Source organism: Dipteris shenzhenensis, chromosome 8 (genome assembly GCF_047967505.1).
Source record: "Dipteris shenzhenensis isolate YYH24624 ecotype China chromosome 8, Dip_SZ_1.0, whole genome shotgun sequence".
In the NCBI taxonomy this organism is placed as follows: domain Eukaryota; kingdom Viridiplantae; phylum Streptophyta; class Polypodiopsida; order Gleicheniales; family Dipteridaceae; genus Dipteris; species Dipteris shenzhenensis.
The window spans coordinates 30392530-30464618 of record NC_141603.1 but is presented as its reverse complement, the minus strand read 5'-3'; the positions used below and the strand labels follow the sequence as shown (position 1 = coordinate 30464618).

General features: G+C 43.0%; 1 protein-coding gene across 2 annotated transcripts; it reads right to left on the bottom strand.

The window, feature by feature from the left end:
- Positions 1–14986: 14986 nt before the first annotated feature.
- LOC147899367 (Mitochondrial import inner membrane translocase subunit Tim17/Tim22/Tim23 family protein) lies at positions 14987–38021 on the bottom strand. Of its 2 annotated transcripts, none has more exons than XM_087378552.1 (4): positions 37673–38021; positions 19927–20040; positions 15973–16011; positions 14987–15847 (listed from the first exon to the last, which is right to left on the bottom strand). In XM_087378552.1, the coding sequence occupies exons 1-4, from the start codon at positions 37821–37823 to the stop codon at positions 15549–15551; spliced, it is 603 nt and encodes a 200-aa protein (XP_087234678.1). In that variant the 5' UTR covers positions 37824–38021; the 3' UTR covers positions 14987–15548. The 2 variants fall into 2 exon arrangements, with proteins under 2 accessions (XP_087234678.1, XP_087234677.1); XM_087378551.1 differs by having other exon boundaries at positions 14991–15847; positions 15973–16077; positions 37673–38019.
- Between the last annotated feature and the right edge of the window lie 34068 nt (positions 38022–72089).

Sequence of the window (72089 nt, the reverse complement as noted above, 5' to 3'; positions counted from 1 at the left end):
AAAGGGAAAAATTTTTAAAGCTTTTGGCAGAAAATTGTCAGGCTCCTCGGAGAAGAGTACTAGCCACAATATATTTTGGACATAGTTGAGATTAATGACAACAAGGGTTGCATCCATTGCAGGTCCTAGAAGTTCATTAGTGGGCCCTATATGTGTGCAATGTGCATGTGAGGTGGATGTGAGTATAGTGGCCGAGGGAGAGGAAGTATTAAGTGGAAGGTTGGAGATGATGTGTCGAGAGTGGGTTGACTAGGGGTAAAAGTTTAAATACGTTTTGAGGGGAAGCTTTAGTGAAAAAGGAATTAGGGAAAGACCCAAAAGTTTGGGAGAGGGATGCTCGATGGATGTTAAAATAGCCAATATAGTGTTTGACTCCACCTTGCTTAAGTTAGTAGGGTACATCACATGCTTGTTTTCAAATTGGTTGAAACCTATTTAAAGCATTGTGCACATGGCCTCCAAGAATTTATTGTACAAGATTATTTTGCCAATGTGGTGGTAGTAGGACATGTTATTGTGGAGGAGGTAATTCCTCGTCCAGAAAAATTCTTGGCAACCATGTTCCTACATCCCCCCAAGTCCTTCAACCAAGGAATGTAGGCTATAGTCCTATGATTCCAAGTTTGTGGGTTTTGTGAGCTCCCAACATACCTTTTTCCCCAAGGAAGTAGACGACTCTTGGCCCAAAAATTAAGGAGAATTTAGTGGAGTGGGAGCAACTAGATGTCAAAGTCTTTTTCAAAGTAATGTCCCCCTTAAAAAATCCCATTGCAATAACTAGGTGGGCATAAGTAGAGTGATGGCAAAGAACGTGAGAGGTTTTAAAAAAGCCATGTCCCCCTAAAGAATCCCATGGCAATAACTAGGTTGGTGTAAGGAGGGGGATGGCAAAGAATGTTAAGGATGTAGTTGGGTGGAAAGGTGTTAGTGAGATTAAGGTTGTATTGCATAGAGGAAATTTTAAGAATGTTAATGTGGTCGTGTAGTGTTTGTTCTACTATGCATGGTTGTAGTGTGTGTGTAGATAAATCTAGTGACGCTTCCAAGACCCTATCGAACTCTTCCTCGTTGGTTTTCCATCACCAGTTCAGCTTGAGGCACAACATCTTGAAGCTATTGTTGGAAGTGAAGGGCACACACATGGCTTGCCAGCATTTGAGAATGCATGGCCTCTAGTTGCTTTTTTTAATTGAATTGGGCTTGGTCGGCAATGTTGCAATAAGTCTTGAAGTGCTCTTTAATGTCTATATTTATGGCATTCCAACACATCTGCACAAGCTTTCTTAGAGGCAAAGTTGGCCTCTACCTTGGCCAGCTACTCCCTAAGTTCGATAAAGGGTGGCTCAATTAGATTGGGCTCTCTGAATAAGTTCATCACCAATCGTGCAAAGAGAATTATTTTGGGCCCTTTCAACTTGCCGGTCCTCTATAAGTTGGCATTGTTGCATCTTAGTGAGGGTAACATCAATGAAGGTGCTTACCAGAGTCTTCTGGTGTCTATGAAAATATTCAAGTCAGTTTATGTATAGTCCACCAAGTACTCCATAAATTTTTCCTCCATGATTTCTATCTTTTGTGGGTACTTAGATCAGAGTTCTCAATACTCTTCTATGGAGAGGTAGCTCAAAGAAGAGGTATGACCCAAGGTTTTAGAGGTCTTAATCTAGTTGGCACTGGTTGGCATGCCCTAGTTGTCTTAGGGTGGGAAACAATGCAGCCATCTGTTGTGTAGTCGAGTATGGGGATTTTGTTTCTTGGGCCAGAGGTTCATGGAACTCGAACAAATCATCTTGGTTAGTTTGATCATTATTGTTGGGGCCCTTTGGATGTGGTTGGCTCTATATAGGAATATTGTAATCCACAATTGAGGTTGTTGGAGCTGGCTACCTATTGCTTCCCCTGAGATGCATCTCCCTTTGATGATAGTGGCTTCATTGACTTTAGTGTGCTAGATCATGGCCTTGGCCCATTGCACCACCCTATCTGTGTGTTCTCATGCCTAGATCGAGTCTCCCTAGCCTTCAGTTCTTGCTAGGGGAGGTTGGGGTCCTATGGAGGTTGAAGGAGTGGGAAGATTCTTGGTGTCTGTGCCACATGTCCAAACATCTTCCTCATTTTTGTTCCTAAGTTGTGGTATAACTTCTTTAAGCACTGGAAGGCCAAAGGCTTGTCATACCGCATCAATGTTACGATGGAAGTAGTGTGTTTTGCCCTCCTCATCATCAAGGAATGTAATATCTATGTTGTTGTTGTTGTTGTTGTAGTGGTCAATGAATTGGGCCACTAATTTTAGGTCCAGGTAGCAAGGAAGTCTATCAACCATCATCTAAAGTCCAAGGGCCTTGAGGTGAGGTATGACTTCTGGGTCTCAAAGAGCCTCATAGAATGAAGCACCGTGATAGAAGAGCTTGAATTCTTCTTTGGGTTTATATTGATACTAAGAATGTACCACAACACCACCCAAGGACTCTATCCACTATTGGCCCAAAGGGGAGATAATTGACAAATTGACTGCATGCTCAAAATAGAGCTAAGGAGCCACGGAAGATTCATTCATCTTCTCTTAGGAGGGTGGGTGGCTGGTTGTTGTATGGATTCCTAAGGATGTGGTTGTGGTTCAAAATTTTGTTGCTGTAGTTTGGGCTCTTCTGAAAGCTCTTGAGCATCCATTTGGGCAGGGAGAATGATGGACCAAGTGTAGGATGAGGAGGGAGTAGCAGATGTAGATGGAGCTATAGCAGTGGAGGGGGTTATGGATGTAGAGTTGAAGGTGGATAGTCCTGTGTAAAAGTTGAAAGAGGGATTGAGTTCCATAGAATTGTATACATCAAAGAGGCTAATGCGGAAATCCAAAGAGCTGGAAGATATATGGGTTGTTTCTAAGAAGATTTTGTATGTTGGAAAAGCTGGAAACTGAAGTAGGATGCTGGTAGGAATTCTTGGAAAATTTGGGCAAGGTTTTGTTTCTTTTGCTCATTCGGTGTTTTTGGACCTAAGGGCCTGCTTCTATAACTTTGGCAATTCAGTCCATTGAATTAGCCCCGGTAATTCAGTGCACTAAATTGCTAAGCTAATGCATCGAATAACATTTTTCTCCATGTGAACTGAAATATGAATAACCCTACGTGCACTGACTTCCTGACAACCCTACAGATGTTGAATTATTGATAGCCTTACTTGCGCTGAATTGCTTATAACCTTGCACATGTTGAATTGCTAATAACCCAGAGCCATGCTGAATTAGGGTTAATTCAATCCAGTGTTTTGATAGTTTAAGTCAATAATGTAAAGGTACCAAATTTGTTTGATGTGTGGCCGTGTTGAGTGAGGTGGAACATTTGAAGAGGAAGGAATTATAGAGTTTACTAGAATAGTAGGGGGCCAATGACAAGGGAATTGAAGCAACTAGCAAAGATGATCCCTTACTCTTATCCTTTTGCCAAAGAGATACCATGGAAGCATAGTCATCGCTTGTCAAGGTTACTGTTCTTTCTCACCAGTTGATTTGGTAGTTGACAACACAACACCATGCCTTGCCTAATATAACATGTCCCTCACTTGTGTTGGTAGGCATGATAAAGAATCTAGCATCAACCACATGGTTATTTACTGATATTTTTAGATTCACATATCCCATAACCTTCAGAGTTTGACTATTGATAGCTCCCATAGTTGCAAGATTAGGTGTAAGGGGTACCTAGTACAGAAGTTTTTCATCCTTCTTGTGCAAGGAAGTTGTGACTAGCCACACACATGAGTTGTGGTGATGGATGGACTAGAGCCCTGCATCTGTACAAGCAACTATGTTGGATCCATGGTTAGTTCATTAAAAGTGCTATAACTTTCGAGGGTGGCCTTATAGATTTTTCATCTAGTGAAGCTTGGAATTTCTAGGCTTGGCCTCGTCTTGTGCGTGTTTCTTTAAGAGCATAAGCTCCTTTTTTCATTCCTGGTCCTAATGGATAGCTTGGAGGGTCTGTTGGGTGAGGGGTCCGTAGTAGCATTTAAGCCTATTCCCATTAATATATTCATTAATTTCAACCCCATTTTATGTAACCTTGTGGAGTAATTTTCACAACCCAATAATGACCCAAATTGCAATATTTCAACTTGCATTTAGTATTCCATACACTATAACAATGCAATGTCTCCTTCATCAAGGTCCTCGTTCCTTAGATTGTGATCAAACCAATGCTTACGCTGTGACTTTTCAACCTTCATACCATATATTGCCCTTAGTCTAGTATCATCGATCTTTTCAAGCTCCATAAGCCTTTCTGGGCACCACAAATCCCATAGGCATTAGTGCTTCTAATTCAAAAGCAAGACTAAATGGAATGCAATTTTTTGCAACCTTATATGCCATGCGGTATGCCCATAATGCAACGATGAACTTATGTTCCCAATCCCTTTAGTTGGCCTCGACCTTGTGCATCATTGTGTTTCTCAAGGTTTTGTTCTAGCTCTCGGCTTGGCCATTTGCTCTAGGGTAGTAGACTCACTCATAAGGATTTTTATTGTCTCATTAATGAAGTGAGTCCCTCATCATTGACTATTTCCAAGGGAAAACCAAAGTGTGATATAACATCTTCATACAAAAATCTAGCTGTGGCCCTTGCATCACCTTTTTGAGTCACCTTAGCTTCCGCCCACTTAGTAAGGTAGTAAATCACAACAATGATAGCATTTAACAAATCTGCATTTGCAAAGAGGGTGGGCCACCATAAACCACCTTACAATATCTTGTGAGTAGTTATATCTTGCAATATCTTGTGACTAGTGATTTCTTCTCCAAAGTGACCTCTTGTTATTCTTGAGTGTGCTTCTTCTAGCACATCAATAACTTCTCGAACACAATGTTGCATGATACCATCCTTGCCCATTCAATATAATTGTCTAGCAATCAGTTGGTAGGGTGTTTCATCCTTAATCATTTTTTGGGCCCTCCCCTTTTTAAGGCATTAGGGGAATTTTGGACTCAAAAAGGGCCTCATAAGGAGTGGATTAGCAAAATGGATTAAGAACTAATAAGGCCTACAAAGGGTCCCATTAACCCATATGGGGACAAAAACGTACATCTCCCTAGGTCCTTGGTGGTCCCCAAAAGTGCACCTCCCTCTCCCAGGTGGAGGGTCCCCCCACTCCCAAAAAGTTAACTCTCTTAACAACCTTTAGGTGGTCCACATTCCCAAAAAGTATATCGCGGGTACACCCTAGCCCAAAATTTTGAAAATTTTCAAAAGTGCCCAAAATGACCCAAAACTCTTCAAAACTTTCCCCCAAACCACCCAAATCACTTTTCAACATCTAAATCCTACTCTTTCTCACCGTAATCATCTTCCAATCCCACATTCATACTCCTATCATAAGCACTTTTCAACACCCAAATCCAATTTCTTCTCATCATTTTGTCCCAAAATTGCTTCCATTGGTCCTATTATATCTTTCCATTGTCGCAAACTTGTTTCCATTGATGCTATTCTATTCTTTGAACTGATCCAAGGCCTTATTTTTAAATCCCTCTCATGGCTCCATTGGAAGATCAGACCAACAAGCCACGAAAAAGCACCTTGCACATCAAAGTTGCACCAGAGTATGCCACAACTCATCAATGTTATGGCCACAAGGTTGCCGGTAAAGATACACTAGATTAATTTGACAACAAGGAACAAAGCATGTCGACTTATGGAGTGTTGGTGGACTCTATCAAGTGATCCTTTGACAGGTGCTCCACCTTTGTTTTAAAATGTGATGAGTTTAATTCAATACATAGGTGATGGTCTTCAAGGCTTACTAGGATATTGTAAATGCATCGGCCATTCCAATGTTGAAGCACACTTTGTGAAGGTTCACTTGTTGAGAATGGAAGGAGAGACAAAACTACTTAGAGATACCATGCATAACCTCCAAGAACAACTAACCCAAGAATTAAAAAACTTGCTGACTCAGAAATTGCAAAAGAGAGGTCACAAGAGACAATCACAAGATTAATAGATGAGAAGAACAAACTGTTGAAAAAGGCTTGGTATATCCAACAAGATCTTGCTACATTGGCTAGGAGATTAGAAAGGACTGATTTAGAGAATCTTGTAGATCCATTGAAAGTTGTCCATGCATGTGATGCTACTGGCGTTAGTCAATGAGGGTACTTAATTGTGTATAATGTCTTTGTAAATGCACTTCAACGTCAAGGCATTAAGAACCCTCTATTACTGAGACCATTATACATTAGAAATGCAAGGAAAGAAACAAATTCTGCTGTTCAAGATTTGTTGGGTGGATTTATACACATCTCAAAAAGCATGACGTTGGAAGGCACAAACAAGACAAATGTCCAACACAGCAAAAAGAAAGGAGGACCAACTACCAAAGGGGCAAAGCAAGGACTAAGAACCTTTGAGTACACAGAGCATAACAATGTTTTTTTGGATGTACGTAGGGTCCAAGCTGCAATGGTGGAGTTTACAACATGAAAGCATGGGGTATGTTAAAATTATATTGTTTAGAGAGCTCAAATTTTTATTAAAATCTTTTCTAGTCATGTAAATCTTTTAATCTTTCATATTGTGAAGGAAAGTTAGTATTCATTATCAAATTGGATGAGTGTGAGGTTGTAAAAGGCCACAAGTTGGAGAGGGTTAGTATTACTTTGATGAATAAAGCCCTCGAACATGCCAAAGATAAGGAAATTAGGGAAGATTTTAGTGTGCAATTGGAAAAGCACATTTGGGGGCTTGCCATGTTTGAACTTCCTAAAGAGACACACTCATTCTTGAAATGGGTATTTGATAGATCTCCAATTCCAAGTGTCATAGATGCACAAACGAAAGGAGAGTTGCTTTAAGTTGAAGGGTTCGGATCATTTAAAGTTAAATGACCCATGGCATGAGATCATAAGACATTGAAGTGTATGTTTGGAATGAAATTGAGTGCAAATGCGACATATCCGTGTCCTTATTGTATGCACTCACACCAAACTCGAGGTAGTAACATAGGAATACATAGAGAAAAAGAGCAAGTAAAAAGAGGAAAAGACTTTGGGAATACTAAAGATGTAATGAATGACATCACAGATGATGAGGCTAACAAACGGATGTATTGGAGCAATGGAGTAATGAGCTGTAATCAGGATGTTGCACCCAACAGAGATCAGAACGATAAAAATTGGGATCCAATTTTAAACATTCCATTACAAAGAGTGCATTTCTGTGTGTTACATGCGGAGATGCGGCTCATTGATAAAGTGCTTTACTTGCACATTGTATATGCATGGAACATGAAACCGGAGGAGAGAGCGGCATCATGTATAGCAAGGGTCGAAACTTTACTCTCGAGCATGGGTCTACATGGGGGGAATGTAAAGCTAATCAAAGAGGCAAAATTGTTAGGAAAATTCATGAAATCTTCCAAATAAAGTGTCCATGGGAGGCTCTAAGGCATAAAGGTTTTTGTCCAATCATGGAAAACATCGATTAAATTTGCATTGGAATTATTGGAAAAAGTTATGTGATTGCATGACTAATTTGGAAGTTGATTCTCATGTCAGAACCTTGAGAATACATGTTTGGAAAGAATTGGATACTCTGGTAAAGATCTTGAGGAAGCCTTCCATAGATGATGATGATGTGCAACTATATAAAGTCATCGTGAAAGAGTTCATTGAAGCCATGGTAGATGGATGGAGTGAATCACACATTACTCACTACATGGTGTGTTCGGTCTTTGCTATTTTCAAAATTTTAAAATTGCAATCAATTTATTCTTGTTTAGCTCATATGTTTTTTCTATGTATGCAGCACATTCTTTATGCTCATGGTCCATGGTTTCTTTGCCAATATGGTTCCTTGAATGCTTGGAGTGCCCAAGGGATGGAAAAGTCTCATTATAGAGCTCGAGGTGCTTATTTCAAGAGTACCCAACATGGAAGGGGGATTAATGGAAGTAATGCTCTTCATGAGATGTTCGAGTGGTTCTATCGTGGAATAGTTGGGTCCTCCTATGCAAGGAATAAAGCTTTGCAAACGGAGTTAGCTCAAGTAGTTCGTCGAACTCAAACGAGTAAAAGAAGGCATTCATGGATATTTTCACAAGCTTCCAAAAACATAGAAGTTGGATAGCAACCAAAAGTCGTGTTAAATGGAAAAACCCAATTTTTTAATGAACTAAGTAAATTTTTTGATAAATATCACTTCTTTACAATGCACATGGTACACTAAAATTTTGAGAGGTTAACCCCCGAGGGGATGATGACAAATAAGGGGGGGGGGGGAGGGGTTGAGGGGGGGTTGAGGGGGAGGAGGGGGGGCTAACTAATAATGATGCACAAAATAAATATTACCCTATATATATATATGCAAATACCTTCATTTTCTTAGTACCACTAGTAGTCTCTCATACTAGTACATTCCTTCCTACCGTCACATTTCCCATAGACCCACCATCACTGACATGGCAAGAACAAAGCAGACTGGAAAACCGGTTGATTCCAGAACAAAGCTCCCAATCCCCCCCGATGTATACAATGCAACGATCGAAGAGAGAAGAAAGAGGAGGCAGGAGGAGGAGGAGGAGGAGGAGAGGACAGAAACCAATGGAGCAAACAGATGACGATGAAGAAGATCATGGGGAGCAATCCAATCCTCAAAGTTAGCCCGAGGCACCTTAAGAGCCAGAAAGCAGACCAGAAGAATAGGAGCACAAAAGACGTAGATTGGAAGAATGGGCCGGCGGACAAGAAGATGCCAAGAAATGCAAGTTCAATTGGCTCAACAACAAAGGGCAAAAATGGAGAGCCAACAACGACGACCGCATGGCACAATGCTACTTAGGACTTTCCACATTCTAGACAGAGTGGAAAATCTTTGCCATAATTGCATCACACAGCAAAAGGAAAAGGCAAAGCTCGCAGTAGGTGAGGTGGAGGTGGAGGAGGAGGTGGAGTCCCTAGAAGACACCACAGAAAGCCTGGAAGGAAGGCGCTTCAAGAGATAAGAAAGTATCAAAGTAGCATGAACCTTCTAATCCCAAGAGCTCCATTCACTCAATTGGTGAAAGAGATAATGCACTCCTACAAGGATGACTATCGATTCAATCAATCGCACTGGCCGCCATACAAGAAGTAGCAGAAGTGGCGATCGTAACTCTTCTTGAGGACGCAAACTTGTGTGCAATCCATGGCAAGAGGGTTACTAGCATGGCAAAAGACATGCAGCTGACAAGGCAGATCAGAGAAGACCCACAACTTAGGCCATAGATCAGATTTTTTGTTGTACACTATGGACACCAATTTTGGTTGTCAAAAGCAATTTTGTGCAAAGATGGTTGTAAATATTTTTTGTAATAGAATCCTTTGGAGACTATTTTTCTTGTAGATTTTCAACTTTGAGCTTTCATTTTCAAGTGGAATCTTGCAGTGTATTATTTACTTCCATATCTAATGTATGTACATAATGTTATTGATTGTCGATGGCAAACAATCATGGTAGAATGTAATTAGTCACTAGTATGTAATTAGTCTCAATAATCATGTTAGAATGTAATTAGTCTCAATAATCATGTTAGAATGTGATTAGACAATGTGATTAGACACTAGTATGTGATGGGGGATGCATCCCCCCAAAACATAGAAACAAAAAAAAGCCCCCGAGGGTGTGATGGGCGTATTTGTTTCTTGTGTGTGTGTAAGTGATGGGGGATGCATCCGCAAAAAAACAAAAACAAAAAAAAGCCCTTGAGAGGCCTTGGTGCATGCAAGTGTGAGCCGTCTGGCCCAAAGTCGCACCTGTGTGCACCAGGGCCTCTCGGGGGCTTTTTTTGTTTTTTTTTTTGTATTTCTTGGTATAGGCACTTTTTTTTTATTTTTTTAAATGTATTTCTTGTGTGTGTGATGGGTGTGTGTGTAAGTGATCGGGGATGCATCCCCCAATTAAAAAAAACAAAAAATAGCCCCTTAGAGGCCCAGGTGCGCGCAGGCACGACTTTGGGCCAGACGGGATCCCCGTCTGGCCCAAAGTTACGCCTGCGTGCACCTGGGCCTCTCAAGGGCTATTTTTTGTTTTTTTAAATGTATTTCTTGTGTGTGTGTAAGTGATGGGGGATGCATCCCTCAATTTAAAAAAAGCAAAAAATAGCCTCTGAGAGGCCTAGGTGCACGCAGGCGCAACTTTGGGCTAGATGGGGTCCCCATCTAGCCCAAAGTCGCGGCTGTGCACACCTAGGCCTCTCAGGGGCTATTTTTTATTTCTTTTAAATTGGGGGATGCATCCCCCATCACTTACACACACACACCCATCTCACACACAAGAAATACATTTTCAAAAACAAAAAAAAAAGTGCCTATACTAGGGCTCTCCTAAATGGGAAATGGTATAAGATTACCTCCATTTGGTGATGAACTCATTTGGATTACCACTACTACTACATTTTATTGTTCAATCTTGATAAGTGGGCCCCACACCTAGAAAGTTAGGGGCCCACTCCCTTATTTTTTCAGGTGTGCAGCCTAGGGCGGGTACACACACACACACACCCCTATTCCCTTCTCAAATTCTCTCACGATGTTGCTATGACTAATGTGATCTAGCTCGATAAGGCCATAAAATGCCCTTAAGATTGGAAATCTCCTAACCTTGGATTTTCGGTTATCATTTGGCAAGCCTTGTCCTTTGGCACCAATTTACCATATGTCCTTATGTTATATTTCCCTTACAGTAGGAGGAATTCTAATAACGGATGTTAGCACCCTCCCCTCGGTGTTGACTTCATTTGTTAAGGTGGTATTTAAGACGTCATTTTCATCCTTGGGGTCATTTTACCACTAGGTCCACTAAAGGGACTATGGTAAGATAATTGTTACTTCGAAATTAATATGTTTCATGCTTACAACCCTATGTTGAACAAAGGACCGCACATTTTTTTTGGATCACTCACTTAATTATACCCTTAAGAGTACATATCCTAGTTGTGGCACTCATGATGAAATCGAATGTAACAGAGCGACGCCTGGATTCCATTACCTGTCGCACAAGGACACTGGCCACCTTACATCTCTCACAAGCATGCAATGCCTATACCTCCTTGTCATGTGAGCTCAGATCTCTGGGGCTTCTCTCTATCTTCTCCTCCCCCACGTTTTTCCACTTTCCTCCACCTAGATCCTGTATTCTTTTCTTTCCTCTCCCCATTTAACTCTTGAGTCTCCACTATTCTTGGGTTCCTCTCATCTTGTGACTTAACTAAGGCTATGCTACCAACCACTCTTCTTCTCACAACCAACGGTGATGCTTCCATCTGACGCTAACCTAGCTTGCATTAGCATTCACGTGGCTCGTATGGTAGCCTTTTCCTTCTCGAACAATTGGGCAACGCTATTCATCAGGTTAAATCTTATGGCTTGCAAAATCCTTCCATCGCTTTGTGCCATCGATGGTCCTAACATTTTTTTCTTAAAAAAAAAGTGCCTATGTCATGGCCACCTTCTGATCAAAGATGCAAAATTTTTGCCCAAATCAATTTGCTTCTTCATGCTTGAAATGTGTCCCAATGTATAAACCCATATCTTGATCATTAGCATTCAAAGTTGGGACCCACTTTGAATAATGGTTTCATATGTCATGTTATTCACGTCATTTTAATCCATTGCAACCATTTTAATCCATTGTTACTCATAGCTATTAGTGCATTTGTCAACCTTACCATTTTGTATCAAACTTCATTGCATTCATCACCAATGCCTTTAGAATATCAAGGCACACTTCTAAAGCGATTTTGGCCATTCCTAGCATACTTTTCAACATTTTACACCATAAGGGCCTACATCTTTAATTGTGTGTAGCACCCCTTAGCCACAATTTCCATAAAAGTCAAAACCCAATCTCTTATGCTAGGATTGAGTCAGTCATATGCTTGTTCTCTATCCAAATTTGATAATACACAAACACCAACCAAGTATATGTGTGGATTATTGCCATCTCCATGTGGAACCATTGGCATAAGTGAGAGCTTGCCATCTCAATCATGGAGCATATATCCTCTTAATTTACATTAATCCTTCCAACTAACCATGCACATAACTAAATTAGCCACCATATTATTGTTCTATTTTCCTCCTAGTTTGGGATGCAAACGTTCCTAGTCCCAAGATGAATCTAAATATGGAAGGGTTTGAGATTGTGCATCCAATTTAACCTTTTGTTGCTATCTTGATTAGAGTTCATCGGCAATCTTGATCTTGTCTATTCATACACCTAGTAACTTGAATAATTCTTGAAAGCTTTGATAAGGGAATACTAACACCCATATATTTTGAACCAAAAGTAAACTTCATTGATGATTGAATATTTGATCTCATCTTCATTCTAAATGCATCTATAGAGAATGGATCAGGAAGAGGCCATTCTAGACTATCAAAGTTAGGGAGAGGAATAGGACGTAGGCTTCCATATGCACCTTCTCTTCGAGAAATTTGGTAACATGAATTATAGAAAAAAATACTAGACTTTGTCAAGGAGGCAGCACTTCGTCCTGAGAACATTAATTCCTCAATATTTGAATGGAAAGCTTGAAATATTCCCGTGAGACTATCCAGAGGCTGGGTTTCAGCTTTGGTAGAGGAAAAGATATCTACATAGAAAGCAAAGAAAGATGTTAATGAGCAAATCAATCTGTCTCTACTTTGAGTGATACACGCTTCATATCAAAATACTTCCATGTAAAATAGTTTTCATACTCTTGAAGGAGTGAGATTAATGCTTCTTCTTGCGCTAGTGTGAGGCCATCAACGAAGTAGACTGGTTTAGGTTCTTCACCCGCTTTTGACAGGTTAACCTCTTGCACTAGAGTTTTCCAGACAACTAGCAGATAGAGGTACCTCATATCCATGAATATACCTCCATAAAACTAGAGTGTATCAAGTCTTCCAAATTATAATTTTTTATAGAACAAGTGAAAGAACAAGGAAAGAAGGGAGTTTGTGAGCCACTAGTATGCATGTATATTGAAATGGTTTTCCAGTCAAGGTATTCAAATGGATTGACTCCTGCCTTTACAGCCACGGGTTAGCGTGACCTAGTATGCATGTATATCCAACTAGTTCGCCAATCAACATATGAAGCATGTATATCCAACTAGTTCGCCAATCAACATATTCATATGGTTTGATTCCCACCTTTACAGCACAATTTGGATGCCCCGTTTTCAGATGAGATCAACACTATCATATGGTTGGATCTTCTCTAGCTCTATACGTCACAGAGCTTGTTTTTCAAGGTCCAATTCTACCACGATCACCTCCTAAGAGTATCCGAGGATGGAGTGAATATTAGACCCCAGTACGTGGAGACAAACGAGTCTCACATGTAGTGAGGATTGCAAGTGGGCAGCTATGAGTTGAGAATCAAGACAAGGAGAACCACTGGCACACCTAGAGGGCAACGGGTGTGCAAGCTATGCACATTGGGCGAGGTCAAGATAGAGGAGCACTTCCTATGCACATGCCCATTCTACTATGAGATTTATGGACATATAACTACCTTTTCTAGGAGGGACACGGATTCGGACCACATTGTTGAATGATCCACTTTCATGATCACGTTTGCCTTGGTGTCTCCAGATGTGGCGACATAGAGAGACTTTGCTAAGCCAGAACAGACGGCAAGAGGTGACGGTGACATGAGAGACTCAACTAGACCAGACACAATGGCATGCTACACATTTCTACACATTTGTGTTGGCACCGGGACACAGTGGAGTGGAGGAGGAGCTAGTTGATATGAGGACGGAGTGGATTAGAGGGCAAAGGTGACAAGGAGCTAAGCCACCTACACACAAGGCAGAGATAGACCAAAGCATGCACGATGGAGGTCTAGCCTATCGCAGCTCTACACAGAGGGGACTCTTTACATAGCCCACCAGATACAAATATCACAAATATCCCATCGAGGGACAATGGAGGCACCACGATCCAAATTTTTGAATTTCGAGTTTTAAGTTCGAGCTAGTTCTTTTGAGTTTCTTAGTATAGCACTCAGCAAGGGCCCCAGCGAGCCCTGCATCAGCACATGGTGGCTTGTATGAGATACTATTTTGGCTGTACTTTGTCTCATAGGCCATGAGGCCTTCTCAAGCCGTTAATATATCTTTCTTTCTTGGTTGAACAATGTGTTGCCACAAACCATAAGGCAAAGACATCTGAGATTCTGACAAGGGGATTGTCTGAATTGCTCTTCACAAATGAGCCAAACACTTCTGTGCGACACACGACACTCTGAAATGAAGAGAGGGCGAGAGTCAAGGTTAGAAATGGAAGGGCTAAATGCACCTCTCTATGGTGCAGCAGGCTACTGACGTGTGCAAGGAATCATGGACTTATTCCACATTCGAGTGGGGATACATGGCAAGAAGGTGTATCATGCCTAGCGGGTTTATGGAGCTCCTCAACAGTTCCGGTAGCAGTACTTGGCTGCATAGCAACTAGGTGCGGAACCCAATCCACACTGGCCCACATTGCAAGGTGGATATGTGCTGGTCATGCAGGGGTAGGATTATTGGTTCTACTGTTCTTGCTTCCTCATCTGCGCTTAGGAGGTTCTACATTCTATAACTGAACAGGAAAGTGCTTCCTCAGTTGCACTTTTATGAGAGAGAACCATAAACAGGCCAGAACAAGAGAATCTTGTAACAATCTGGTCACCATGAAAGAACACTTACAGCTCATTACAAACTTTAAACATGACAAGACAAATACTTGAATCCAAAGCTTGGGTGTCTGCTCCATTCTAATGTCTTCATAAGTAAACAGCAGGCATTACAGTACAAGTTGAGAAACTCTGCAGAGATCCTAAATTCAGTTCGAAGTTACCTGGCTAGCTTTGATTGAATAACTTTTGAATTCATAAACAGCAGAAATTACAGTACAAGTTAGAGTAGAGATCCTTATATTTGAGTTCTAAAAAGTTGCCTGGCTAGCTTTGATGCAATGACATTTGAATTGATAAACAGCAGGCGTTACAGTACAAGTTGAGAAACTCTAAAGAGATCCTAAATTCAGTTTGGAGTTGCCTGGCTAACTTTGTTTCAATGCCATTTGAATTGATTAACACGTCAGACCATCAGGAAAAATATTTCCTAGCTCTTACCAAGTTGGTAAGAAACATTCATCTGCATACCATGCAGGGAACTATCATTTGAAACACAATGATCACTAATGTTAGTATAGAATATATACCTTCTGCCAATGCGGCAAGATTTGACGTTTACTGAAGCTGAGTGCAAATTTTGACTGCCAACCTAATCAATGATGGAACTATTTAAAGCACATCCGCACACTGCTAAGGACACGCACTTGAATGCATGCTTTTTAGTACCCTTCTGACTCTGAACAATCACTGACTTGCCCTTTTATCATTGCAGAATAGATGTAAGATGATTAGCACTGTACTCACTGCAGGATGATACAGAACCCTTCCCAAGGCATTCAACCTTCACAATAGGGCTTCCATGTAACATACTGTCAATGATTTTGCCTTGATAAACGTTACATGTGCAAGCTCTCAATGGTCTTTCAGTGTTGGATTTCTCTCTAAATTCTTCTTCTTTATAGCCTCTTCATCAAGCTTCCTGATTGGAAACCACTCAGGGAACTCCCAACTAGACCATCTCTTTGTCTTGGATTCAGTCTCCAGTAGCCTTGCTTCCACACTGGGTCTGATGTCATCAACACCTTCTTCACGTGCTGCAGAGGCAAGAAAATGCTGTAGTCTGTATTCCATTAGCTGAACTGCACCAATATGCAGCCCTGTACCCACCGATGCAAACAAAACTGCCCCAGGAAGAGCTCTGTTGGGCCCTCCTGTATGTGCATGTATATTTATTTTTTGTATGAGGAAACTGGAGAAAAAAGTTTAAGAAACTTAAGAACAAGCAACACCTGACCAAGTTAGCCAGTATAATAGAAATTGTGGATCAATAGCTTACCATGCAGTCTCCCAAGCAAAGCCCCACTTGCAAGTCCACCTAGAAAGCAATTCACCCAGTCATCAGGATCAGCAGCTCGCAGTTCACGTACCAACTCCTGGAAGCCTTGAACATTCACATGCAAGCATTAGGCAAGACTACTCGAAAGAGCTTTAGGTGCTTCATGTAAGGTAAACCATTGATCCCAGGCTTGGAACACAACGACAAATAATGCTCCAACACAAACCATACAAACAGCAGGTAGATACACTGGCCTAGGTACATGACATATGGGAAACAAAATCCATTGAGCTTTTATTAAGCATGATTAATTTTGTACATTGGACACAGATCACACCAGGACTGCACACAATGGTTTTTAAATGATGGGTTTGTTTCTCACTTTTGCTCCCCCATGAGCTCAGTACATATACAGTGTCTCAACACAAAGCAGTTTTACCCAAAAATGAACGGATTCTGATAATAAAGGATCAATACCAACTACAGGCTTTACTCTCAAAATCTTCATAGCCCCATTATTTGCACACTTAGCATCATCACAAAAAACCCTGCAATCTTGAATTCTCATGCATAACACAATATGTGCCATGGAAACCCCAACTATATCACCAAAGCTGAAACCCAGAGTAAGGTCATACACATATGCTTCCACTCATTTTTGCCGTTTTCAATACAAGAGAAAATGGTGAGCATCCAGCACATCTCCAGAGGCAAAGAGCAGACTCAGCCAAAACCAAAGCAGATAGCTTGAGAGCAAAGCTAATCAAATCAAATCTTTATATACTGGTCCATATGCAGCCATAGAAGACCACTTTCAACAACTTTAGAGACACAATCTCTACAAATAAAGCTCTTGTTGGGTGTATGTACCGCTAAGATTTGAAAATTTGCATAAGCTAGCAACCGAAACTTAAACAAAGATCTCAAGACAAGACTTTCTTGCCTTTCAATGATACCACAATCAATAATTATATTTCCAGCATCATTTATCTAGAGGCCATGCGCACACAGCGTGACAAAAGCTACTGAAGGTTAAGGCTAACTAGTTGCCATCTTGGCAAGAGAATTTTCCTCTTTAGCACCTTCACAAGCACAAAGTTCAACAACAGTATATAGGCAAGATTTCTACATAGCCTGCATTGGATATCCTACTATATGTTCGTACTTTAATACTCAGTATGTTTATGGCATACTAGTTGTGGTTCATTTTGAGAGCTCTTATTCAGAGAGAAAGAAATAAGGATTCTGCAGCATCTGGAGCCAGGATTAAATAGGCCATACCAATTGGCTTCCTTACAGCAACTGAGGAGGTCCAGGAAGTACAAGATTTGGGATTGGCCCTGGGCTTTAGATGGATATGGAGGGGGCAGACAATGAGATATCTCAGATGCCTAGTGGGCATAGACATTTCAGCAAAGCAACAGCTTGCCCCAATGCTAGAGAGAGTGCGACGCAAGCTTCTTAATTGGAGATCAACCAAACTCTGAATGGTAGGCAAGGCCCTCATGGCGAACCAGGTACTCCTTGCCACTGCTTGGTACATCGCCTCTTGCTTGTGCTTTCACAGGGGTGTGCTTGGTGCGCAACTTTCTTTGGGCAGGTTCTGATGGCACTCGAAACACTGAGCCAGGGTGGCATGGCAAACTGCGATTTTGCCACAAGCCCAGTGGGGCCTTGGCATGATTGATCAAGAGATGCAGAGCAAAGTCCTCTTGGGCAAGATGGTGGTATGGGGTCTCACTCCAAGCTCTAAGCCCTGGAAGCTCTTGACGTAGCACGGGCTTCTTAGGAAACACTCCCCGCACAAGTGGCTAGTGGCAGACGCAAATACAAAAAACACAAACCACGGCTCCATCAAATATTCCTTGCATCATTTGCTAGCACGCACACGAACTCGAGCTTAGAAACAAAAACAATGAAAAGAGCAAATATAATACGATTCAATAACACAAAACAAAAGATCCTGAAAACCATTACAGAGAGCTATGCTTGCTATACTTGCCCTTCCAAACATCGCTCGACCCTCGACTCCTCCACAAGGCATTGTTCAATGCATGGCTACGCCTGTACTCACACATGCACACTTCCGATGCAAATTTGCCCATAGCTTTATTTCTAGCATACACTAGAAAAGCAGCATACAACATCAAGGGGACAACGATTCACTCAGCTCTCCATTTGCCCCTCTTCAGCTCCAACTACACATGCCTTTCTACAGACAAACTCCAAACGCTTTCTGCGCAATATAAGCAGCTTGAGCTGATCGTGCTCAATGAGGTCTCCTTAATAAAATAAAACACATTTTTATTGCAGCAAACATGCGCATGTGCAAGATAATGCACAATCACTTAGAGCCATTCGAGGCATTGATGTTCTTCTATGCGGTGACCTCTATCAAGCAATCCCTACAAAGGACTCTTGGATTTTCCAAGAGCGCTCAACATCCGCCGCAATCTTGCCTTCTTTCTGGAGGTCCTCTACTACAAGCTAAAAAGAACAATGCACCAGAAAAACAAGCTCTTCATCGACCTTCTCAACAAAATTCGATTTGGTGAACATTTGCTCGCAGAGCTCCACAGAATCAATGACATGTATGTCCTTGAGCCGCCCCAAAAACACATGATACCGCCAAAGATAAACACAAATGCCACCAAAGATAAACACAATGATGATGTGTTCGATGCACTTGACAGCGCTCCACACGTGCTGGAAGCGAAAGACACTAGGCATAACACCTGCAGCAAAACGATATCCGTTCCAACCGACCGAAAAACATTGTGGTTTGCATGCAAAGCTACGGCTGAAACCTGAGATGACTGTAGAGATTTGTTCAGGCAATCTAGATATCAATGATGGGCTCGTCAATGGCTCAGACGCAATCTTCAAAGACTCACGATGGACACCAAACCAGCAGTTGTATGGGTTGCAATGACAAGAAGACAGATCAACACACCTTTACATGGACTCCCATCCTTTGCATCACTCGCAAATTCCAAACCGGCAAGAACCACCTTAACACTATGGCTCAACAATAATTTCCAATCCAGCCAGCAGCAGCCCAAACAATTCAGCTCGCCCAAGGCCTTTCCATGGATTCCTGGCATTCACTCCGTCAAACATCAGATCACATGGCTTGGTTTACACAGCACTATCACAGGTGCGTGATCCCTCCGCTCTTTAACTGAGTTCACGAGGATTGAACAGAGGCACATCAAGGTGGACTCCTCGGTCCTGCAAAAAATTACTCGACTTACAAAACCACCACACATGGTCACTCGACCAAGCCGACTTTGGAGACATCAATGACCAAAGGCCAACATTGCAATCACTAAACACAAGGTCATTCCACTCTCATGTACATGACTTCCTCTGCTGTGGCAGCATTCTCAACGCGACGACAGTCCTCTGCCTTCAAGAAATCCACATTAGGCTATCAGCAAAAGTGTCACTGCCTGGATTCTGCTGCATTGCAACAACGGCTTGGGATTGCAACTTTCTATAATGACAAACTCAACCTGTTGAACAAAATACATTTGTATAAACATTCAATCACTCCAATCACTAATCCTCAAAATCGAGGTATGCCTTACTTGGGATTTCAATATGGACTACAGCAAAACAACAACCAACATCACACTACTCAATCAATTCATGTCAAACCATAAAATGGAACAACTAATTACAATGCCTACAGCAATTCATGGATCAACGCTAGACCATACATGGACAAACATGCCAAGCACGAACCAAAAAAAGGGAACAAACTTCATATAGTGGTCTGACCACTCAATTTATACCACACTAGTACTACAGAACCTCACTAACAATCAATTCACTTTGGTTTTAAAAAAATCTCCTAGAACTACTACCTCCACCACTTCCTTTGGGCAGGCCTGTTGAATATAATTCATCTTGATTAAACTCAGATTTAAATCAGGATGAATGTTCATATACCGCAAAAACAGAATGTCGCCACAGCACAATTTGCTCCCACTGATGTGAACCATCGGAAGGGATTCTGCCTTTTTACAATTCCAATTCCCAATCCAGCAACTGCTCCAGCTGCAGCTGCGCATTGATACAACACAAAGAGTTACTTCCAAGACTGATGTGCAGATAGTCTGAAAAAGACAACATAACCACCCATGCTCCTCAGTTTTGCATAACTTCGCCAGTTTATTTGACAACCACAACAAAATTTGTCTTTCAATAAATAAAACAGAAAAGGAACTCTGCATTTCACAGAGTGACCCCAAAGTTACGCACAGAGCTAGGTTAATATAGCACGTTAAGATCTACAAAGTTATAACTAACAAATGTGCTAGCTTAAAAACTCCTGGTCCTCCCCAAATTGCTGCCTCGCCCTTGCTTTTCTGAGCCCATCTGGCCCAGCACTCTCAGCTTCACTCAGCCCCCTCCTGCTTGCTCCCATCCTCTCACAGCATTTCACAGCCCCTCTTCACTTCCTGCCTCTCCAGGCAGCAAGTACCCCCCCTTCCACTTTGTTATGCTTGCAGGGGCCCCCCCACGAGCTGTGACCCCTTTGAGCACCTGAGCCGCTCCGCACAGCCTGCCCTTGCCCCACCCCCCCCTCCACACATACACACACACCGCCCCTCCAGACCGGCTCATTCTCTCTCAAGCTGCCTCCTCCCAACAGCCCTCTCTCCTCCTTTGCCACTCCTTCCTCCACCCCTCGAACTAGCCTCTCTTGCAGTCTTGTCACCTGCCTTCTTCTCCTCTCCCCCTTTCTCCATTCTTGATGGAGGCATTTGGAAGCTTAGTCCAGTTGCAAGGGGCTTGATTGTTGATCTTCGGTCTCACAAGAGGGGCTTTCATGGCAGCTCCCTCGATTCTTACTACCAGCAAAATTTCACACCCATTTCAGGACAAATATCCTGGAGTTCAAGGAGATCGCCACTAAACTCCCTAAGCTTAGCCAGTAGACTCTTTGCCTTTTCTTATCTACCGAGAGACTACCAAAACAAGATCAGCCTGCAAAGGTTTGACAGCACCCTAGCACATGAGGATGTAAGACCTTAATGGCCGATCAAAGTGGAAAACCAAAGAAGAAAAATGACCAAAAGAACTGCCGAGGCGGCAACTCCAACCCCAAGCGTGGAAAGGCTAAGCAAACATTGAGGTCTCTTGTGAAGAAGCCTCATACCAATTCACCAGCCCAAGCTAATGCTAAGGCACCGTGACTGCTTCAAGTGTAGCTAGCTTGGTCACTTGTCAAACACGTGCCCTTTAGTGGAGTCTAGTAACACTCCACATAATCAGCTTCACATTGCTAGTCCTAATGCCTTTCTTTGTGAGCATTGCCATTTCAATCTTAATCTATCTGTACCCCATGATTTAATCCACATGGTGGGTTGGATCTATGGGCATCCTATTCATGTTTTAAGTATTCATAACTTTGTTGATGTCTCTCTTGTGCAAAGACTATGCATCCCAACGATTTCTAGTAGCCATCACTACATCGTCAATCTCGGGCACGATGCTTCAGAGACTTGGGAAGAAATGGTTCCAAATTGTCCCAAGGAGATCCATGCATCGGCCTCGTACCTATTCACCATCACGAGCTAATGCTCAGGAAAAGGGACTATGCTTCAAGTGCATGTCAGCCCCCATATGAGGAGAACATGGGGCAGGATTGTCATGCGCACGGATTGGTATCTGACGTGTACTAGGTACACAGGACTAGCTCAAGTTAGCCTGGGGAGGCTTAGAGCTAGGCAGGCTTGATTCTCGGGTTGAGTGGCAAGGGTACGAACTATTTATAGGTCTTCGCTATTTTTGGTGCGCGGGGCCCGAGTCTATAAAAGGGGCCCAGGGGGTTCAGTTCTCAGTGTGCAGTTGGGAGCAAGTTTCGTTCCCGGGTGCCAGGTCTGTTCCTGGATTGAGTCGCAGACGTGCACCTGCATCTTAGCGTAGCCCAAGGCCCAGTGGCAGATCCAGGGCTTCACAGCGCCACCTGGTGGTATGGGACACCAGGCTGGTTTGGATCTGATTGGGAGTTCGTGCCAGTTGCTCAGCTCGTGGCTCGGAGGGGACATCTCCTGATTCGGGATCACATCCCGTAGATGTCATGGTTGGGTGGTGAGCAGCCTGCTCAGTTCTCACGTGGTGTGTGTTTGTTTTGCAGATCAGAGGTTTCAGGAGTGCGGGGATGTGTCAGTTGGTATCAGAACCAACTCCTGAGGTAGGAACTTCTGATGCGAGAATTTTTGACGAATTTTTTCTCCAGGTATACCCTAAAATTCGAAATTTGCTGCTGAGAATTCTGCTGGGTTCCTGGGTTATCAGGGGTGGTCAGGATGTAGGGAAAAGGTAGGAGGAAGAAGGAGAGAGTTTCGAAATTCCTGAAGGGTGTTGAGAGAAAGGGAAACGTAGAAGGGAGAGAGCAGAGAAGAAGGAGAGAGAGGCGAAGGGACTGACAAGGGCTGCGGGGAAGGCGGTGATTGAACGCCAGGGTTGGTATGAAAATTCAGCCAGGGCAGGGAGAGGCGCGATGTGCAGGAACAGGGTGCGACCACCCTGCAAAGAGGGTTGCTTTTTTCGAAAAAAGCACCACCCTCCAAAGCTGGGAGGGTGGGCCTTTTTTGGAAGTGGGGCTTCCTAATTAGGCTGCCCTGTTCCCTATATAGATGGGCAGGGTTCCAGCCCCAACCATAGCTTGCAAAGAGCCTTCACTGCGCCATCGAGCCTGCGCCAGCCATCCGTACAGCTGCGCCTGCGCCAGCCGTTCGTACCCCTGCATCACCAGCCGCCGTACAGCCTGCGTCAGCTGCTGCACGGCCTGCATCAGCCGCTGTACGGCCTGCGCCATCAGCCGTACGGCTTACGTCAGCCGCTGTACAGACTACGTCAGCAGCCGTACAGCCACGTCAGCTGTCCGTACTGCTGCGTCACATGTACGGTCAGCAGGATTCCAGATCGCTGCAGGATTCCGTACGCTGCATCCGGCATCGATTCCAGCCAGACTCCGGGATTGTTGCGCCTCCGGGTTCGCCAGTTTTCAGCATCTCCTTCCATCAGCATCTCTTGGGACGGTTTTCCTCTGCTCCATTCTCCTTTTCGCTTCGATTCAGTCAGTTATTTCTCTCAGTTTATATTCAAATCAGATTTCAGTTATGTCTGATTCTGCAAACCCCGAGTTTACCATGGGAGAGCAGGATTTGGATTACACTCCTGTGGGAGAGGAGGATCAGGGTCTTTATGATGACCTGATTACGAAAAAGGCCTTCAGTGAATTTACCACTGCTCTGGATGGAAAATTCGAGCAGGTTAATGCAAATCAAACGGGGTTGACACAACAACTCCAAGGGATTCAGGCGACTCTCACTCTTCTGGCTAGCACGGTGCAGGCACTCACGCATGTGGATGCCATGGCTTCAGTGCTAGGCCCGAATATAACTCCAGACCCTTTTCCAGGAGATCAAAAGTCTCAAACGAAGGAGGTAGTTGACACTTGGTTACACAAGTGGCAGGTACACTTTCAGTTCCACCCATACTCAGATGAGAAGAAAATCCAGCTTGCAGCCGGTTTCATCTCAGGTAAAGCGTTGCTATGGTGGAAGGAACTCCAGCCTAAGCCAGATACATGGACAGATTTCGAAGGGGTCTTTAGGAAGGAGTTCCTGAAGAAGGAGGACGATTATGATATCGTTGGCAAGCTTAAAGCCCTCGATATGTCAAAACTAAACTTGTCCTTTGAAGTTTATCTTCAAAGATTTCGGGATCTGCAAACCAGGGCCACAAAGATGGATCCAGTGACCCTATTAGGTTTCTTCGTGGATGGTTTGCCAGATTCATACAAGTTGCAAATAAAGAACAACAAATGCACAACGTTGCAGGAGGCCATGAATTATGCGCGCATTTATGATGTACCATGGCCGGTGCCAAAGCAACTACAGTTTCCGACACGAGTGGAAAGAACAAACGCAAGTTCTTTCAGCCTACGACTGGTACTGGGGAGACGAAGTCCACGGACAACGCCTCCAAGGAAAACTTGACTGAAGCAAAGAATGGTAAAGCCCGTTTCCTTCGTACTTTGAGGCTCAAGAAAGAAGGACGTTGCTTCTATTGCGAGGAGCGGGGCCACACCAAGAATGAGTGTCCAAAGTGCAAGAACCAAAAGTTGGTGCTTGGACCGAAACTCCAGGCGGGTACAGGTACCAAAGCCAAGGGAGCGAACCAAGTCTCGATGACAGGTATTTCTGTAAATGTCATTACCTGCCCACTTTCTTGTAATTGCACTTTTAATACTTCGTTGTTTGGTTCCCATGATCTTTTCCGAGTTTATGGAGAAGTTATGGACCAACAGGTTTACATTCTCTTTGCAAGGGTCATGACTCCATTTGGGTCATAGTCGACCGTTTGACAAAAATGGCTAGATTCTTACCTACTAGAACAACTATATCAGCTGTTCAGCTGGCTCACGAGTTTGTGGACCACTTGTTTAAGCTGTATGGTTTGCCATCTGACATAGTCAGTGACAGGGACTCAAAGTTTACAAGTAACTTTTGGACACTTGTTTTTGAGAAGTTGGAAACTACTCTAAGTATGAGTTCCTCGGATCATGCACAATCCGATGGCAGTACAGAAAAAGTTAACCAGTTGGTTGAAGACATGCTTCGGGCATATGTATCTAAGAGACAGTCTTCATGGGAAGATTATCTACCTATGATAGAATTTGCTTACAACAGTGCAAAGCATTCTAGTACTGGTTACAGTCGTTTTATGCTTATGTACGGGTTTCAACCTAAGTCACCAGTTATGGTTGGATTAAAAGGAATTCAAAATGATGCTGCTAAGAATTTCTTGCTAGACATGCAAGAAATGTTGCAGTTTGCCAAAGACTCTATTAGAAGTGCCCAAGATCGGGACAGATTTTATGCTAATAGACATCGTTCACCTAGAGAATTCTCTGAAGGAACGATGGTATATTTACGAATTCCCAAGGAATCCAAGAGCCTAAGTACTGGTTTGGTTCCGAAATTATCCCCCAGATACTGTGGTCCTTTCAAGGTCATTAAAAGAATTGGACCAGTTGCATATCGACTAGAATTGCCTCCTGATGTTAAAGTACATCCAGTCTTTCATGTCAGTAGACTGAAAGAAGTATTGGGTGCAGATGATCAACTTGTTTCTCCTCACAAGATAATAGAAGTTACAGATTTGACTTTTATTCCTCACGAACCTGAGTGTATTCTTGAATTTCGTGACAGACAGATTTGCAATCGATCTATCACGGAATACAAGATCAAGTGGAAGGATCGTGTTGAGGAGGATGCAACATGGGAGACATTACAAAACCTCCAGAGAACATTTCCGGGTTTTTTAGCGAACTCAGGAGTGAGTTCTTAGAGGAGGGGGAGTATGTCATGTGCACGGATTGGTATCTGATGTGTACTAGGTACACAGGACTAGCTCAGGTTAGCTTGGGGAGGCTTAGAGCTAGGCAGGCTTGATTCTCGGGTTGAGTGGCAAGGGTACGAACTATTTATAGGTCTTCGCTATTTTTGGCGCTCGAGGCCCGAGTCTATAAAAAGGGCCCAGGGGGTTCAGTTCTCAATGTGCAGTTGGGAGCAAGTTTCGTTCCCAGTTGCCAGGTCTGTTCCTGGATTGAGTCGCGGACGTGCGCCTGCATCTTAGCGTAGCCCAAGGCCCAGTGGCAGATCCAGGGCTTCACAACGCCACCTAGTGGTATGGGACACCAGGCTGGTTTGGATCTGATTGGGAGTTCGTGCTAGTAGCTCAGCTCGTGGCTCGGAGGGGACATCTCCTGATTCGGGATCACATCCCGTAGATGTCATGGTTGGGTGGTGAGCAGCCTACTCAGTTCTCACGTGGTGTGTGTTTGTTTTGCAGATCAGAGGTTTCAGGAGTGCGGGGATGTGTCAAGGATGGGGCACAGAGAGATGGGATGTGGGCATGTGAGAGATACCAAAGGAGCTGAACTATTTGTGCAGAATGAGTCGGGCTTGAACAAACTTGGTAGACTTTTTGCTGCTTCTAGTTATATGCAACAGTCCAAATGGGAGAGGTCCTAACCTTGGTATCATAGTTACTAGGGAACGCCTAGGACGTTCCCGGAACGTTCCCAGGCAGGCACTTACCAAGGAATCCTGCTCCTGTCACATGCATCAATGCCGAGCAAATGTGGCACTGACAACTGGCTGCACAGTCCCCATCTCGCAACCTTCAAATGCAACATATTTTTGGGCCATTCCAGCAGCTAATTTCAAGGCCAACCGGGTATCAGCCAGTCTGTTATGTCCCTCGAGAAGAGAGCTAAATGCTTTCCGGATGTGAGTATAGTAAGGGCATATCATTACCATGTGTTCTTCAGTTTCTGCCATTCCCTGGTCACATAATTGGCATATTCTGCTCTCTTTTGGCATATCTTTCCATCCTCCTATTTCTATCTACAGCTGGTGTGATCGGGTGCGAAGTGAGGCCAAAGCTCTTCGCTTATGTATTACCATAGGTGTGCAAATGTACTTCTGCGTGGCTGTTTCTCTTAGTGTCTGCAGTTTATTGAGGCTGTTACATGAAAGACAAAGAGCTGTTCGTAAGTGAATGAAACAGGGCAGATTACATTAGCTGTTCGTTGTGAATGAAACACAGCACATTACAATTGGTATCAGAGCCGACATTCATTGCTTTCCTATGCAGTGACAATCCAAGACTGCAAGGAGACGGATGAATTGCCTTGTGCTGACGTGAGCGGAAGTTCAAAGGGAAGCGGTTGAAGCCAATGCTTTGAATCCTGCAGATTGACGAAACTTTAAAGAAGTCCAGCGTGGCTAGTGCTTCCAAGCGTGACTGACGGATGAGTCAGGGAGGAGATAGAGATCTTGCGAGAAGGAGGGTGACTCAGGTTCAGTCAGGTGCGTTCAGAGTTCTGGTTTACTGAAATTGAGTTTGGTTGACTTTGCTGTGTGGTATAAACAGTAGAGATGTCGACCTCTACAGCCTCTTCAGCCCCTGCTTTCCCTTCCTCCTCCCCCAGTTTTCTCTCTTTCACTATCCCTAACTTTGGAGAGTCTAGGAACTTGGATGGGACTAATTACCCGATCTGGAAAGTGAAGATCCAGAGTCATTTAGTGGCTCGGAAGTTGTGGAAGCTGACCACGGGAGTGGAGTTGAAGCCGGAGGACATGGTGGACAGGAAAGGGGAGATACTCATGGCAGTAGATAGAGAGGAGCTTGAAGCTTGGGAAGACAGAGATGCCCATGCCCTGGCAATAATCATAGGGACTACGGCGGACTCCGTGCTTCCGCATATCCAGCTGGCCGAGACGTCAGAAGATCTGTACGAGACGGACAACACCTCCCGGATTGTGCTTCTTCAGCATCAACTCTACAATCTGCAGCTCTCACAACTTTGTTAATTACAAATTTGTGCAGAAGATGGGGCTGTCCACAGTACCTAGCGATCACACCTATGAGGTGCAGCTTCCAGCTGGGAAGCAGTTTTGGGATCGCAAGGTTGAAGCGCTTCCCATCCGGATTCAAGCCTACACAGGGGTTCTCACATGTTATGTTATGCACCTGGAGCATGTAGACTTGTTGATCGGAATAGAGTGGTTTAAAACCCACAATATTCACATTGGATGGACGGAGCATACGCTTTCTTTTGTAGATTAGGACACCCAATTTTGTATTCAGTGTGATAAAATTCCCTCTTCTCAGGGACCTATTGTATCTGTGATGCAGCTTCGAAATATATTAAACACTTCTCATTATGATGTCTATCAGTGTGTTTTGATTCCGCTTTCTTCATTTGTTGTCTCTGTAATTAACAAGAATGAATTAAGTGTGTTTGACCACCGTGAATTAATATGTTGTTAGATAGTTTTCGGGATGTATTCCCTGCTCAACTACCGGAAGGTTTACCTCCAGAACGGGCAATAGATCATCGCATAGACTTAGTCCCAGGGGCTCAACCTATCAGTGTACCACCTTATAGGATGAGTCAGGTAGAGGAGGATGAGTTAGCTACCCAGCTACAGGATTACCTGAATATGGGCTATATACGCCCAAGTAAATCACCTTGGGGTGCACCTGTCCTCCTAAGAAAGAAGAAAGATTCTTCCTGGAGAATGTGTATAGATTATAAACGATTAAATGAAGTGACAATTAAGAATCGATATCCTCTACCTCGTTCCGATGATTTGATAGACCGTTTGGCCGGAGCGAAGTATTTCACTAAGATTGATTTGCGTACGGGTTATCACCAAATCCGTATCTATGCTAAACACATAGATAGGACCGCATTCCGAACTCGGTATGGTCATTACGAGTTTCTTGTATTACCTTTTGGTTTGACCAATGCCCCTGCTACTTTTCAGCAGATGATGAACGATTTGTTCAGGGATTTTCTGGGCAAATTTGTTGTAGTGTTCTTAGATGACATCTTGGTATATAGTCGAACGCTTGAGGATCACATAGGACACCTCCGGATTGTCTTAGTTATTCTAAGACAGCATAAGCTCTATGCCAAGATGAGTAAATGCAACTTCTTTATGAAGGAGATCATTTGGAAAGCTAGATGGGCAGAATTAATGCAGGATTTTGATTTTGAAATACGTTATCGTAAGGGTACGTTGAATAGTGTGGCGGATGCCTTAAGTCGAGTTAAGTTTGTAAATGCTCTGTCATTTACGAAAATATCCTCAGACCTATTTCAATCCTTGAGAGGGCTATACGCAACTGATAGTCATTTCAGTTCTTATTGGCAGAGAGTCCAGGATGGGAGCTCCATGGTTGACCAGGACTCAGGGATTGCGCCACCTACGGTACAGGCGGCGGGAGGTCAGTGGATGATTAGGAACGGCTTGCTGTTCCGGAATGAAAAGATTTGTGTGTCTGATGTTCTGGCCCTTAAATCCAAGATTCTCTGGGAGAGTCATGATGCTCCTAGTGCGGGACATCCGGGTATACATAGGACTCTGTCTCTTGTGAAGCATACCTTTTATTGGCCTAAGATGCGTGCATTTATTGAGAACTATGTAGTAGGTTGCCGAGTTTGTCAGGTTACTAAGGCAGAACGCCTTAGAAGCGCGGGTTTATTACAGCCATTACAAATTCCGGGTAATAAATGGGAAAGTATTTCCATGGATTTTATTACTGGTTTGCCTTGATATGGAAGAAGGAGATACGGTACATAGCCATTTGATGAAGGTCAAGGTGGTGAGGGATCAGCTGGCAGCAATTGGTCAGAAGACAGACTCATGCCATTTGGCCTTGATGGTACTGAGGAGACTGCCTCGGAGTTTCAAGAGCTTTGTTACGGCTGTGACAGCAAGACAGAGGACCAAACCTCTGATGTTTGAGGAGTTGTGTCCATTACTGCTCCAGGAGGAAGCTTGGGAGAAGCTCTACAACGAGGACAAAGACGACAAGGCGATGCTGGCAAAGGATTCCGCTGGCAAAGGAAAGGGCAAGCCTAACAGTGGCAAGTCCAAGAAAGACGACTCTAACGACGAGGGGACTTCGAAGAGGAAGCATAAGAAGAAGTGCTTTTACTGTGATACGCCAGGACATTTTGCGAAGGACTGCAGAAAGAAAAAGGCAGATCTGAAAAACAAAAAGGAGTCTGACTCAGATTCAGAGGGAGAGGCCAAAGCAAATGTGGTAATCGAGGAGTTGTTCCTGGTGACATCACCGAGTGTTACCGAGGTCAGATATGTTGATCCAGAAATCACAGTGAGGATGTCTGACATAGAGATGTGGGTCGACGAGAAGTCAGATGCCTTTGTGAAGGTGAAGGACAGCATGGAGCGCTTGGTACCTTCCAGGTGTGTGGCTGTTGACATTGACACGAGGGTGGATTCCATGGAAGGCCCTGGGGTCTCATGGTCAGATGGATGCTGGAGTTCAGAAGGGGACAGTACAAGATTACACAAGCGCTTGGTGGGTGCCTCAATGAGAGTTTGCTTTCAGAGCGAACATTCAGGCAGTACAACAGTCTGGTATGTATTTGATATTCTGCATTTGAGCCTTTATAGCATGCTGTGGAGAGACTCTGCTCTTCATTTGTCTCACGTGATAAGAGATTGGAAGGAATTGGCCTTCTTCAAAGGCAGAAGGGGAGTATTGGTGCTTCTTCAAATCTTGGACGCAGATTGCTAGAAGGTGATGGACAAAGAGTACTGAAGCCAGAAGAGTACTTGCTTGAGAACACAGCGAGAGTTCATGGTCCATGTTATCTGGAAATATTCATTAGTTGTAGACCTTGCCAAAGGAAGGACGGGGTGAAACAGACCCTCAGAGCATGGTGCCTGGAAGACTCCAGGTTGTTCACTCATTATGAAAGGGATGACTGGAAGATCGTGACGGCTGGATTGCTCGAGTTCAGAGGCGGGAACGTGACTGAAGGAGGTGGTACCAGGAGGTGATACCAGAGATGGACCTGTGTACCAGGATGGTGTGCGGAAGTGGAACCGGACCTGGTGGAGCAGGAGCCACTGGATGAAAAGCCAGGAAAAGATTTCGACATCGAAGAGTTCCAGAGGACTACAACCAGGGAGTTACTGGAGCATCGTCATCGATGTGTTGGCATTGGGCCGAGATGTGTCGGTGAGAGGGGGTGTTGGAAAGGTCACCTCCCCATCTGTAAGCCCCCAAATGAGGAGTGCGTGGGGGAGGGAGACCTAGGGCAGGATGTGCCCAAGAGAGAAGAAAGAGAGGGGGCTGCCACATGGGCAGCACCTCACAGGATTCGGACCTGCACATGGCGTCAGCATGACGAGGGTAGTGGGCAGGTGAAGGGCCTGCAACAGACCCTGATGATGGCGCGGTACAGGCGGGTCAGGACATCAGCGGCGCAGGACACGTGGCTGGGAAGAGGACCTGGCAGTGGCGCAGATATGGCAGTCTGTTGCAGGCTGGTCGGTTTTTTCAGCAAGGCCCTAGGCCTATAAAAGGAGAGGCTCTTGCCTCATTTCAGGATCCAGCAGTACAGCTTCCAGCAGAGCAGAAAGGAGCAGCAGAGCACAACCCTTGGGGCCTACATCCAGAAGCTGAAGGAGTACCAGTGTTGCTGCAGACTTAGCTCAGTGTGAGGCTGAGACCTTGGCTGTCTTCTAGGGCAGCAAGGAGCTGAGGTCAAAGGACGGAAAGTCTACAGAAGCTCCAGGTGGAGCACGCGGGCTCGAGTCTAGAGATAGCCAGCTGATAAGAGAAGGACCTTGTGGTAAGATCAGAGGACCACACCATTGGTGGGACTTTGGATCTGTCTCTCTTGTATTGTGTCCATAGTTTTGGACCGAAATATATATATTTTGGTGGTTTCTCTATCTGGTTGGTTCATTGTCTATTGATGAGTCTGCACATCTATTGAATGCACATAAGTAAAGAAGTTTGTGATTCACACCACACTGTGTAAGCTCCTGGGCATTACTATAAGTCTTCCGCTGCGTGTACCCTCTATTGGGTATTTTCCAACACCTTCATAGTCCTCGATCACATGGAAACCTCCCGGTTGCTTGCTAGGCTCCATAGAAATAGGGCAATAAACCCCTTGTGATACTTGCAACAAATTAATGAGGCATACCACCATGGCCCCATTAATTGTTAACGCTTGCATGCAAATAAGAATCTATAGACTAATACTAGTCATGGTGTGGATGCCCTCACCAAGCAAACATGTGCACATAACATAGAAAATACTCGGGTTGACCGAGGTCAATCCTCTTGACCGTAATTAAGGGGCTTTGACCAAGGGTCAAGGCACCGTGATTAAAGCTAAAACTCTCAGACCGGGGTCGGAAATGTCTTGGTTGACCGAAGTCAGCTCTGAAATGCTCTGGTTAACCGTAGTCAATCCTCTTGGCCTAAGCCAAGTCTCCCTAACCAAGGTTAGGCTTACCTAACCGGGGTTAGGTATCTTTGACCAATGTAAAAAATAACTCTTTGACCATAATTAAATAAATAAAGAACTCTATAATTATGCTCAGATAAATGGTCAACTTGAGCTTTGACTTGGAGTACTTACAACTTGGTGACATTCCCTCGGCTTCTAGTCAGTTGACCTCAAATGAAAAGCCTCCTTGTAAATATCCAAGAGCTGTGGATAATCAAACAACATGTCTTAATCCATCCACTTGACATTCAACGCCGAATAGTTCTTGAATTCTACAAGGTACTTGTAAAATTTCTTGCCGTGAGGGCCTTTGTGTATAGTATGGTCCACAATCTACGCTGGCTGAAGGACCTCTTCAGCTCATTCACTTCCGATGGATCTTCTGTTACTGGCTCTGTAGGCTTTGATCCTTGATATTTCTTTAAAAGACTTCTTTAAAAGACTCACAGGAAAGACATTGTGAATCTTCCAATGCTCAGTTCCAATCTGTATGCAACCTCATTAATCTCATATGAAACCCTGAAAGGCCCATAATATCTGGGAGATAACTTGGCATACACTCTCTTCGCCTTTTAGCTTGCGGAGCCTGACTTTTTCAAACTTCAAAAATACCAAATCTCCTCGCTTGAGATCTAGCTGTCTCATGTGCTTATCTGCAGCTTTCTTATGCTTCTCTTGAGACCTTTCTATTGCTTCGAGCCTAATTGAAAGCTGTATGGAGTTCTCTGACATACTGATCAAGTGCAACTATCTTGTCTTTACTCCTCAAGATAGGTGGCAGAATCACCTTTCCATAAATCACCTCAAAGGGGGCTTTCCCTTTGGAGCTGTGAGCAGTATTGTTACATGCAAACTCCACCAGTGGAAGGCACCTTTCCCAATCTGGATTTTGGTCAGCCACGTAGCATTTCAAAAGATCTAACACTGTTGAATTCACTACTTCACTTTGACCATCTGTCTGGGTTCGCTACTTCACTTTGACCATCTATCTGGGGATGGAAAGAAGAAGAAAATTTCAGATTCGTCCCCATATTATCAAATAAGGCTCTCTAGAATAGGCTGGTCATTCTGGGGTCTTGCTCACTCACAATGGACTTTGGCCTACCATGGTGCTTAAAGATCTGTGCCATTGAAACCTTGGCCATATGTGTTGGAATTATCGCCATAATTCATGGCAGCGACTAATGTACGACCACTAAGTGGGTTAGGGGCACTTTTCCCTCATTAGAGGTTCTTTTCCCTAACCACAGTTAGGACACCTAACTATAGTTAGTAGTTAGGATAAGGTTTTGTCACTAAAGAAAAACCTTAGGCTTGTACTTTGTTCTTATCTCTTCTATTCAAACGTTTGGTTGCTCTCTTGCTCTCTCTGTTTTCTCACATTTGGTATCAGAGCCTACTTTGCTCCCAGACCTAGAGCTCATCGTCAAGCTTGCCTCTCTACTCCCGAACCTCGAGCCCATCGTCAAGCTAGTCTGCAACCTCGCCATCCGTCCGTACAGTCCATACAAATGTACAGAACTCCGTACCTTGCCCATGCAGCCGTACGATCTCTGCAGCCCTGTCCGTACTGACACTGTACAACCGTATGGCCTTGCAGCCCTGTCCTTACACAAGTCGACCACTCCGCCGCCATTCCGTACATCAGCCGTACGATCATACGGTCAACCAATGCACACAGTCCGTACATTGTACAGATTCCGTATGCCCATCCTGCCCCGTCCGTACACTATTGAAGCCCGCGTGCTCCCGCGCATCACCCCTTTTGTACATTTGCAGCAGTGCACATTTTCGTCCGGACAAAGGTTCTATTTGCAGGGATTTTGTAAAGGTTCTATTTGCAGGGATTTTGTAGAGTGCACTTGGAGATTTCTTTTGGATGTGCCCATAGGCGGACATTTGCATTTTGTTTGGTATTGCTCAAGTGTTAAGCATTTTGAGGCTCACTGTTGGCTGAAGGTGTATGCACATTTTGGATGCCATTTTAGCAAGACATTGCTACAGTTTTGTGAGCCAGTGCTTGGCTGATTTTTTGGGGCAGAAATATTTTGCATTTAAGCCATTGTTTGGCTGTGGAGAAATTTGAGGCCTAGCAGATAAATCTGAAAATTTGGGGCTTTTGCAAGCAGATTGCAAATTTGGGGGTTTCAATTATTTTGCCCTCTTTTGGATGCGATTTCCCTGAAGAAATTGGGGCCGCCTTTAGGAGCAGTGCTAAATAATCCCGGTGCCAGACTGTTATTCCCCATTTCTTTGGGAGGACTGCAAGTCGAGCAGTAGTTGGGGTCATCATGAACACATTCGCTTGGCAAATTCACTAAGTCCCTTATGCCGTGACCCCTTAGTGAGCCCTATTAGTCAGGCACGAGCTATATCAGTCCATTACTATTTCCCAAAGACGTAGGCACCAGCAGAGTAGTTCGCATCGCCATGGCAAAGTGTTGCGAGGTATCCACCTAGCAACAAGTCCAGAAGAGGGGACTGTCACATGCATCAGTGCCAAACACAAACCCAAAAAAGACTCCGATTTGCCAGCCTTCGGCCTCATCTCTCACCAAACCACTGGGCGCCTTCGGCCTCATCTCTCACCAAACCACTGGGCTTGCACGATGATCTTCATCTGTCTCAAACATTTCGCCCTCAATCGTGCTTTTGCGACATGCTATGGTCCTGGCCTCCCTTCGCGGGGGTGGCAGTGACAACTGGCTACACAGTCACCATCTCGCAGCCTTTAGATGCAGCATATTTTTAGGATTTTGGGCCATTCCAGCAGCTGATTTCAAGGCCAGCTGGGTCACCTAGAATCTGCCAAAAAGGGTTGACCAGGTCAAGTCATTTGACCCGACCAAGCAGGTCAGTCAACTGACAGGTATGGCCCGTGAAACCACCAGCCAGTCAACCTGTTTTGCAGCCCTATTTAAGGGGTTGTTTTCCCCTCAGTCACCTATTCAGTTTCGGGCCTTCTTACCTGCTGTTCCAGCCATCCAGTCGCACAGTACCAGCCATGGACGGCCGCGATCTGGCCAGCAGCAGTAATTCCATTAGACTTCACTGCAAATCACTTATTGATTATGAGTTGGCCTTCGCATATGAAAAAAGTTTCATAAAGTTCCGGTAGATGAGGGAAAGTGCACAGGCTTTCCAACCAGCTTAGGAGCTTGCCAGTGAAATGACCGCTGTTGGTAATGCATGAAGAAGAGCTTGTGTGAGGTAGGATGCCTCACCATATTCATACAGTATATTAATTTTTTGTTACAACTCTTTACCACTCGAAGACAGATGTGAGTTATATGAAGTCTTGGGAGATGGTTTGCAGGATTTGCAGCCATAAAACGGGCAAAGAATAGGAAGAGGGGAAGCCAAAACAAGTCAATAGACTTTGGATCAGGGTCTACAATTGAGAGCAACAGAAAAACTTAAGGATGTTGTAGAGTGTAATTTTGAGACATGTTATTGTTAGGACCCTAGAAAATGAATCTTAAAAATAATAGAACACAAATAAGACAGAACAATGTTGAATTCCCAAAGTTGCAAATAATAGAAAGAATACAAAACTTGAACTTCAGCCTTTTAAAATTAGCTGAAGCCAACATCCTAGCCTAGGATGCATATCCTAAAAGTGATAAAAGGTGCCATGTCAGCCCTAAAAATGCAAAATGTAACGCGCATATCAGCTCAAAGCTTATTGAAACAGCCATCAATTGTTATGTCGACCATAATACCAAGGGTTGGGACTTGTGGTAGGAACATGAGATAGAAATATAAATAAATTAAAGATCAAATTCAACCAAACGGCTCACCTTTGTATTCACCAGTTTTACTAATAAAGGGGGAAAAAAGATGGGAACATGCAATTATGCATAAATTACTGAGCTTCAAATAGAATCACAATAAAAGATAAGTTTTTAATGCCTCATATCAATGAGCTCTTTAATCAATTGCAAGGAACTAAGTATTTTACTACAGATCATATAGTAAAACAAGAAGGGAACGCTTTGAAAAAAGCGTTCCAATTGCTTAAAAATAAAATATATATCTAGATGAATCCAGGAACATGCCCAAACTCATCCCCTAAAAACACAACATTGTGCAGTTTCGATCTTTCATTGTCCCTCATGTAGGCGTTGGCACCATCTTGTATCGACAGTTTCCCCGTCCTCCCTAGTGGCACTAATTGAGCAACACTGGCCACTATAAACCATGTCCTCATGCCTCTCACTAGTGCTGCAGCCTCCCTTTTCATAAACTCCGTTATGCATAGCAGGGACTAGCTATATGACATCCCCAGTGATGTCATCAGCACCCAATGGTGTTAGACCATAGTAAAAACATATGCTCTCACACATACAAATCCACACACCCACACATACTTGAGCATCCATTGAGTTTCTGTTGGCACTCCGGAGGTGAAGGGCAGACTCAGTCGTCACAAAGGCTAGCACTACTGTGACCATCTTGTGAAACCTAACCAATGGCTGAAATCTTCATCAGGTTCAAAAGATCAGTTAGCAGAGGTTTGCTCAAACATATGTTGACTGGCCCGAATAGCACCTCCTGATATACATGGAGTAGTAAGTAGTATTGGGGGAGTTCAAGAAAAGCCAATATGACACCTCAGACTTCACCTTAGAAGCACAATGGTTTTCAGCGAATCATTCCCTATCTCATAAACAGAACCCAAGGTCATCAGATGTCTTCACAGACTTACCACTGGTCCACTTGATGCAGCCATTTCATTCACTAGCAGATAGTTAAGCAGGATCCATCAGGGTTCCCAGACTTCGTCACCACAACAGGATCAATCAACTCCACAAGGCATGGAACCAATTTACTTTAGCTCGGGAAAGGTTGATTAAGGTATGGTAGAGGACAGTCTCCCACAGCGCAACAGAAGAGGGTTCGAGGACCACAAGTACACTGCACGCTTTAAGGAATCGCAGTACAGACACAAATAATATTCCATGGTAAATCATTTCATGACCAGAACATCAAGTAGTCTCATCGGCACATGACATTTCCATGGATTTGGCCTCATAGACCTTCATTAGATGCACTACATCAGCAGTTAGCAGCATCGTTACCTTGATCACCTGAGCACAGCAATAGCATGAGGGCAGACCATTCAACTGTTCATCCCTACTCGACTTTAAGAAGTGATATGCAACATTCTTCCACAGGATGCAGTGGAAATGAGAGCTATCAATGTGGTATTCTAGTATACATTGATGCTCTCGTTTTATGTGAGATTACAGGAGGAATGATGCACCTACAGGCTACCAGTGTCACTCTAGGACATACACTTTCTGTCTCTAGGAGAAAGTTCTGACTGCCAAAAGCAACCAAGTGATCCACTCAGCTCTTCAATAAGAATACCAAGCCAGGACAGAAGACACATACCTTAGCTGTAAGTGGATGCAACTGCACGTAACTGTATTTTCAAGACGAGTTTCCAACTCTTTGCTTGTTCCTGCCAAACTTTAATTGCAGTGGCTGTATCATGCAATGTGTGAGACAGAATGGCCTGTCTTGGGATATCAAGCCACTGCGCCGAATCAGAGATTTAACGACTTCAAGTTCACATGGGTCACAAGGATAATTCAAGTGGGCTAATAAGCGCAACCAGCCGTAAGATTTATCTAGTTTATCAGCACATTTAATCACTTCAAGTTCACTTAGGTCACATAAGCCGTAAGATTTCTTCAATGTAAACATAGGCCATAAATGGCCTACAGAAAAAGAAATCATGGGGATTTCGATGTCTATACAGTCGATTTTGGGGTAAAGCAGCAATGAGACTAGAACACAAAAAAACACCTAACCAACCTCCATAAAGGGTACGATTGGCGATCCGAGTGGCCCAGCCTTGGCTTCCCCGATAATCGAGAGGTCTACTCCTGGGATTGAAGCGCTCTATATCACGTGCTATCCTGTTGCTGTGACGGGATGGGGTATCGTCCTGGCCATCTGCAACCATCCTGTTCTAATGTCCCAGTCTCCCGGCCACGTTCATTCATGAAGTTTTTTGAGTGCAGGTTTTTCCTATGTGAGACACTAACGTTAACCCACCAAACAACACTGTTTCCCCCTAGGCTTTTCCCAGGAGCCTAGCGGCTACGCGAATTCCCAACGGGAAAAGGGCCACCAAAGCCCTTTTCTGCCTGGTTGGACATGCATATTTTCTTGTTTTCTCGTCAAGGGCCACGGGGAGGAGGCCCAGCGAAGAAACTTGACTTATTACAGCGGCGAGTAGGGGCAAAGGCGTGGCAAAGTCAGTTTTTACGAGGTGAACGGGGGCTTGTTGGTCTACGACTCACAAGAGCCGGTGGGGTCGAGCTGAAGGCGTGCAGAGCCTCGGGGCAGATTGCCAAGTGGCAAGGGAGGAGATGCGCGGAGGAGGGGATGCGCAGAAGGGCAGGTGGTGAGCAGGCTACGTAGTGGTGTGACACATGTCGGCGTACTCACCGGTGGGTTTGTGTACACACAACTCGAAAAGGACAGTTGACTAAATTTTTGGGCCTTTACTTTACCGGCTGTCATTACTTGGCCAGCACTAGAGCATTTTATGACACTCTAAAATCCTATGGGGGCCATGTGGCACATTCTAAGCCGTTAGATCAACTGGCCTATTATTAGCTACTTACAATAGACTTAGCAAGCCAAGCATTCTAGTTTTACCTCAAGGTTGATTGATTTCGAAAGCTATTTGATCCGAGGGTGGAGATTTCGTTGCCATCGACCCTGGACCTTGAGTTATTTGGTGCCACCTCAAGTGTGGACTCCCTGCTCCGTAACTTGCTATAGAGTGGAGAATATACCTAGACCCTGATGGAGCCAAGCATGCGGGACTTGCCTCAGACCCCCAGGCCTTTAGCTCACCACGCTCATAACAAGCGAGTGCACGATTTAACAAGAGCTGCCATACCCATACTAGGCGTTGGCTCAACCATGAAGCTTGTTTGTCTTTGAGTTCCTATATGCATATGGTACCTCCATTAATCAATACCAGTAAGTCGGTATTCATAAGCATATGGTACCTCCATTAGTCAATACCATTGAATCGATTTCCACCCCAAGAAGCGCAAGCCATTCGGAATAAACAAAGTGTTATACAGGAGAAAATTCATCAATCCTTACTTCTCTTCTGTAGTTTTAACTACATCTATGAGAATGAGATGAGCTCAACCCTTGAATGGGTCGAATTTAGGACAACAAGTGAAAATAGATTTGCCTTTTAGTGAGAGGCTTATTGTAACTTTTGGTGTTTTTTAACACCTTTATAAATATTGTGAGAGTTTGCTACATCCACTTGTAACTTTTGAAGGTGTTTCCTAAACACCATTATAAATATTAAGAGAGTTTACAACTGTTGAATCTTGTTTTTTGGTGTAACTCATCTCAGGCTTATTGTAACTTTTGGTGTTTGTCAACACCTTTATAATATTGTGAGAGTTTCCTTAATACTATAACTTTGAAGGTATTTGTTAACACCATTATAAATATTCAGAGAGTTTACAACTATTGAATCTTATTTTTTCATGTAACTTATCTAGGCTGCATTAAATTTTTTAATTTTAGTTTCATCTCCTTTAAAAATATTTAAAAAAATGCTTTTTTTAATGTTTTCATATGTGCTTTGAAGATTGGGTTTTTTCTTAAATTTTATCCGAAAACCAGTCCAAAAGTATATGTAAAAATGAATTTGTACATTGACAAGTCCAAAATTATTGAAATAAGTATTGAGTCAAGATTTTGAGCTTGCCAATAGACCTCCAAGATGTGATGAAGAAGGCCATTCACTTCTTTCCTGATATGAGAGGAACCTGCAAGTTCTGGCAGGTTCAAGCAGCCATAGAGCAACTAAAAGGACATGATGTATCTATCATGTCAACCATTGGAGTTGCAATGCACCTGATGGCATCTACCCTCAAAGGGATTTTTGAGCAATACGAGAAGCAAATGTCTCAGAAGGTGGCTTTTCTACAAGAGAAAGCCACCGATGTAGCAAAGGCACCGCAACTTGAGAAAAGTATCACGGAAGGTGCAAAAGCCAAGGTAGAGGAGGATTTTCAACAATCAATGCATCCACGTTAATTACTTTAACAATTTTCAACAAACATTGCCTTTTTAACAATTTTACTTCAAAGGTATGACAATTCAACATGGAGCACTTCAGCCTTTTCACGATAATAATTTGGCTTGGAGATTGCATGTTCGCTATTCAGAAATATTATTGTTACAAAAATTGGGCTGGCACTATCCATACAAAATGAGCCCATCAAAAAAAGAGGCCGTAACATGGAAATATTCAGACAATATCAAGTATATGGTAATCTTGATACAAAATTGCCTCAGTAAAAAACTAAGCCAAGAGATGGCTACATGCATACAAGTTGAGGATCAAAATAAATTAAGTTGAAACTGTTCTCTAGCCGCCACATGCGATAGTGAGTGGTTGGTGGGTGCTCTGAGCCCCCAATAGAATATGCAGCCTGTGGTGATATAGCACCACGAAGCAGCTGCAAACAATCGTCCCCAAGCACCATGTTGGTGATAAGCATGAGTATAGCAAGGATGATCGCCATGAGGATGATTGACTACTAAAATAAAGTATTACACTTTATGAGAATAAGATCTATTCTAATTATCATCATAAACAAATTTCTTCAGAATTGAAAATACACCATTGTAACAAAACTTCAATACAATTATTGCAAATAGATAATACATGTCCAAAAAATAATTTAATATTATATATGTGTTTGTATACAAAATTCTTCCTCTCCTTATCATTTAAATTCTATGTAGCCTCAGATCAAGAGAGTATGTTGCGCCGATGCCGAGCATGTCATACAACTCATGTGCCACGGGACCGTTGCATGCCACACATGCACTTCTCACCTTTAAAGCATTCACAAGACAGATAAGGTGAAAGCGATGATCTCACAAGGGAGGCATAGTATCCTGTGGCCCTATTAAAACGATCTTGGCAGATTGGACAACATGGCCCATCCACGATGAATTGTAATTGTGCAAGTATCGTGGACACTTTGCGCACGGTGAGGCCAAAAAATCACGGCTAATGCCGAGACTATGCCCCCTTCTTAGATATGTTGCAAGGCGGCTTGTGCATCATGTGCCTGTTGAGAATAAATGGATGCTATTAGGCACATCTCTGTGTATGCATTGTCGATATCAAGCCGCTAGGCCGGTTTGAGATAACAATGCATGCAGTCTTTCATTATCACTTTTCACTCGCTCAAGTTCTTTCAGCAGCCCGTCGATGCTCCATAGTTGCATCTCATACAATTGCAATAGAAAATGTGACATCTCGCTCGATACGTGTTGCCTCTCCAACTTCCTCTTCGATATTCATATAGAGGTGTTTAGTTGTTACTGAGGCTACATGTCCAATAAGGTCATGTGCATACAAACTTATCAATTGATGTTGGGTTGGAATTCTCCAAAAAACCTCGAAAATAAATACTCGACATATTTAAATATTATATTCACCTAACATTGGACCATCGACGCTTTGTGGAGGTTTGGCTACCACAGGTCTGGCACATGGAGGACATGGTTCCTCACGTACTTGAGTCAGTGAGGCAAAGTCCAAGCACAAACTTTGCATATAGCATCTTTGCACAGTATAGGGGAATTTTAGAGCGGCATTTCTTTGCAAAAACCATCTCCCAAATGCAGGCTGCATCCTCTTTCATGGCTTGGTTATAGCACCGTGAAATGGGCCATCATCTGTGTCCTGTGGCAACTATGCTCGAATCCCATATAGCAACTAAATCATCATTCGAGATGAGGGCCTTTATAGCTGACCACTTCATGCCATTAGGGTTGTGGAAAGGGATGGCAGCGACAATTGCCTTTGTTTGCTCTTTCCTGGGTAGTTGTGCATGGTGGCGTCAGACACGTCCATCATGAACTTCATCGCCGCTTGACTATAGCGTGTGGGTTTTGTCTTGGGCTTGGTATTCGGTCTGTGTGGATGGTTCAGAGGGTGTTCTTGATGATGATGCCATTGTTTTGATGAAATGCTAAAGCTTAAACATAATAGCAAAGATATGATTTTAGGATATGAGACATACATACATTCAAACATTTGCTTCTCATACAACTATAGAAGATTGTTTCCTAGAAATATCAAACCATAAAACCTAAACAACTGATGATGTTATCAAACATCCATTTCAAAACAGTGCAAAATATGATTTAGAAATATTTAAAAAGTATAGGACTTGCAAATTGAAATATGATGACATGTAAAAATTACAAATTTATAGATAAGTTTCATATCTAAGATTGGGTCTAGACGTGTGAATTACTTAATTGCTATGCATTGGTTTTTGTATGTACATGTTGTGGTAGCAAAACCTCATGAGTGCTTACGTAATGATTGTTGTGTGAATTAGATCTATACCTCTGCTTTCCTCATGGTAGCCACCTCTTTAAAGAGAGAGAGAGAGAGACACTTGGAGAATCGAGTTGTAGCATCTTGTTCGTAGGGTGTACGTTCAACATATTATTACATTGAGTGAGGAGCAAATAAGAGAGATTCTGCATACCAAGTCTAAGATAGATGAAATGCATCAGTGCATACTTGCTCAATTTGACTGTAGCTGGACAAGGCGTGGAGAGGTGGAGTGGACAGAGGAGAAAGAGGCTGTACTAAACTTCCTACCTAGTCTAGTGTTGGGTGATATAGTTGTTCAATGGAAAATGGTAAAGCAGTCAGAGCCCTTGACAGTCGCAGCAAGGTTGAAGCTGGATAGGTGGCTCATAGAATGGAAAGAATCCTGCGCTGCCATTCATAGGATAAACCAAAAGGAGAAAGGTGCAATAGGTAGACTATCGAATGTCGCCATGCAATATTATACCCAAATTGCTAGTGGTTCCTTAGAAAGAGTAGACACGAGAAGTCAAGATGGCAAGGCACAAATAGACCTATGCACAAAGTTTGCTGACATGTGCTCTACAATGGTACACTTCCCACTAGTTGCATTGACAATTCTTGAGGAATTGGGCGGGGGAGTGGAAGGGAAAGTGTATAGGGTTAAGATAGAGGGTGTGTCAGGTTTCAAGACAACCCTATCTTATGCTGGCAAGAGGTTGAGGCAGGATACTGCATATGCACATAAATCGTTGAAGACAGAGCTAGCACAATGACCATAATGCATAGGGCCATGTGTCGCACGATTGGTTACACACACACGTTAGCAATCTCTGGTTAATCAGTCCATACTTCAATGGAGGTAGTATTCATGACATGCTTATCAGCCTACATTCCATGTATCATGATTATCCGAACTAGGCAAGGCGAGGCAACCCCTGTGAGCAACCTCACAATGTGTGGCATGATACACAGAGTCATATGCAAGTAAGTCTATTCTGTAAGAATGCTCTGGCCATTTGTGCAGCTATTGCTGGTGCAATGAAAGCACTGCACAAGCGAGGGTTCAAACACACTAATTTGAATGCCGGGGACTATGAGCTGGATTTCACACTAGATGGAAAATCTGTGCGGGTGAGAAGATTGATTGAGGAACATGTCTCCACAGAACTGAGAGTAAGCCCGTCGAGCAGGTTCAAGCGCTTGCTCCAAAGTCATGATTTCCTTAGTTTGCACCAAAGCTTTATGCAAGAAATGATGCATAACCTCAACCAAATGGGGCATGGTTAGACATGTCAGATTGCTATGATGTCAGTTGGTTCCTTGCCAAAATAGCCAACTTCCTTATGGGGTGCACTGTCAAGTGATCAATTATACTCAGGGCATGTAATAAAGCTAATGTGGGATTGTAAAATCCAATTGTGCCAAGATGAGCCTCGAGAATGGATGACAATGGACTTGTTGCTAACTAAACTTCACGCACACAATGCATTACGTTAACACTCAACAATTATTACAAAAATAAAAGCGAAAAAATCAAGAAATAAAATTGATATCTACACACACATGCTAACATGAATTTCTAATAGATAATTATAACGTGGACCCTACAAGCAATAGTGCGACTCATACAAATTGGTCCAAGAAACCCTGTCACGCTATCAAAGGAGGATAGGTATAAAAGACGAAATAGGAAAACATATAACAACAATCATGATTTAATGAACCAAGATGATCTAGATCACCATTGTGTGATCACACACGTTGAGCTCGTTGGGAAGGTTGTCATCGAGATGAATCCAGCCAGCCAAAGTGAGCTATCATCTGGACAATAACCGGCTCTATTGATATCTACGTACAATATATATGAATATATGATAGTGGACCAAAGTGAGGTGAATCCAGCTGGCCAAATCAAGCCATCACCTGGCCTTGAACATGATACTACCTAATTTAACGTCACTCAAGGTGAGATGAATCCAATTGGCCGAAGTGAGTCATCATCTGACCCCAAGTGATAGACATCATACATGCAAACACATATAAGCAAGCATAAATAAGAATCACACACATATTCCTCTCTCTCTTCCCCTCTCTCTCTTTTCCTCTCTCAGTTGGGGCAAGGTGAATGCAGTTGGCTGAAGTGAGCCATCACCTAGCCTTAATCATGATACTACTAGAACGTCACTCGAGGCGAGATGAATCCCACCGGCCAAAGTGAGTCATCATCCGGCCCCAAGTGATACACATCATGCAAGCACACACACAAAAGCAAGCAAGCATAAGCATATCACATATTCCTCTCTCTCTTTTCTCTTAGCTCAAGCGAGGTGAATCCGAACGGCCGAAGCGAGCCATCACCCAGCCCTAAGTGAAAACAAAAATAAGGCTAGAAGCTCACCAAAAGCCTGAAGAAGGAGGCAAACAGTAGTGAAAGACAATAGGAATGCGGGAAACAGTGTAAAATAGTGGTGAATTTCGATCAAAGGTGAAAACAATGCCACGGAGCTCGTCTTTTATAGACCCAACTCAGCACACCGGTCCGTATCGTATAACAACTATACAAGATCGGAGAGCTAACGACAAAGCAAGAGATCGTCACGTCACTATAAATCGTTAGAACTCAACAGAGAAGACTAGAAGAATGACCAAGAAAGTTTGCCCTCAAAGGACTAGAGGGGTTGCTTATATTTCTGAAATCCGAAGGAGTTACCATTTTACAATGCATCAAGAAATGAGAGGGGCACAGGAGAGGCACACACAGAAGGGAGAAGCAGGGAATCTGGAACACTTGGCACCCATGCACTGGAAGAGGAGGATCTAAAGAGGTTATAGGAGACAACCACGTGGTGGACATGTATAGGCCAAAACTAGAATGAAGTGGCTGAAAAAGAATGCGCCACCTGTCAAGGGTCGTCACATCTTCCCCTCCTTAAAAAATTGACGTTTGAAGAGTGAAAAGGCTTCATGCATGAGATGTGTGTTGTTGTCCGAGTTTCTTTGTGAGCCGAATCACATCGCTGTAGGGAGTAAGTTGATTTGCCTACCGGTCTCAACACCTGATATGGTCCCATCCACTTTGCTAGAAACTTCTCAGCTAACCCTTTCTTTCAAATGGGGTAATGGACCATTACTTGTTGTCTTGGTTTGTATGTTATGGCTTTGTGTCTCTTGTTGTAGAGAAATCTCTGTTGACTCTGAGCTTGCTTTGGGTGTTCTGCTGCGTTTTGCCAAATGAACAGCAGGGACAACTTCAAATAAGCTGCCCACTATCTAGCCTCATTATGCTTGATCTTGTTCTCAGGTATCAACCCGATCTCTGCTAGGAAATTGGAAGGTTGTCCATACAGTGATTCAAAAGGACTGAAGTGAGTGCACTCATGTATTGCAGTGTTGTAAGCTGAAATAATATATGGAAGAGAGACTCCCAGTTTGTGTGGTTTGGATCAATTTACATTGCGAGCATTAATTTAAGAGTGTGGTTTAGCCTCTCTATTAATCCATTACAATTAGGATGGTAGGGACTTGTGAATTGTTGCTTTATATTCAGCCTGTTTGTTACAATTTTCAATACTTAAGACTTGAAATTACTGCCTTGATCTGAGAGTATCTATTTTGGACAACCGTGAGGAAGAATAAGATGTTGAAGAAGGAAATCCGCCACTTCTGAAGCAGTTCCAGTTTTGAGAGGTTGAGCGATTGCCCATCGCATCAGATAGTCTGTTAAGACTATTATATATCTATTTCCATTATCAGAGACTGGTAATGGACCCATTATGTTGTAGGCGACTAACTCGAATGGTCGGGCGACTGAAATGGACCTCAAATCACCTGAAGGTTTCGATGTTGGTGATTTGAAAGATTGACAAATAGGGCAAGACTGGAGATATTGATGCAGGGAATTTCTCATTTGTGACCAGTAGAACTTCGTCTTGAGTTTGTTCAGCACTTTATAGAATCCTAAATGACCTTCGAATCTACTGTCATGAAAAGCATGTAAGTATTGATTTTGGTACACATATGACACATATAATCATGGTTGAAAGCGGGCTTTATGAAAATACAAAAATCCTTCTATAATTCAAAAATTTGGGTGTGACTTTCCTAGTTTGATATCATTTATGATTTTTGAATTTTAAGTCTGCATCCTGAGCTATCTTAATATCTGCTAAAGAAGGTAAAACTAAATCAATATTAGGGGAAGAGGAGTTTGTGTAGCCACCGACAAATTCTAATGGAGTGAACCCAGGAGAGAGCGTTAGCTAATTTGTTTTGTTTCCTTGGACGATAAGAAATAGAGAAATCATAGTCTTGTAAAAGAAGAACCCATCATGCTAAATGTCCCTGTATCTTCTTTTTCTTTACTAATCCTATGAGTGCAGCGTGATTTGTCTGAATTTTAAATGTCGTACCATGAATATAAGGGTGTAATTTTTGGACAGCCCACACTACTGCTAAGCATTCAAGTTCAGTAGCAGCATACCTAGTTTTTGGTTCTAATAAAGAATGACTTAAATACACTATTGGTCGTAGATTGTCGTCATGATCTTTTTGAAGAATGGCCCCTAGTCCATCCATTAATGCGTCTGTTCTGATGACAAAAGGTCGAGACATGTCTAGATGTCGTAGGAGAGCATCATCCTTAAGTATATCTTTGATTTGTTGAAATGCTTTTTGGGCTTCTGTAGTCCAAAGATACTTCTTGTTTTTTAGAAGTAATCGTCGGAGTGGAGCAGCATGTAATGACAATTTTGGAATGAATCAAGAGCTGAAACCTGCCATGCCTAAAAATCTTTGTAATTGCTTTACGTTGTTTGGCTGAGGAAATTCATGTAAAGCCTTGACTTTGTCTGGATCAGGTCGAATTCCATCTTTTGAGATGATGAATCCTAAATATTTCAAAGAAGCTTGTGCCCAAGTGCATTTCTTAGGATTAAGTTTATGATTATATCGTTGAAATAATCGGAGTACTTGAGTTAAAATTTCTTTATGTTCTAGCCAGGAGTGAGAATGTACTAAAACATCATCAAGATATACTAAAACTTTTCCTTGAATAATTAAATCATGTAAGACAAAGTTCATTAACCTTTGAAAAGTACCAGGAGCATTATTAAGTCCAAAAGGCATAAGGTTAAACTGATATAAACCAAAAGGAGTTCTAAAAGCTATTTTCTCTTTATCTTCAGGTTTTATCGGTATCTGCCAGGTAACCTAACTTTAAATCAAGAGTTGTGAAATATTTTGAATTAGCTAAAGAGTCAAGAATATCATCCAAATGAGGTAAAGGATATTCATCCCTAGTTGTAACTTTGTTTAAAGGTCTATAATCTACAAAAAATCTAAAAGTTATGTCATCTTTCCGAACCAGATGTGGTTCACATGTCCACGGGCTTCTAGAATGCTCGATTATATTGTCTCGGAGCATTGTTACTATATGCTCTCTTAGATTCTAGACTTCTCTAGAAGACCTGTGACATTGTGCTGTAGAAATGGGTCTAGAATCGCCAGTAGGGATTTCATGAAAGATTTTGGCCATTGTAGTAGAGGGCTTCTTTCCTACAAATACGTTTGTGAATTGAGAGAGAATATGACAAACTTGTGATTGATGAAGTATCTCTTGTTGGACAAGAGTCGAAGACAAATGAGTTGTATTAAACCTGGAGTATAACCAAGGAACGAAGGTGTTATCAGAAAGATGTAAACCTTTGCCTTTGAAATCAATAAGAGCTTGATTTTTAAGCAACTAGTCACACCTTAAAGTTATTGGAAAATTTTGTTTTGGAAATACCATCGAGTTAATGATAAAGGTAGAAGATCCTAATTCTAATTCTAACATAGCTCCCTTAGAGGAGTCTACTGTTGTTTCATTATCCCCAAACGTTATTTTACTTCTAGGTAAAGAATAAATAGGAATGTCTCTGTCTTCAATGAAAGAATGAAGAGAGGAAGTTAAGGAACTACCGGAGTCTACTGTCCACTGCTAGAGACTTGCGAGACCTTGTGTGTTTTGATCAGGTAATGATCGCAAGCTACTACATCCACAAATTCCAAGCAATGAAGCATCTCCTCAAGAAAGAAACCATGATTTTGGGCAACATAGTTGATTTTTTCTTTGTGACTGAGTTTCAAAAAAAAACAAGCCAGCACAACCATGGGCTACTTTGGGTTGAAGATGCTCCTGTGTAAGACAAGTCCTCTGACTCAAATTGTTTCTTTAATTGACAAACACATATGCACAAACATTTCAAATCTTTCAATAGAAAACAAAGACATCCAAAAGCACAAGCACAAGAAAACATGCCAAAAAAGAGGAAGTTCATGCCGCTTCCATTTCCCATGGCCCCCCATGAGAGCAACAAAAATATTGAGTCTGCTAGAAGAAGAAATGTGCACAAGTACCTTCAAAAACATGTACAAAAGAATCATGTCTTTCATGGAAGAAAATTGCATATCCTAAAAAACCAACCATTCTCTTGCAAAGGCAACTGAGGGACATCTATACCAATAATTTCAATGCCACTATTTCTAGCTTATGGGATGCAAAAATTGATATCTAGTTTGTCATGAATCCTCATGCAATTGCATCCTACTGCACTTCATACATGACAAAGCTCGACCATGTCACCACAGAAGCCATCAAACAAGCTTTGCACCAGTGCTTGCAGTCAAATGCGATGGCTAATGAGCATATCAACAAAATTGGAAATGCGATCCTGAACACCCAACATATTGGTTCACAGTAAGTAGTGTACTTAACATTGTCCCTCCCATTGACAAGCACAACAATAGAGTTTTGCTACATAAACACAAGCCCGCCTGAGGAGTGCACCATAGTCCTTATACGATGGCATCAACTTGACAAATTAGAACCACAAAGCACCAATTTTTTCTTCGTTGACATAATTGGCAAGTACAAAGGCATACCAATTCAGCTAAATGGCCTATGTTTAGTAGAGTACACCAATGCATACAATGTGGGCACACACGTGCCTAAAGAAATGAAAACAGCTAAAGGTTGCTCGCTTTACTAACTACAACAAGAACAAGGATCCTGCAAACCACTACAGAGAGATGTGCTTGCTATATTTACCATTCACTAGCAAAGAACATAGCACAAATGACAACTTTCCCACGTGGCATGACTTGTACTATCAAGAAAAACAAACAGTTGATAACAACAAGTGAAATCCAGCAAAGATGAACATCTACCCCAAGACCTCACAAATGTTGCAACATCACTATCGCTCTTGAATGACACACTCCACAACCAAACTACTTCACACAACGAGTTTGACCTTCACACAGAGCTAGAGGCTAGTAGTGGAAAATTAAGGTAGCACTACAAGCCGAGCAACTTCATGTATATGCTCATGCCAAATCATGAATACTTTCATGAACTGCGAAAAATGAATGCATTAGTACAATGCCTTCTTTTAAAAGATGTTCTTGCTCAAGGGTTCACTAGTAATAAACCCTATGTATCATGTGCATTCAAAGGATATATAAAAAAAATCTCAACTAAATTTTTTTCCCTAATAAAAAGCCCCCTCTTTACTTATAAACTAAATGATTTTTTTCTAAAGTTGAATTAAAAACCCCATCCTATTTTTCTGTTAAAATTTTCCAAAAAATTGAATTAAAATACCCCTCCTTTTGAATGCACATGGTACACTAAAATTTTTTAAGGTGAACTCCCCGAGGACCCAACCCACTCCTTTTGCTTGTTCTTGTCCTTCAAAGACATGGGGATAGGCAAAACATTCCCTTTGTTGTTATTGGTGCAAGCACTGCCATGACACTACTCATGCATGCACTCATGCATGCAAAATAGCAACACAGACCTCCCTAAGGTTTTGTTGCGAGCCTACACCAGCGAGGCTGCATACAACATAGGTGGGACAATGATACACTCAGCTCTTCATTTGCCTTTGCTTGCATCCACCTACGAAGGGCTTGCTATTGATAAGCTGCAATTGCTTTGCCAATTGTACAAGGACATACAACTAATTGTGTTTGATGAGGTTTCCCTCATAGTACAAAACACATTCATAGCACCGGACATGGAGTGGACATACGCATGTGAGAAATCAAGCACAATCATATGCTACCCTTTGGAGGAGTGGACATCCTTCTATGTGGGGATCTGTGCCAAGCAAGTCCTACAAAGGAAAAATGGATATTTTCTTCAAGACCATCAACCTCGAGTAATGTAACCTTCAGTCTGAAAAGACAATGCCATGTAATATGAGTTCTATAGACATCCCCGTGTGACAATCATTTCTCGGCCAACTAAATCGCTTGTAGACAGCCACTCAAACATTGCAAGACATTGAGGCAATTAACAATTTGTATTGTTGCCAGCCAGTACTTAAAGAAGAAGCAAAAAATATACATCATAAGACATGCAACAAAACAATAAGATAAATCCTACGAATGATAAATCCAAAGGCAGGTTGCACAAAGAACTACTGTAGCTGAAACCAGACATGCTTGTAGAGATCTGTGCTGGCAACCTTGACATTTTGGATGGGCTTGTAAATGGGGCCGATGGCATCTTTAAAGGCACATCGATGGACAAAAGAACCCAAGTGGTTTGGGTTGAGTTTGCAAACGCAAGCATAGGGAAGCATGCACGTGCAAACAACTTCTCGCTCTACAACCAAGAGATTCCAATAACATGGATCCCCATCTTGCAAATCGGCTGTGAATTTCAACTTGGGGAAAACCACCTCAACATTGTTTGAAGGAACCAATTCCCAATACAACTAGTTGCCACAAGGACAATTCACCATGCACAAGGGATTTCAATGGACTCCCTTGTGTTTGACACCTCAAGCATAAAAACTCACAATATTGTCTACACAATGCTCTCATGTGTATGCAACCCATCAAACCCGTACATCTTGCAACCTCTGCAGCAATCACACAACAAGGTTGACCACTCCGTCCTTGAGGAGCTTTCTTGCCTGCGAAGTGCACGTGCTTGGCACACACAGCAACTGGATTTCAGCTCCCTCAATGGCAGTGAATTCTTGATACACTCATTGAACACAAGGTCACTCAACGCCCACAAAAAAGACATTATGTTCTCACCAAATATCCTCTCCAAACATTTTTGTGCTTGTAGGAGCTCCATACAAAACAAGCAAGTGGAGCCTCCATTCCCCTGTATTTGATAGTACTTGGTAATAACGGCCTAGGCATTGCCACCTACTATAAAGAAAACATTGACCTGGTGAGAAAAGAATTCTTTTACTAACATGGCGTTGAGTGCTTACTGACCACTTTTAGCAATGATCGCTTCCAGAATGTCACAATCATCAACATCTACAAAGCAAATGCCAACGTCCTCCTCTACAACTTGCAACACCTCCTCCTTAGCATTAGGACTATTCATTCTCAAATAGTAACACAAATAAACTTCATACATTCATGAAATATTACAATATGACACAATTAATCAATGAACCAACTACCACACATGTATCCACTATTGACCACATTTGGACAAACAACCCACAACATCACAAATTATTTGGAACAAATTATATTTATTGGTGTGACCACTCCCTTCTTTACACAAATTTCATTATCCCTTGAGGGCAGGCCATTTGAATGAAATTCACCTTGTTTCTAAGAATGTTTCAAAAAAATATACTCTTGTGAGCGTGATTCGAATTATGGCCGACATTAAACAAGGGAATGCAACCCTTTCATGGGAACTGGCACCATCTCTTGTGATCAGCTCCAGAAAACAGCACCCCAGCCCAAAAAGCAAGCGTCGAGTAAGATATCATCTCGTAAACTATCACAGACCAGTGCCATTTGGTTACACTATCGGCTGCGGTGAAGCGGGGGACTCCCTCTGCATCATACCGCAGAAGGGACTTGCGTTCAGCGAACTTGTAGTTAGTTGGCCATAGGATGTACGTCACCGGCACAAGCATGTGTGCGCAGACAGAGAGCAGGAATACCGCTAAGCCCACCACGAAATACGTCTCCTCGCAGTCGCTCAGGCCATGCCTACATAGAACACAGAAACCACGACTTCAAATCAGCCCAGATCGAAAAAAAGACTCCAGATCTGGCCTCTTTCTGCATCGGTTCTCAGGTTTACCTGGTCACAGCGTTATAGATTCGAGCGCCCACTATCGCCAATGTGAGCACAACGAACACGAGATGCACTTTGACATGCCTCAGCTCGAAGAGTTTCTTCACAAAGGCTGACCGCTCCTTGTGCTTAGAAGTACCAGCTCCCGCATTACGGTCGACAGTGCTGGTAGGCACGAAACTGAATGTGTTGCTGTAGTCCAAGGCAGATTGCAGCAACATTTCGAAGAAGAAGGGAGTCATCCACCAGAACTGCGATTCATCCCGGTTACGACTCTGAATGGATTGAGGCACGTCCCACCACAGGACATGCCATTGGATCCGCCAAATGACCAACGCCAGAGCGAGGTATGCAATCATAGTTCGATGTTCGTCGGTATCTCCAATAATGAAGTGGAGCCGAAAGGCAAGAGCGCTCAGAAGGATAACCACAGAAGTGATGTTGAATATGGATAAATAGTAGTAGCCCGTGTGCCAAAAGTAGTTGGCCTTAAGCAAAAGATTGAGCTTGCTGCTCGGGCCAAGCATGCTCTTCCATGTCGCTGCAAATTGCTGGATCGCCCCTTGACCCCATCGTTTCCGCTGCTTTAAGAACCCTTCGAATGTCCATGGCGTCAAACCAATCTGAAGCTTTTTGTATACGTACGCAGACCTATACCCCCGATTAAAAAGCATGTAAGCCGTCATGGTGTCCTCAGTAATGGATTGCGATTGGAATCCGCCGATCTCATCCAGATGTTTGCGCCTGAATATTGCTCCTGTGCCGACGCAAGTTGCACAGCCAAAGGTATCCCTGTGGATCAGAACCCTGTCGTAGCCGAAGGCGCACGCGTCGTTGAGAGGATCTCCAATAGGCAAATTGTAGAAAGCTTGCGGAATTTGAACGAACGCCACGTTGGGAGAGTTAACGATGTGAGGGAGCAGCCTCCTCAAGAAAGACGGGTGCAGGATCATATCGGCGTCCATCATCACAACGTATTCAGCGTCGGAGTGCTTCAGCCCATAGTTCAAATTTCCGCACTTGAAGTGATGAGGGACGCCTGGTATCTGCAGCACTCGTGCGCAGGAATATGAAGGTTTCAAACAAAATATCAATCGAAATCATTACAATTCGTATGTTTGCACGAGAGACCATGGTCCAATCCAGCTAGGCGAAGCTTGACAAACCTTTGACCGCCGCAGGTACACAAGCTGCGTGCGCCCGCTCTCGGACTGCAAAGCATGGCAGAATGATTTGAGATCATCGTCGCCTCCGTCGTCTAGCACGAGAACTTTGAAGTGATCCGGAGGATAGTCCAAGGCCAAAGCAGCAAGGATACTTTCCTGGGGCACTTCGGTAGGTTCCTTACAACACGGGAGTAAAATGTGCACACGGGGGTAGTCGAAGGCGGAGTCTGTTTGGTCCGGCAAAATTAGGTCGGGACGACTGGAAGGCGGCAAAAGATTATCCACGGCAGAGATGAAGCTGCCACACGCGTAGACGCACTCGCAAGCGAGAATGAGGGCCAGCCATGGAGCAGCCAGAACCGCGCGGAACTCCTTAAAGTACAGGCGGAGTTTGAAGACCAAGTAGTTGAGGTTGGCAGCGAGGGAGGCGAGGACGAGGCCACTGACGAAGGCATGGAGAACGAGTTTTCGACGGAAGAGGGAACTGGGCTTGGGCGGACGTTGAACGGAGTCGAAGGTGAATGGTGGAGAAGGAAGCAGAAGGGGCAATGCATCGAAGTCTTGAGGGTGTGACTGAAAAGGGTATAAGGGGAGATCATGGGGGTAAGCGAGGTGCTGCAGCTCAGTAAGTTGCAGCATTGCTGTAGACATAATGTACTACGAGCGAGTAAGCGAGCAGCAGCAGCAGGTGAAGCAAGTAATTTAAGGGGGCAAATGAATGAACCAGCTCGCAAGGCAAACAGGTATTGATCAAGGGAAGCAATTAATCGGTGCGGAAGCTAGCAAGAGTGCAAATGAATCAACAAGCTCGCAAGGCGAACAGCTGTTCATGAATTAGGCAAGCAATTTAGGAGCACTCGTTACTCGAATCAACAGCGCGCTTCCATCTAGGTAGCTTGTTTTGAAACTCGATACTTTGTGCGCACAAGTATGCAATATTTGGAAAGACGGTCAACCGTCGTCTCTGCGTAGCTTGTAATTAAGACACAGATTTGTAGAACCAGCAGCAGCGGCAGAGGCTAGCAAGGGTGCAAATGAATCTACCGACTGGTAAGGCAAAAAACTGCTTGAAGGCAAGCAATTAGCTGGAACTACTGAAGAGCAACTAGTTCTTGACTTATAGTACCAAGAGCCACTGAGAGCAAGCTTTCGCATACAGGCGAGCTACATCGTCTAAAACTCGTACTCGCACGACCCAATCACGACAATCAGCCCATCGATTTCTCCTTCAATAACTTTGTCGATTCTTAAAGAACACGTAAAGTGCTACACGTTGGTATGCGATCGTAGTCGATGTTCGTCGGCATCTCCAATGATCGATGGTTTTGTCAATTCTAATATATTCCGTGAATCAACAGGACATTTGCGCAAGAGCGGACATCATAATGCAGCATTCATCGGGTCTTCCATCTGGGTATAAGATACTGCATTCACACTTTGCAATTTTGGCAAATTTTGGCATGGCGGTTTTCCGTCGTCAGTGCGTATTAATAAGACACAGATTTGTAAGACGCCATTCACGATTGTGTTGATCTTTGATGACTTTGCGGCTTATAAGAGGATGACCCCCCATTGATATGATATAACTTTGTCAATTCTTACTTAAAACATCTAATTTGTATCTAACAGTTTGTATGTACCATGCGACCGTAGTTCGACGTTCATCGGTATCTTTTATATTGTTCTCAATCCGTATTTTGTCAACTGCACACTGGACCTAATATATTACTTACTAGTTACTGTGAATCAGCCGGCTGCCGTCTATGCGTAGCACACAGACGCGATGCACGATTCTGTGACACGTACCCCCAGCTTCAGACGATTGCTTGCTCGCATGACCCAATTACTACAAACAACCCATTGATTTATCCGTCAATAACTTTGAACTTAAATTGCATGGCCGTTCGAGAAACGTTGATAATAACAAGTCACCCCATGGATTGTCCTTTAGCTTAACAAGTCACCCCATGGATTGTCCTTTAGCTCAAGGAGAATCTATTTACAATATAGGAGGTACACTAAAAGCGTGTTCACATGAAGTGGGCAGGTTGCCAATGAGGTTGGATACCAGATCTCAAATTAGTGTTATGTGTAACAGTTTTGGAGAAAATCTTGCATAGCATAATGTCATCAAACAAAGCACATTCCTCTTTACTTAATCAATGAAATCTTTGGAAGTATTTATTATTGTCTAAGAGTGTTTATTTCTTTACAAGAATGAGTAATTTATTAATCTTAATAGTTGAATCTAGGAAATGCATGTCTAGTATGATATTATATGAAATATCATCATGATTTTCATTTACGTGGTGAGAAGTAATGCTTTCCTCCCGGACCTTTTATAGATTTTGGAAGATGTCTTCAATTTCTAAAGTTTGATTATATTCAATAGTTGATTTTCTTGCATAGAAAGCATTTTGTCATGACCTATGTATCACCAACTCTTTATTCTCATCTTTTGAGAAAGGATAATACAATAGCAATTGTTCAGGATATAAATTTTTAGGATCCTTGAACTTGTTAATCTTCACAAATATTATAATCTTTGGTTTGTTCCTTTTCTTTGAAAATTTATTAGTGTAGTTGTATTCTGACACAAACGTTGCAAGGAATGTTGTCCACATTCTGTCTTATCTATTCGTCAATTATAGTATTACATGAAATGTTTGTTGAGTCATTATCCAATTGAAGCAATTTTTCTTTGTGTTTTAAAATGAATTCTCTATTTTTCTTCTCGCTTATGTTGATGAATTGGAATTATCTTGTTGATCTATGTAATAGCAAAAATAGAGATGGGTACCTTGTTTTTCTTTAATTGTCTTGCACATAGCGAGAAGATTTTCCCTTCAGAGATATTGCTTCATTGCTCGTTGATAACATGTTGGTCTATAGGGATAACAAAGTGTTGAGTGAGCCTTACTAATTGTCGTTCGAACATAAGCAACTGGCACAACAAACACATTGAAACCGAGGGATGTCATAAATGACTCTTTTATATTCATATTCGAAGCGAGAACTCCTCTTCCTCTAACATTCTTTCTTGACTACCTTCGTACTGAGAAGGTTCTTCTGCTAATAGTCCATTATTGGAATTCCAACCATGATTGTTGTCCGCGTTCTGTGCCAATGTAAGGGCTCTGTAAGGGATCTTCGAACTCTATAGACTTTTCTCTCTATAGCATTGATGTTGTATCGGTTGATTGCAAAATCAATCATATAGTTGTGCGATTTTTGCAGCAGTTATAGAGTTGTGCCTTCTGAGTAGTATTTACTAGAAAAGAATTCGAGACAAGAGGCTAGATGCTAGGCATGGCGACGCTCGAGGGCCATGGAGGAAAAGGGAACGTGAGGGAAGAAGCATTAACATAGGTGAGGAAAAGGGATTAAGGGGGGTGGGAATGAAGAGGGGGACTATGGCACAAGGGAGAAGGAAGAGGGGGAAGAGGAGCATGTACAGAGCATGTACATGATGGGAGGTGGAATGTAGAGATGGAGACATCAAGGAAAGAGAGTCATGCTTTATTGGAAAGGAAGGATGGGGGGGGAAATCAAAGTACTAGCTAGGTGGCATTACAAGAATGAGCATGTCCCATCAAGGAATAACCCCTTCCTTTTATAGCCAAGAGAGGGAGTCTCTCCCAATAAATGCATCCTCCCACATGCATGGTGTGTGTGGATAAGTCTCCCATGTGGGCTAGGCAATTATGCACTCTCAATTGTGTGCGATAACCCTTGGCCTCATTTTTCCACATATATCAACCCCCATATCCCAAGTCTAAGATACTCCCCTGGTCTCTTCCCAATTTTATAATACATTCAACCATCTAGGAGGACAAGTGGAGGGTTGGCACAAGGAATCTTGCCACCTCATCCTACTTTCCCCATTATTTAACTTGCATACTTTGACTATCTACACCCCCCCACATGGGACTATCCTACATGGAGGGAATAATCCAATATAATATCCATCTCCACCTATTTTATATTACTTCTCCCATGGTCCTTGGTCCATGTCTCACTAAATGTAGGCATGGGACTGCCTAGGTGGAAGGGTGGCACATGGAGAAACCATGCCACCTTATCATTCTATAATATAACTACCATGGATTATGTACAACACACCTTATGGGTCCTCTTACGTGGAAGGGTGGCACATGGTCATGCCGTGCCACCTCAACCCTGGGCCCTATGCACACCATATTTTATTATACTATTGCCACACATACAAGCACACACATATATTTATGCCTTTTACCTTGGTCAAATTTATCCATTACAATCCCCCCCCCCCAGGTAGGGAATGCACAACATTTCCATGCCTAGGACCATCATCAACAAAGAAGGGCTTGAGATCATGCTTGTTGATCACCTTCTTGCCATATGGCTCATGTAGCTCTTGTGTGAAGAGAGTGGGAGAGAAGTAAGGAGTCTCACTTGTAGCTTTCTCACATACACAATGGGGGAATACACACAAAGGTGGAGGTTGAAAACAATTTTCCTCTTCTTATTTGTGAAAGCCAAAAGAACTCTCTCTAAGTACAAAAGGAATAAATGAACCCTATATGTGGGCCTCAAACCAAACCCAGCTAACCTAGGTGGCATACTAATTGAGCCACTAACTAGAGTACGTAAAGATAGCTGTCATCTAGCTATTATTCATGGGTGGTGTACCAACCGCATCTGCAGCTAACAAGTCGGTGACATAAATGCACAACGGTTACCCTGGGATATCACGAGTGGAGCTCAATATATCAACACTCCCCCTCGAGCTCAATCCCAATTCCTGCACAACACCAAGCAGGGCTTTGAACTTGTGCAGCTTCTCTACACCCAATTCCTTCGTGAATATGTCAGCTACGTGATCCTCTGTGCTGACATAAACACTACAAGGCATAGGCCATTTTCCGACGGAAATACCGACGCTTTTTACATTAAATTTTTTTTTTTTCACGGGCGCAAAGGTCGCTATAAAAGTCGTTAAAATCGTCGGAAAAGGAGCGTCGCTATAAACCGTCGCTATATAGCGACGCTGTTAATCGTCGCTATATAGCGACGATGTAAACGTCGCTATATAGCGACGATAAAAACGTCGCTATATAGCGACTCTGTTAATCGTCGCTATATAGCGACACTGGTAAACGTCGCTATATAGCGACGATTAACAGAAGGTAAAAAAAATGGTTAGTGGGGCTAAACAGGGCCAAAAGGAAGCCCTGTTTAGCCCCACTAACCATTTTTTTTTTTTTGTAATTACAAAAGAAAGTTTTTTATAACAAAATTTCCCTTGCTTGCAGGGTGATACAAAATTGTTCTTGTGAACGATGAGGAAGAAATGCATATACATATACAACTGTGTTTGAAACAAAATTACCCTGTGAAAGGGTGATACAAAATGGCTCTAACGAGCGGATATGAAAAATGCTACTACCACTACTAATCCGAATCCGAATCCGAATCGTCTTGTTGGGCTGTTCCCTGGTCCTCGGCACCTGCATCTTCTCCCTCGTCCCCGACACCTGCGTCTTCTCCTTCGTCATCGGCACCTGCGTCCGATCCTTGCCCCTGTTGATCGCTCGTCTCTGATGATGGGACGCTTGAGCTTTGACCCTGAGACTGAACCATATAAATCGAAAATTAGATTGGAACTTAAATTAAAAAGTGAGATTACAAGCAGGAGTAAACTTATACCGTGCGAGCAGCCACCTCAGCCCAATCGACTGTCGCTCCCATTGCCTCTTGCTCAATGAACCACGGCTTGGTTCCTATCCGAAATGCGCGCCGCGTCTCTGCATCCGTAGGAAGACGACCCATCGCAGCTTGCTGTGGATCCAATTTACGAGAGTTAGAGTTAGCTAAAGTGCATGTAATATGTAAGTAAAACAAATAGAACAATACATTAAATGGAAAGAAGTAAACTTACCACGGTTGCCTCGAACGCATACCGTCCACCTGCACCAAAGTGCGAAGTACCTACGACATCTAGCCGTCTCTTCGCAGCCCTCCTCTGACCCTCGAACATTTCAGGATGGTCCCTATTCTGCTTCTTCAAGAACTTCCAATCAGCTTTGTCTGCCCAGCTGGGTTTAGACAACCCCTTTGTAATGGAAGTACGCATGGTTGATCTGCGATGCTTTAGGACCAAACCCATGCGCTCGAGCATATAACTGTTATTAAACTCCACATTTGGCGGATTAGGAAATCTGAGTTTTAACTCATCGATCACCGCCTGCTTCTTTTGGGCATCTTGATACCGCCAATCGATATTTATGCCGCTCTTGAAGTGATGACTCATCAACCGCCTCATGGCGGCCATCACTGCTTTGCCCTTTTTGTCTTCTATTATCTCTCCGGCAGATGTGATTTGATAGGAGAGATCCCCTGATGAATAAGGGGGACTGACGGTAGCAGAGTCTGAAGGAGTGGAAGCTGCGCGACCGCTTCCGGATCGAGGAGTAGCTGTGGGAGTAGGAGAGGGAAAGGGACCTGACTGATACTGTGTCTCCGGACCAAGTGGAGACCTAAAGGAGCGTGAGTGTGCTGACTCGTCTACATCTCCTGAGTCAGCACAACATGAGCCGCCCATCCTACTCTTCCTTCCCTTGCGGGAGGCATGCGCAGGTGATGATCCCGCGGTCGAAGGGGCGCGAGGGGATGGCTGGGCTGTACGTCCACCCGTCGGTGTAGGGGAAGGAATTGCGGAGGTCCTCTGAGAGAGCAGAGAGAAGAATCTCGCTGCCTCCTCATCGCTCATCTGCGCTACAAACTCGTCGAGAGTCCCAACAAAGCCATGCGCGGCTAGCAAAGGAGTCCCCTGAGGGGTAGTCGCAGTGCTACGTGGAAGAGGGGTCGGACCAGGGGTAGTCACAGTGCTAGGACCGAGAGGAGTCGGACCAGGGGTAGTCCTCGGGGTAGTCGCCTGAGAGGAATCAAAGTCCTCTGGAGCATATAGATCGTGAGCTCTCCTCCTGCGAGGCTGTCCGTACTCGTCCGATGAGCGACGTGATCCCATGTCTAACATAGACACAAACACGAAAACAGAAAACAAATAAACAAACATGAGCATTCTCATAGGCATAGGCATAGGCAAGAAGAAAGAAGAGGGAAAGGAAAGAAGAGGGAAAGGAAAGAGGGAAAGGAAAGAGGGAAAGAAGAGGGAAAGATAAGAGGGAAAGAAGATGTAAAGGAAAGAAAAGAATGAGAACGAGGAAATAGAGAATGAGAGAAAGGGAAAGAGATGAGGGAAAATAGAGAATGAGAGAAGGGGGAAATGAGAGAAGGGGGAAATAGAGTGGGAAATAGAGAATGAGCTTATGCAGAAATAGAGAATGAGCTTATGCTTCTCTCATTCTCTATTTCCGCATAAGCTCACGCATGTGCATGAGCTTATGCGGAAACTTAAGCATAAGCTCATGCACATGCATGAGCATAAGCATGAGAAGGATGAGTTTCCGCATGCTTATGCTCATGCGGAATAAGAGAAGGAGCTTATGCGGAATAAGAGAAGGAGCTTATGCGGAAAAAGAGAATGAGAGAAGCATATGCTTCTCTCATTCTCTATTTCCACATAAGCTCTTGCGGAAACTTACGCATAAGCTCATGGACATGAATGAGCATAAGCATGAAGAATGAGCATAAGCATGAGCTTATGCTTATGCTTATGCATAAGCATAAGCATAAGCATAAGCTCATGCTTATGCTCATGCGGAAAAAGAGAGGGAGCTTATGCGGATAAGAGAAGGAGAGAAGGAGCTTATGCTTATGCTTGCGGAAACTTGCGGATAAGAGAAGGAGAGAAGGAGCTTATGCTTATGCGGAATGAGAGAAGGAGCTTATGCGGAGAGAAGGAGAGAAGGAGCTCATGCTTATGCTTATGCGGAATGAGAGAAGGAGCTTATGCGGAAAAAGAGAATGAGAGAAGCATATGCTTCTCTCATTCTCTATTTCCGCATAAGCTCTTGCGGAAACTTACGCATAAGCTCATGCTCATGAATGAGCATAAGCATGAGCTTATGCTTATGCTTATGCATAAGCATAAGCATAAGCTCATGCTTATGCTCATGCGGAAATAGAGGAGGAGCTTATGCGGAAAAAGAGAAGGAGCACTTGCGGAAACTTGCGGATAAGCTCTTGCGGAAACTTACGCATAAGCTCTTGCGGATGAATGAGCATAAGCATGAGCTTATGCTTATGCTTATGCATAAGCATAAGCATAAGCATAAGCATAAGCTCATGCTTATGCTCATGCGGAAATAGAGAAGGAGCTTATGCGGAATGAGAGAAGGAGCTTATGCGGAATAAGAGAATGAGAGAAGGAGGAAACTTGCGGAAACTTGCATGCGGAATAAGAGAAGGAGCTTATGCGGAAAAAGAGAATGAGAGAAGCATATGCTTCTCTCATTCTCTATTTCCGCATAAGCTCTTGCGGAAACTTACGCATAAGCTCATGGACATGAATGAGCATAAGCATGAAGAATGAGCATAAGCATGAGCTTATGCTTATGCTTATGCATAAGCATAAGCATAAGCATAAGCTCATGCTTATGCTCATGCGGAAAAAGAGAGGGAGCTTATGCGGAAAAAGAGAAGGAGCACTTGCGGAAACTTGCGGATAAGAGAAGGAGAGAAGGAGCTTATGCTTATGCTTATGCTTATGCGGAATGAGAGAAGGAGCTTTTGCGGAGAGAAGGAGAGAAGGAGCTCATGCTTATGCTTATGCGGAATGAGAGAAGGAGCTTATGCGAAAAAAGAGAATGAGAGAAGCATATGCTTCTCTCATTCTCTATTTCTGCATAAGCTCTTGCGGAAACTTACGCATAAGCTCATGCTCATGAATGAGCATAAGCATGAGCTTATGCTTATGCTTATGCATAAGCATAAGCATAAGCTCATGCTTATGCTCATGCGGAAATAGAGGAGGAGCTTATGCGGAAAAAGAGAAGGAGCACTTGCGGAAACTTGCGGATAAGCTCTTGCGGAAACTTACGCATAAGCTCTTGCGGATGAATGAGCATAAGCATGAGCTTATGCTTATGCTTATGCATAAGCATAAGCATAAGCATAAGCATAAGCTCATGCTTATGCTCATGCGGAAATAGAGAAGGAGCTTATGCGGAATGAGAGAAGGAGCTTATGCGGAAAAAGAGAATGAGAGAAGCATATGCTTCTCTCATTCTCTATTTCCGCATAAGCTCTTGCGGAAACTTACGCATAAGCTCATGCTCATGAATGAGCATAAGCATGAGCTTATGCTTATGCTTATGCATAAGCATAAGCATAAGCATAAGCATAAGCTCATGCTTATGCTCATGCGGAAATAGAGAAGGAGCTTATGCGGAATGAGAGAAGGAGCTTATGCGGAAAAAGAGAATGAGAGAAGCATATGCTTCTCTCATTCTCTATTTCCGCATAAGCTCTTGCGGAAACTTACGCATAAGCTCATGCTCATGAATGAGCATAAGCATGAGCTTATGCTTATGCTTATGCATAAGCATAAGCATAAGCATAAGCATAAGCTCATGCTTATGCTCATGCGGAAATAGAGAAGGAGCTTATGCGGAATGAGAGAAGGAGCTTATGCGGAAAAAGAGAATGAGAGAAGCATATGCTTCTCTCATTCTCTATTTCCGCATAAGCTCTTGCGGAAACTCACGCATAAGCTCATGCGGAAGAATGAGCATAAGCATGAGCTTATGCTTATGCTTATGCATAAGCATAAGCATAAGCTCATGCTTATGCTCATGCGGAAATAGAGAAGGAGCTTATGCGGAATGAGAGAAGGAGCTTATGCGGAAAAAGAGAATGAGAGAAGCATATGCTTCTCTCATTCTCTATTTCCGCATAAGCTCTTGCGGAAACTTACACATAAGCTCATGCTCATGAATGAGCATAAGCATGAGCTTATGCTTATGCTTATGCATAAGCATAAGCATAAGCTCATGCTTATGCTCATGCGGAAATAGAGGAGGAGCTTATGCGGAAAAAGAGAAGGAGCACTTGCGGAAACTTGCGGATAAGCTCTTGCGGAAACTTACGCATAAGCTCTTGCGGATGAATGAGCATAAGCATGAGCTTATGCTTATGCTTATGCATAAGCATAAGCATAAGCATAAGCATAAGCTCATGCTTATGCTCATGTGGAAATAGAGAAGGAGCTTATGCGGAATGAGAGAAGGAGCTTATGCGGAAAAAGAGAATGAGAGAAGCGTATGCTTCTCTCATTCTCTATTTCCGCATAAGCTCTTGCGGAAACTTACGCATAAGCTCATGCTCATGAATGAGCATAAGCATGAGCTTATGCTTATGCTTATGCATAAGCATAAGCATAAGCTCATGCTTATGCTCATGCGGAAATAGAGGAGGAGCTTATGCGGAATGAGAGAAGCATAAGCATAAGAGAATAAGAGGGATGCGGAAATAGAGAATAAGGGGGAAAGGAAAGAGAGAAGGGAAAAGAGAGAGGGGGAAAGAGAGAATAAGAGAAGAGGAAAAAAAGAGAAGGGGGAAAATGAGAAAAAGAGAAGGGGGAAGAGAGGGTTCCTACGCCCATCACTGCAGCTAGCGCTTAAGGCGCTAGCTGCAGGCAAATGCAAATAACAAAAAGCTTAAATGGAAAGAAGAGGAAGCACTTACCTGTAAAAGTATGTCCCGCTCGGTGTAGTGGACTGGGCCCACAAAAGAGAGACTATGTCCCGCTCGGTGTAGTGGACTGGCCCTACAAAAGAGAGAAAACAACCCATTTTTTCAAATAAGATGTTAGTGGAAAGAGGAGATCACAAAAGCAACTTCTTGAAAGGAGACAAGGAAAGAGAAGATTGAGGAGACAAGGAAAGGAGGAGATTGAGGAGAAGAGAAGGAAGAGAAATACAGAAAGAAGAGGTGAGTTTCTTTCTTTCTTTCTTGAAATTTCGTTTTTTGTTTGAATCCTTTCTAATCAAGCATGAAAACTAGTTTAAAACTTTAGCAATACAAGTAGAAACACTCACAAAACCAAAGCTAACAAACAAACAACCTGCATTGTTGAAAAAAACTCACCTTTTGAAGAACTTTCTTTCTGGAAACCAAAGAGGGAAAAAGGAGAGAGAGGGTGCACAAGAGGTAGGAGGAGGGTGAGGAGTGGGAAATAGGGTAGGAGGTTGCTTGGAATAGATGGGAGGTTAGTGAAAATAGGTGGGAGGAGATTTTGGAGAGCTTAGTTTAGAGATTAGGAAAGCTTTGAGCAAAACGCCGCGGGTTTCGCCGTTTCGGGTTTTAACCCACAGCGTCGCTATATAGCGACGCTTATTCGTTGCTATATAGCGACGTTTTTAATTGAAAACGTCGCTATATAGCGACGCTTTCAATTAAAATCGTCGCTATATAGCGACGGAACAGAGCGTCGCTATATAGCGACGCTTACTGTTTGTTTTTTAATGAGGCCTCTTGTGACTCAAACATGCTATGCCTATAATTGTCAATATCTCCTCTTACTACATAGCCTTACTATATAAGATTTTTTGTTTCAATCCTTACTATATAGCGATGTCATTCTTTTTATATAGCCTCAAGAGAAGCTCAAATTAAACATGCTATGCTCATAATTGTGTACATCTCCTCTTCATGCTTATGTTTTGGTTTTATAAGTGTAGATGGAAGGGACGAGTGGAAGCTCATCCGATGATGCGCCAACGCCCGGGAGCACGAAGTGGCTTACGGAGAGGTTATATTGTCATTGCACTCATTGCAAGCGAGAAGTACGACATCAACGTCGTATTATCATGCGCCACTTGCGAATGTATGGGGAGGAGCCGGAACCAGTACCCCCCGTTGGTGTTGCACATGTTGATGGATCATCGGTAAGTCAAAGCTATTTAAGTTCGCAATCTTATTGTATACCCGGAATTAGAAGATCTTCTATTTACACGAATGAGCTTATGACAGGATGACGAGGGTGACGAGGGTACACATATACCTTCTCACTTTCAACAAGACTATAGTCTCCCAGATGACGACGAGGGTATGGTCGACATGATGGATTCCATTTTTAGGGGCACTACATCCCACGTACACGTGATGTCAGAGTCTGAGGTGAAAATGCGAGAGTTGCAATCAACACAATTGTACGAGGGTGCCAGGATGTCTAAACTACGTGCTTGTCTCTCAATCTTGAATCTACAAGTACAGTATGGGTGGTCGGATACAAGTGTCTCGGCCTTAATGAGGTTAGCCCTTGCATTAATTTGATTGACTCATTATTTGGATATTGTTTGTTTTGAGAATCATCATTTGGATAGTGTCTTTGTCATAGGTTGCTCCAAAAGATGTTGCCTGCACCAAATACCATGCCCGCATCAAGAGATGAAGCGAAAAAGATGCTAACAATGGTGGGTATGGATTATGATACCATCCATGCTTGCCGTAATGATTGTATTCTCTTTCGTCGTGAGCATGGAGATTTGGCTAGTTGTCCAAAGTGTGGGGAACAACGATATAGAGATGACTTGCAGGGTGAGAGGATACCGGTAAAGGTCTTAAGACACTTTCCCATCATTGCAAGAATACAACACATGTTTCGATGCAAATCCATAGCGGAGTTGATGACATGGCATGCATCTCATCGGTCCACTGATCACACATTGAGGATTCCCGCAGATTGTGCGGCTTGGAAGCACATAGATAATCAGTGGCCGGACTTTGCGAGAGAGCCACGCAACTTACATCTTGGGCTAGCCATGGACGGCGTGAATCCTTTCGGGTTACGCTCGACATCTTGGTCGACATGGCCCATAGTCGTGGTGAATTACAATATCCCACCATGGCTAACAATAAAAAAGGGACACCTCATGCTTGCACTACTTGTGCCAGGAAAGTACAAGGCAAGAAACATGGACGTGTACATGGCACCTTTGATAGAGGAGTTACAGATATTATGGAGAGGAGTGCAGGTCTTTGATATTTCCAGAGCTCCTAGGCATACCAATGATATTTCCGTCAGGGGTATCTTGATGTGGACCATGCATGACTACCCAGGATATGGAGAGTGCGCAGGTACGTGGTTATGTCTTTACATGTACAATGAGGGATTATGCTTTTTTTACTCTCTTTTGCACGCATGTCTTGTACTAACATATTCATGCACGCGTGCAGGGCTTGCTACAAGTGGGTACCATGCTTGTCCTGTTTGTGGACCCGCTCTGAAATCGCTTGCACGCTACTCCAAACACATGAGGAAAAATGTTTATGAAGGTCATGCTCGATACCTTCCGCTCGACCATCTCGCACGTGGAGGTCAGCTTGATCCACCACCATCATATTTAAAAGCAAGTGATTGGATTCAAGCTTGGAGGGAGAATGGAGAGGAACCTCCTCCTGGTATGAAGAGGCTATCGATCTTTCACGAGCTTCCTTATTGGGGTCAGTTACAAATCAATCATCTCTTGGATCCAATGCATATCTTTAAGAATGTGGGGGCTACCATTTGGGCACACTTGGTTGGTTCCAAGGACTCGAGAGGAGTGCGAGAAGACTTGCGTGCTATGAATAGGATGTCTCGTTTGTGGCCCCAAGTGCATGCTTCAGGAAAAGTTGTCCTCCCGAAAGCAACGTGGATCCTCTCTACGAGGGAGGAGGCAGCGATCAAGGCAGACATTGCCTCTTTTCAAACACCGAAAGGGTACATGCGTTGCTTGAAAGGAGCATTTTCAAAGGACAATAAGCTTAGTGGCCTCAAGTCCCATGATTGGCACAAGGTCTTACAGGTATTCTAAGTAGAATTAGTGTACCGATAATAGTGATGCATTAGCGTAATTATTATTATGTTATATTGTTGACATGATTTCATTGTTGCTTTGATAGTTCATCCTTCCAATTACAATAAAAGGGTGCTTACAAGAAGATGTTAGAAATGCTATATTCAAGATCTGTGGTATTGTGAGGTATGCTTACTATCAATTCGCATTATCTATTTTCTTCATGGACATGTGAAATAGGTGGATATCTCAAATATCTTACATATGCATGGACATGTGAAATAGGTGGATATCTCAAAAAGAGATCTCTATATCGAGCATCGAGAAGGCTAGGGTGGAATCCATCGAAGCCGTATGCTTGCTTGAGAAGCACTTTCCCTCAAGCATTATGACAACTCAAGTCCACTTGCTTGTGCACATAGTTGATGAGGTGGCTATAGCAGGTACCGTTCATAATCGATGGATGTTTTTTCTCGAGCGGTTTATGAAAACTTTAAAGGGGTTTGTAAGACAAAGAGCAAGACCAGAAGCAAGCATGGCAGAGGGATGGCTTGTGCAAGAGTCATTAGTATATATCACAGAGTTTCTTGCATCCACGGATCCTGATATGCCGCAAGCTTGGCACAACAAGGATGATGATCGCATCATTGGCGAGGTCCCCCAAGGAAAAGGGATTGAAAGAAAGATGAGCGAAGAGCAAATGGAGAAATTCAATAAGTTTTGTATCCTCAATAGCCCTGAGATGCAGAAGTGGATTGAGAGATATGAAGTGGCCAAAGCAGAAAGAATAAATGCAAGGACGAGATTCAGAGTAATGTACAGGCGATCACAACCATATCCACGAGATCTGGCTCTTCTCCCTACTCACATGTCACTTGATTGGCTACAACTAGCTATACATAAAGCCGAACGTGATGGAGAGACAATAAACGAGCGCGAGCGGGAGTTATCATCTGGATGTATGGTGCATGTAAGTTTCTTATCTCTTGATGTAATTAAGTAATTATTTGTGGCAATATATGCTATAAAATAGGTGCATCTTCATTGTTTTAATGATGCTCTTTTACAGTACAAAAAGTACAGTGCATTATGGTCATATGGACGACATTTTCGCATAGAACGCATCGATTCAAAGAGAGTCACGTATGATTGTGGAGTCATGGCTAACTTCACACAAGATAGCCGAGCAAGTGCTTCGGATACCAATCTTCTCTCCTCACAGTTGGATTATTGTGGAACCATACGCGACATCTATGAAATTGATTTCAGACGATTTACTATTTTCATTCTTGATGTAAAATGGTTTAGAACTACTTACAACGGTCCCCATGCAACTGTGAGAAAAGATGGTAGTGGTCTCTTTGCAATAGACTCCACCAAACATTGGACCGATGAAAGTGATACTTTTGTTCTTCCCGAGCACTGTGAGCAGGTGCATACTAATGATTTAATTAGTCGAAGCTTTCGTTTTTTAAGTCCATTGATATATATATAATTGACGACATTTGGCACGTGATTTTTCATCTTCAATATAGGTGGTTTTTCATCCGGATCGTTCTGATCCAAGATGGTGGTACGTGATCCAAGTTGCACCACGAAGTAAGCAGATTTTTGAAGATCGAGATGTGGATATGGAGATGCCACTACCAAATCCGGATCCAATTGATGAATCTAGCGAAGAAGATGTAGATCACCATATGAGGCAAGAGGAAGATGCGCATAATGACATCGCACGGGAGGAGGATGGAGATCACGATATTGACGAGGAAGACAACAATCGTCAAGATCGATCACCACACTTAAGCTTAATTGAAGAAGATGATCAAATACTTTTAGGTGAACGTACGATGCTAGAGTACGATGATGATATAGGAGATCAACTCGGTATAGAGTTGGAGATAGACTTGCTTGGCGCCTTAGACTTGGCTCAAGATGAAACAGTTGATGTAAATGCTCTTATTTAATTTGATTTTTCTCATCTCCAACTTGGACATGAATATATGAGCTTCAAAGGCTTGATGTACATGCTCTCATTTTTTATTTCTCTATGAGCTCAAACATGTATGAAAATTTAAAAAATTTTGTCATTGGAAGAAAATAAATTTTAAGGCTAAAAAAAAAAAAAAAACCTCTCTGTAAAACGTCGCTATAATATAGTCTCAGTGTCGCTATATAGCGACTTTTAAAAGTCGCTATATAGCGACTTTTACTAAAGTCGCTATATAGCGACCTTTCAAAGTCGCTATATAGCGACCATTACTAACGTCGCTATATAGCGACGCTTATTAAAAGTCGCTATATTGCGACGATTTACGACACCCGATTTTTATACCGACGATTAACGCTAAGCGGGCGCTAATCGTCGGTACGTAAACGTCGCAATAGGATGCGTGTGTAGTAGTGAAACTAGATCAATAAAACCTACTAGAACCTTAATCTCCCAACATAGTGATAATGCACCTCAATGTGCTTTGTTCTAGCATGATAGACTGGGTTATTTGCCAAGTGTATATTGCTCATGTTGTCACAATAAATGACAACTGCCCATCTGTAGACTGATGCATATCATAAAGTAGCTTATGCAACCAAGCTACCTCACATGCAACCATTGCTACACCCCTGTACTCAGCCTCTATGCTCGACAAGGCAATTGTAGGCTATTTCTTGCTGCTCCAAGTAATTGCACCACTCCCAAAAGAGAGTACATATCCACTAGTAGATTGTCTATCAGAAATACTACCAGCCCAGTCAGCATCACTGTATCCATGCAACTGTATCTGAAACCCAGTCTCATAAAATAGTCCATACTATAATGTGGACTTCACATACCTCAGTATGCATCAAGCCGCATCCAAATGCGGTTTCCTTGTAGCCTACATAAACTGACTTACCAACCCAATAGCATAGCTCAAATCTGGCTTGGTAATAGTCATATAAATCAAACTTCCTACTATGCATCTGTACATAGTAGGGTCTTCCAGAAGCTCACCTGCATCTGTACTCAGCTTCACATTCTGCTCCAAAGGAACTAAAATAGGCTTATAGCATGTCATCCCATATTTGGACACTCTTTGGACAGCATGTCCAATCCATACTGCCTCTGCAAGAGCCATATCCCAGTTGTGGATCTAATCACCTCAATGCTCAAGCTCCCAAATCCTTCATCTCAAACTTCTGCTTCTATAGCATTTTCACATGAAGGATATCTTCATCACACTCACCTATGATGATCAAATCATCAACATAAATGACAAGCAGCATAATACCTTTCTCTGTTTTTCTCACAAAGTGAGAAATATGTCGTGGAAATTTGAAAGCCAATAGTGACAAGATACTGTCCTATCTTGTCAGACCATGCTCTGGGTGCTTGCTTCAAGCCATACAAGGCTTTCTTCAACTTGCAAACAAACTTAGGATGAACAGCATGCACATAACCTGGTGGTTGCTCCATATAGATCTCTTCTTGCAAATCACCATGCAAGAAAGAATTCTTTACATTTATCTGATGTAAAGACCATCCCTTTGATGTAGCTATAGAAATGACTGCTCTTACAATTGCCATCCTTGCAACCGGACTGAATGTTTCTTCATAATCAATGCCATATGTCTGTGCATACCCCTTGACAACTAATCTTGCCTTGTATCTGCTCACAGAACCATCTACATTGTGATTCACCTTATAGACCCACTTGCAGCCAATTGCATTCTTGTCTTTAGGCAAAGGCGCCAATTCCCATGTGGCATTTGCTTCCAAGGCATCCATTTCTTCATCCATGGCTTCCTCCCATTTTTATTTTCCCATGGCTTGCTCAAAAGAAATGGGTTTTGGTTCTTGTATCACTTTGACCATATAGGCATAGTGAATGGCTGTAAATCCATCATATTTCATCCTATCCACAGGATACTTAACTCTGGTAGACCTATGCAAAATAGGCTCATTACTAGCTGCTCTCAAAACATCCCTTGTCTTCCTTACTCTAGGTGTAATAATAGAAGGAATACCCAACTCATCATCAAGGCTCTGTTCTGAGCCATTGGATTCACCATCCACATAAGACTGACCTGCATTCACATCAACCATGGGCTGATCTACTTTCTCTTTTCCCTTTCGTGATACTTGCATACCACTATTTGCATTGCTTTGAGGAGATTCTTCTGATCTCAATTTGCCTATCCATGGTGAAGTATGTGAACCACTGCTAGAGGACACTATAGGTCCACTAATATTTTGTGATTGCTGTTGTGAATTCTATGCAGCATTACCATTTTGTGCATCTACAGCATCAATCACATTTACTGGTTTATACCAGCTACTCATCTCATAAAAAACAACATCTCTGCTCACTGTAAACTTACGAATAGAAGGGTTATAGCATCTATACCCTTTCTACTGCAGAGAATAACCAATAAAGATGCACTTCTCAGCTTTTGGATCCAACTTGGATCTCAACTCATCTGGCACATGAACATAGGCAATGCAACCAAAAACTTTCAAATGAGAAATATCTGGTTTCCTACCAGTATACCTCTCCTTTAGCGTCATGCCATGTATTGCTGTAGTGGGAGTCCTGTTCATTATGTAGAGTGCTGTAGCAACTGCTTCAGCACAATAATAATTTGGTAGGTCTTTTTTGTTGAGCATGGCACAAGATACCTCTCCAATATGCATGTTTTTTTTTTTTTTTGCAAGTCCATTTTACTGTGGGGTATGAGTGCATGAATATTGTTGCTTTATGCCATGATCCTGTAGGAACCTTGCAAACTCATTTGAGAGGTACTCTCCCCCTCCATCTAACCTTAGGCATTTTATTTGCAGGCCTGTTTCTTTCTCAACCATAGC

Coding starts and splice junctions, on each gene's coding strand:
- LOC147899367 (XM_087378551.1), bottom strand. CDS start 37,823: ATGGTTGCAGATGGCCAGGACGATACCCCATCCCGTCACAGCAACAGG. Junction 20,041..37,672: donor CAATCGTACCCTTTATGGAG/GTTGGTTAGGTG, acceptor ATCAATGCGCAG/CTGCAGCTGGAGCAGTTGCT. Junction 16,078..19,926: donor GGCGACATTCTGTTTTTGCG/GTATATGAACAT, acceptor TGAATGTTCAAG/GCTTCCAGGAGTTGGTACGT.